At 37.5% G+C, this 71,829-nt stretch overlaps 4 protein-coding genes and 1 long non-coding RNA gene across 10 annotated transcripts; 3 read left to right on the plus strand and 2 right to left on the minus strand.

Moving 5' to 3' along the window:
* Positions 1–899: 899 nt before the first annotated feature.
* Positions 900–6,791, plus strand: LOC107794391 (monocopper oxidase-like protein SKU5). 2 transcript variants are annotated; one of them, XM_016616872.2, is made up of 9 exons: positions 900–1,674; positions 3,218–3,327; positions 3,415–3,685; positions 3,779–3,917; positions 4,555–4,918; positions 5,262–5,627; positions 5,720–5,798; positions 6,049–6,248; positions 6,467–6,791. In XM_016616872.2, the coding sequence occupies exons 1-9, from the start codon at positions 1,525–1,527 to the stop codon at positions 6,573–6,575; spliced, it is 1,788 nt and encodes a 595-aa protein (XP_016472358.1). In that variant the 5' UTR covers positions 900–1,524; the 3' UTR covers positions 6,576–6,791. The 2 variants fall into 2 exon arrangements, with proteins under 2 accessions (XP_016472358.1, XP_016472360.1); XM_016616874.2 differs by lacking the exon at positions 900–1,674 and having other exon boundaries at positions 3,410–3,685.
* Positions 6,792–21,007: 14,216 nt separating this feature from the next.
* Positions 21,008–25,979, plus strand: LOC107794392 (poly(A)-specific ribonuclease PARN-like). Of its 2 annotated transcripts, none has more exons than XM_075244337.1 (8): positions 21,008–21,583; positions 22,563–22,693; positions 22,910–23,098; positions 23,177–23,289; positions 23,604–23,717; positions 23,806–23,920; positions 24,012–24,227; positions 24,716–25,979. In XM_075244337.1, exons 1-8 carry the CDS (start codon positions 21,249–21,251, stop codon positions 25,366–25,368), a joined length of 1,866 nt encoding a protein of 621 aa, XP_075100438.1. In that variant the 5' UTR covers positions 21,008–21,248; the 3' UTR covers positions 25,369–25,979. The 2 variants fall into 2 exon arrangements, with proteins under 2 accessions (XP_075100438.1, XP_075100439.1); XM_075244338.1 differs by having other exon boundaries at positions 24,719–25,979.
* Positions 25,980–26,359: 380 nt separating this feature from the next.
* On the plus strand, positions 26,360–40,366 carry LOC107794390 (uncharacterized). 3 transcript variants are annotated; one of them, XR_001649922.2, is made up of 10 exons: positions 26,360–27,024; positions 28,000–28,149; positions 29,645–29,859; positions 30,005–30,075; positions 30,156–30,318; positions 31,656–31,845; positions 33,020–33,178; positions 33,286–33,374; positions 33,512–33,676; positions 39,957–40,366. XR_001649922.2 is itself a non-coding variant. In XM_016616871.2 (9 exons), exons 1-9 carry the CDS (start codon positions 26,682–26,684, stop codon positions 33,608–33,610), a joined length of 1,479 nt encoding a protein of 492 aa, XP_016472357.1. In that variant the 5' UTR covers positions 26,360–26,681; the 3' UTR covers positions 33,611–33,992. The 3 variants fall into 3 exon arrangements, 1 of the variants encoding a protein (XP_016472357.1); XR_001649921.2 differs by lacking the exon at positions 39,957–40,366 and adding an exon at positions 33,781–33,992; XM_016616871.2 differs by lacking the exon at positions 39,957–40,366 and having other exon boundaries at positions 33,512–33,992.
* Positions 34,495–40,431, minus strand: LOC107794389 (linoleate 9S-lipoxygenase 6). 2 transcript variants are annotated; one of them, XM_016616870.2, is made up of 9 exons: positions 40,193–40,431; positions 39,815–40,101; positions 39,494–39,728; positions 39,070–39,399; positions 38,898–38,983; positions 36,750–36,839; positions 36,281–36,579; positions 35,940–36,203; positions 34,495–35,375 (listed from the first exon to the last, which is right to left on the minus strand). In XM_016616870.2, the coding sequence occupies exons 1-9, from the start codon at positions 40,377–40,379 to the stop codon at positions 34,607–34,609; spliced, it is 2,547 nt and encodes an 848-aa protein (XP_016472356.2). In that variant the 5' UTR covers positions 40,380–40,431; the 3' UTR covers positions 34,495–34,606. The 2 variants fall into 2 exon arrangements, with proteins under 2 accessions (XP_016472356.2, XP_075099678.1); XM_075243577.1 differs by having other exon boundaries at positions 39,515–39,728; positions 40,193–40,379.
* A 2,784-nt stretch (positions 40,432–43,215) lies between these two features.
* On the minus strand, positions 43,216–45,273 carry LOC142176608 (uncharacterized). Its single transcript, XR_012705298.1, has 3 exons — positions 45,164–45,273; positions 44,177–44,235; positions 43,216–43,491 (listed from the first exon to the last, which is right to left on the minus strand). It is a non-coding gene; the product is annotated as an uncharacterized LOC142176608 (long non-coding RNA).
* Positions 45,274–71,829: the final 26,556 nt, after the last annotated feature.

The following is a 71,829-nucleotide window of genomic DNA, read 5'->3' on the forward strand; positions in this document are numbered from 1 at the left end:
CCCTATACAATAGCTCTCAAAATATAACTAAAAGTATTTTTTGTAAAGTGTTTTACTAAACAATGTTACTCCGAAGGTTGGGTATAAAAAAAAAGTAGAGGTAGACGTGATATAGAATTATTCAATCAAATATTAAATAGATTAATAGAGCAACTTTTAGATATTCCAAAATAAAGTTTGCCCTGCCCTATTAAATTTTTTAAAATTACGAAGAATGTGTAACGGCAAGCTATGAATGCCATATTTTCTATAACTGATTGTATATTTAATACTGCCGAATATTCCTCATTGAATGTTATCGGGTGATAGGCATCCACCCGTCTTCGTGAGCAACATTCCCTTCGGGGGCTTCCCGATGCCAACCGAGACTGCTGCCCCCGGTCTTGTCTTCCACCTGTCTTGCTTTACATCTGTTTCTAGTTCCACGTGTCATCCTATTATCTGAGCATTTAATAGGAACCGATTTTACCCTATACAATAGCTCTCAAAATATAACTAAAAGTATTTTTTGGAAAGTGCTTTACTAAACAATGTTACTCCGAAGGTTGGATATAAAAAAAAAGTAGAGGTAGACATGATATAGAATTATTCAATCAAATATTAAATAGATTAATAGAGCAACTTTTAGATATTCCAAAATAAAGTTTGCTCTGCCCTATTAAATTTTTTAAAAATCCCTCCCCCCTCAATCTTTCCTTGCCCTGCCTCATTTGCTGTTTACCTGTCTTGCCCCGCCCCGCCCCATCTTAATCTTTTCCTGTCCTGCACCATTTAGTATTTACACTGCTCCGCTCCGCCGCCTGCCCCACTTGCCATCCCTATTGTTAAATTGATTCGTTTCCAAACCATTCAAATTTAATCAAATTCGTTCTTTGCCGGTTAAATCCATTTAACTCGAAGGACAAAAAAACCAGAGCTAAAAAGCATAGCCTTAAAACTCAAACTTTTTGTCTACTAAATCTTTTTATATGGAGTAAGCAATTTCTATAGAACATGTAGGAGTGTATTGGTGACATCAAATAATCAGTGAAACTTGGGGTAGTAAAATGTTTTCCTCTTTAGGAAAAGTCATTCAAAGGAGAGTTGGTACCTTTTTTGAAAATCCTTTGCTAAAGTACTTGGACTTCCTTTTGGCGTTTGAAATTTGAAGGGGAGAATCACAAATTAGAAGTTCAAAAATCTTATCAGCCATTCAATATTTTTTGTCAAATTTGTCCATTTCATATTCCAGATTCCAAGAAATAAAAGGTGGGGCCCTAACATTACCCCTTTCAGACATCCAAGCTGTCTTCCTCAAAACCTCAGGCTACCACCACATGTGCTTTTCTCCATAGTCCACACTCACAGTGTCTGCACTTTATTGTGCACTCAACAAAATCACACTGAAACCAGAAGAAGCAAATTCTAAAGTGACAATTCAAGATCCCAAAGCTACGGTTGCCCCCATTTCTTTCTATTTCTTCACATTGCATTACAACGACAATTACCAGATAACAAGAAAGCTACGGTTGGAGTCGCAATCAAATGTTCTCTGGATTACCAAATTATTTCTGTCTCTTTTTCTTGAGTTTGCTTCTCTGCTTGATAACAATTTGTTTAGCGGGAGACCCTTATATATATTATGACTGGACTGTTTCCTACATCACAGCTTCTCCTCTTGGAGTTAAGCAGCAGGTTCTTTCTCTGATCTTGATTCTACCCATATGTTGTTTCTGCTTAAAATCAGATCTTTACTTCTCAATAAGCTTCTAATTTACTACTACAATATTTAGTTTTGTTACTCTGTTTCCGTCGTTTCTACGCGTAATGCTTGAATTCATTCTTGGGGTGGAGGGGACTTGAATTTTTTCCTTCAATTAGAGTGCAAATCCCAGCTTTAACATGTATACAACTTTCACTATTTCAAGCCAGGGTCTTCTATATAAAAAAATGGATGGGTTAAATGGGAAATTTTTACCGTCTAATCGAAGGCTTTGGTTGCATTGTAACTTGGGTTCTGCTGAACAGATGCAAATAGTGTATTTTGCAAGACTAAAATGTACTGATATGTTTATACGGATGTTCATTTGGCCATAAAGGGCAACATAATAGTGTATGTTGAAAATTTGATCATCTAATATATAGACAAAAAAATTTGACCTTTATCCATAGTGTAAGGAGTGCATAGTAAAATTTGATCTTATATACAGAGGCATATCCATGATTTAAACTTTATGGGTTCAATATTTAAGGTTCTTAACATTAAACTTATTACTCCGGGTTCAGACCTACTACTTGTTGCAATTTTAATGAATTTTTATATATAAATTTATATTCCGCATTGAAAGTACTGGGTTCATGCTATAAGGCCGCATATGCCTTTGCATATATATAGACAATATAATTTTCTGGCGAAGGGGTTCGGTTGAACCTCTTACAACCTCCTAGCTCCGCCCATGGGTTTGAAGGACCGTCTTCAACTTCAGGACTGAATCGCGCCATTTCATACTTTGAAGTCCTTAAAGTTGTTGAGTCGGAACCATACCTGTGACCTACGACTTTTACTTCGTATTGTTTATCAGCTCGATTACTATATTAAATATGCCTTAATGCTAGTTGGAAATTTTGGGGTTGGAAGAATTGGAAACGAATTTTCCTGCCGCTTGACTTCGAAGAACATCCTAGGGGTTCTTTGGGGGATCAGTTACCAGTTACTCCTTCCTGAAAGACCTATGTTTCTATTCTTTATCAATATCTAATTCCAATTTATATGTGCTGCTATAGTAGCATGTGCAAATCTTTTTTTCTTACCATTTTTGACTGTCATGAGCGGTGACACGTTGTAAGGAACTGTTTGGCTGATCCGCAAGTACTAGTTTTATTTTCCCGGTCTGTCTACTTTCTAACATGTTGTCTCAACAATCTATGGCTTGAAGACTAAATATGGGATTGTAGTGGATGTTTTTCAACAACTCATATCTTGCTTCAAATTACTATGTCAATCACGTTCCAACAAGTAGGCTCAGAACACTTTGGTTGACCTCTTTTGCCCCACTCTTCATAACCTGTCTTATACTCTGGTCTTTCCCTTGTCTGATTCCTTATTCTTGGACACAGTTATGAAATCAACATTAAATCTTTTTCTTTAGGAGTATTGACTACACCAAATTTCAAGAATCATCTTTACTCTTCAAGTAACAACATTATTGGTGATATATGAAGATTTATATCTTTTCAGGTGATTGGAATAAACGGTCAATTTCCAGGACCCATTCTCAATGTCACTACGAACTGGAATGCGGTTGTCAATGTCAAAAATGATCTTGATGAGCCTATGCTTCTTACATGGTAAATCATAAAATCCACTATGATAAATTTATAGGGATGTACAAGGCTAAATGCTGTGATGAACATAAATATGATAATTAAGTGCAGGAATGGCATCCAGCAGAGAAAGGATTCATGGCAAGATGGTGTATCTGGCACAAATTGTCCCATTCCTGCTGGCTGGAATTGGACATATGAGTTTCAGGTTAAAGACCAGATTGGCAGTTTCTTTTATTTCCCTTCCCTAAGTTTCCAGAGAGCTGCTGGTGGATATGGAGGGATCACTATAAACAACAGAAAGATCATTTCTCTGCCGTTTGCAACACCAGATGGGGACATCACACTCTTTATTAGTGACTGGTTTATAAAGAGTCATAAGGTTAGTTGCAAACTTCAACTGGTCAGCCCCTTTTTTGTTGAAAGTAGATCCTTGAAAATTTAATGGCTCACTATAAATGCTTTGTGGCGTTAGGAACTCAGACAAGACATTGAAAACGGAGTTAGCCTTCGAGCTCCTGACAGTATACTATTCAATGGGCTAGGTCCTTACCGTTACGATAATGCGCTTGTATCAGGTGGTATAGCCTACCTGTCAGTGAATGTAGAACCAGGTAATTATATTCTTTTTCTCGTTGGGGTTTTATCGGTATGGTTCCAGTACATCGCCAAATTTTAATACCTTTTACATCATTCAATTCCATTGCATGGTATTTTGGTTCAAGCTTAAACAAGTATTATGATGGAGGATTATTTGAAGTGCATTATAAAGGTTGAACTCTCAGATGCTGCTGTCATTCTCGTTGCTGGAGCTTTATGGCTTTTCTTAGATTACTAAACAAAAATATGTTGCTTTGGATTTAGCAGGGCTGTTAAATTTCACTTCTACATTTAATCGATCTTAAGGAATACTTTGCCTAATAATCATTTTGACCTAAAAACATGCATCTTTACTCAAGTTTGAGCTTATGTGCACAAGGCTTCATTTACATTTGAGGATCACAGTTTGGGGGGAATCCTTGATAAGAAACCGAGTCAATTGACTGTAATTGTTTTTGCACGAGAGACCTTGTACTTGAATCAAGTGAGAGGGTTTGAAAAAGTCCTCTTGTTTTGACCATGTGTATGTACTGAATGGTGTCACTTTGTAGCTCATTGGGGAGTAATGTAATACCGACTCAAAATTTTCATTCAGTTATATACACGCAATCCTTTTTATCAAAAATGTCTTTTGCCATATGTATATGACAGGCAAAACATATCGCCTACGAGTACACAACGTTGGTGTTTCAACTAGCTTGAATTTCAGAATTCAAAACCATAACCTTCTTCTTGTGGAGACTGAAGGTTCATACACAGTACAACAGAACTACACAAGCTTGGATATCCACGTCGGTCAGTCGTACTCATTCCTGGTCACACTGGATCAAAATGCAAGCAGTGATTATTACATTGTTGCGAGTCCGCGCTTTGTTAATTCCTCTGGTTGGTCGAAGTCGGTAGGAGTTGCTGTCTTGCATTACTCAAATTCACAAGGACCTGCTTCAGGCCCTCTTCCAGACCCTCCTAATGAATCTGACACATTTTTCTCAATGAGTCAAGCGAGATCTATAAGGTTGTAGAGTTTAGTAGTTATTCTTTGTTAAATTATGTGATCTCCCCAAGTTAATTGTGTGCATCATTACTTATCAAAAATGTGTATCATCAGCTACTATTTAATTTGTCAACTTGTGTTACTGAAAGTAGGGATAAACCATACTTTGTCCCCTCTACCCTCCTACCCCCTAAAGTATAAAAAAGATAAAGAAATATGTTAGCTTTAATGTCAGAAGGAAGGTTGTGTAGTCTTGATCACTATGTAGCCATATCTGCTCTTTGCTCTACTTTAAGATTTAAGTGTGAGGTTCTCGATTTTCAAGCATCTGTTGCTAACTTTTATTGTATTAATCAATCTGCAGATGGAATGTTTCTGCTAGTGCTGCACGGCCAAACCCCCAAGGATCCTTCAGATATGGCGAAATCACAGTGACTGATGTCTTTGTCCTTCATAATAGGCCTGCAGAGCTAATAGAGGGGAAGCGGCGCACTACTCTCAGTGGTATTTCATACTTAGCGCCATCAACACCTCTAAAACTTGCTCAGCAATTTAACGTCCCAGGTGTTTTCAAGCTGGACTTCCCCAATAAAATGATGAACAGGCCAGCAAAAGTTGATACGTCCATAATTAATGGTACTTACAAAGCATTCGTGGAAATTATATTCCAAAATAATGATACAACTGTTCAGAGCTATCATCTGGACGGCTATGCCTTTTTTGTTGTCGGGTGAGTAGTTATTTTCATACGGTTGCTCTTTATCGCTAGTTTTCAGTTTGGAATCAGACATTTGAACTTTTTGTTCTAAAAATTGACAATAGTATGGACTACGGGCTTTGGACAGAGAATAGTAGAAGCACCTACAACAAATGGGATGGTGTTGCTCGATGCACTACCCAGGTAAAAATTCTGTCTACTTTCTTCTTGGGGCTCCTACAACATCTTGTTGAACAGATATTGCTCAAATAGGTCCATTGTTTCCAATTAATACGTCACCCATAAATATTTTCATAATGATTTATCCCAAGATGCTAATTGCTCCTAAGCATACGAAGATGAAAATACTTGTCCTTTTAGAGTCAAAAGTAAGTATTGGTCGCACCTCATTGTCTTCCTTTTGTAAACGAAAGGATATTTTTCTCTCTTACAGGTGTTTCCAGGTGCTTGGACTGCCATTTTAGTCTTCCTAGACAATGACGGCATTTGGAATTTACGTGCTCAAAACCTCGACTCGTGGTACCTTGGCCAAGAAACTTATATTAGTGTTGTGAATCCGGAGACCACAGATAAAAATGATGTTCCACTTCCAGCAAACGTCATCTATTGTGGTGCACTGTCACCTTTACAGAAGTAAGTTATCTCCTCCTATTGCTACACTTCTTATTATACCTTAGCCAGTTTTTTTCCTCAGTTCTTTACTGAATCTTTCCTAGAAACTTGTCTTTCCACAGGAAAAGAAGAGTTTTCCTGAGTATTTCAGAATAGAGTGAATGTTAGTTGTCTGTAGGGAAAATATAAGTTTTTGTCGTCGCAGTTATTAAGCACTCATAAATCTCTCACTTGTGCAGGGACCAAGCTCACAGAGTAAATTTCTCTGGTGCACCATCATTGAAAAAACCAATCAAATTGATATTTGTAGCATTTGTTCTAGCTCTAATTGGAAGTTTTATGAGGTAGCAAATTCAAACGAAAGTGCAGCAGAAAAGTATGGTAGTTGGAAAATGCCACTGAATTACTATTTGGGCTAGCTGGTTTTTTTTTTTTTTTTTTTTTTTTTGGCTTGTACTAATATGTAATTATAGTTGAACCCTATATTTAGGTACCTCCACTTCAACTGTGAATTAATTTTTTTTATTCTTGTATGGTTTAATTATAGTCAAAATTGTTATAGAACATTATTCTTGGCATCTTAGACATGAGACGCATGTCTTTTTATTTATTTTTATAAAAAAAATTGGGAAGGGCAAAGGGGACAGCGGAAGTAGAATTCACACATGTGTGCTAAACTTCTATGATGCCATGGAACTGAATGCTCGGATGCATGTTTTCACATTTGAACTAACACATTGATCAAGAGAAACAATTTGAGTTATTGGGACTGATAAAAGATATACGTCACAATTTGATTTGTTTTAATAAAGTTGTAGCCCTATGTATTCTATTCAAAATAAGGTCAAGAGAGGAGATTCCAGAAAATGTATAACATCATAGCTAAAAATTAAACCCATGTCAAGGGGAGTTCATTGATAGGTAGCCTGCCACTACTTATCTCCATGGTAATGAACGAAGGCAACCATACTTACTTATAAACAATGGTCATTACAAGTAATGTTTTGGAGTTTGCCGAATAAATTTGAAGCACCATAGTTATTAGTGATTTCTCTTGGGTTGTCTAACATAAAAGTAGATTCAAGACTCTTCAACATCTATATTTACTTAAAAGGAAGAAAGTCAGCCTTGAGATTTTGCCAAGTGTCGTGTGCATGAAATGCTAAGTAGCAATTTTAAGACAAATTAGTTATTTTAGGTAAAATTAGTTTTTCTTTTTAAATTTTGAATTTGAATAGGTATATTGTTTTTTAAAAGAAAAAGAAACAGTAGTTATTGTTTTTAAGGAACACGGTAATTTGGGAACGCTATTTGCCCTAAAATATCATTCTACAGAAACCCCACGATCTCTCACCGCGATTTCAACTCCTCACCTAACGCAACGCCTATTTGCCCTAAAATATCAATTCTACAGATTTGGTTCTTCAATCCTACGATCTCTTGTCGTGATTTCAACTCCTCATCCACGAACTCTTCTGCGCTTCATTTTCAATAACATGATTTCATAGTTTTGTTAAATTAGTTTTCTATTTTTACAGTATAATAGTTCTATTCTTTCTTCCAAGTGTGCATATCAAACAACAATTTTGGACTACAAGAGGTGATTGATATGATTTGTATTTTATGAACAATCTTTCAATTTCGTTAACAGATAATTAAATACAACTCTCTTTATTATTCCAGTTGAGATTATTTTTCTGTAACAGATATTTTCTGTGAAGTTTGTTGACGGCGTATGTAATATAAAAAAGATCAAATTTTCATAATCTATATTCCTGTTTGCGTATTGATTACTTAAAAGGAAGAAAGTCAGCCCTAAGATTTTGCCAAGTGTGGTGTGCATGAAATGCCAAGTAGCAATTTTAAGACAAATTAGTTATTTTAGGTAAAATTAGTTTTTCTTTTTAAATTTTGAATTTGAATAGGTATATTGTTTTTTAAAAGAAAAAGAAACAGTAGTTACCGTTTTTAAGGAACACGGTAATTTGGGAACGCTATTTGCCCTAAAATATCATTCTACAGAAACCCCACGATCTTTCACCGCGATTTCAACTCCTCACCTAATGCAACGCCTATTTGCCCTAAAATATCAATTCTACAGATTTGGTTCTTCAATCCTACGATCTCTTGTCGTGATTTCAACTCCTCATCCACGAACTCTTCTGCGCTTCATTTTCAATAACATGATTTCATAGTTTTGTTAAATTAGTTTTCTATTTTTATAGTATAATAGTTCTATTCTTTCTTCCAAGTGTGCATATCAAACAATAATTTTGGACTACAAGAGGTGATTGATATGATTTGTATTTTATGAACAATCTTTCAATTTCGTTAACAGATAATTAAATACAACTCTCTTTATTATTCCAGTTGAGATTATATTTCTGTAACAGATATTTTCTGTGAAGTTTGTTGACGGCGTATGTGATATAAAAAAGATCAAATTTTCATAATCTATATTCCTGTTTGCGTATTGATTACTTAAAAGGAAGAAAGTCAACCCTAAGATTTTGCCAAGTGTGGTGTGCATGAAATGCCAAGTAGCAATTTTAAGACAAATTAGTTATTTTAGGTAAAATTAGTTTTTCTTTTTAAATTTTGAATTTGAATAGGTATATTGTTTTTTAAAAGAAAAAGAAACAGTAGTTACCGTTTTTAAGGAACACGGTAATTTGGGAACGCTATTTGCCCTAAAATATCATTCTACAGAAACCCCACGATCTCTCACCGCGATTTCAACTCCTCACCTAACGCAACGCCTATTTGCCCTAAAATATCAATTCTACAGATTTGGTTCTTCAATCCTACGATCTCTTGTCGTGATTTCAACTCCTCATCCACGAACTCTTCTGCGCTTCATTTTCAATAACATGATTTCATAGTTTTGTTAAATTAGTTTTCTATTTTTACAGTATAATAGTTCTATTCTTTCTTCCAAGTGTGCATATCAAACAACAATTTTGGACTACAAGAGGTGATTGATATGATTTGTATTTTATGAACAATCTTTCAATTTCGTTAACAGATAATTAAATACAACTCTCTTTATTATTCCAGTTGAGATTATTTTTCTATAACAGATATTTTCTGTGAAGTTTGTTGACGGCGTATGTAATATAAAAAAGATCAAATTTTCATAATCTATATTCCTGTTTGCGTATTGGTTACCATTGATCTTTGGAATGTGTTGAAATTTTTGTATAGGAGGTTAAGTATTCACTATGATGCTTGCTTAATTTTGCTGGCTACTTTATTTTCTAATGCAAAACTTTCTTGATTGTTTTTGAACGATGTAAAGTTAATGATTTTGTCTATATTGCGATAGCATTCTCCCAATTCCTTGAATTAGATTATTGGAGTTTTCTTGCTTATTTTTCCTAAGCGCATACCACAATATATTACATTTTATGTTAATTACCTGATTACACTTTGCATCAATGTCTTCATTTTTATGTACACTTCTACTCAATTAACAACGGGCTTAATAGCGGCTCAAATAAATTTTGTTACTGAAATTAACAGCAAGTCAATGAATTGGAAGTTAAAGGTTCGTATTGTCAAGCTTTGGGAAAATCAGGATCGCAATAGTCTTGATAGCCCTTTTCAATTGAGATTATTCTGATCGATGAAAAGGTATTATTTTAAACTTTACGCGTACTTCTATTTTGCATTGTTTATATATGCATAAGTACATTATAGTTATATATAAAATAATTTTGTCATTTTGACTAATTGAGTATTATTGTAGGGCGACCGCGTTCACGCAAGTATTGGCAGGTCTTTTATCCAAAGGTTGAAACAACGAATTAAGGAAATGGGTACATCACGAAGAATTTCGTGGTTTGTCCAAATAATATGCAACTGAAGACTAAAGATCACAAGTTTAAGTTGATGTTCACGCAAAAGATCTTTGTTGATGAAATACAGGATCCACATTTCAACGTGTGTATCTTCATCAAATTTATAACCTATGAGCAGTTGTCAAATCCCCAAGAATTTGACACTATTGAGTTATTCGGTAATTAACTTTTTTCTCATTTTTTTTTCAGTTTCATTTTGCTTTTCGTTATTTGTTTTCTATCTTATAAGTTCTAAGTGATAACTAAATCAATCCTAATTACGGTACAAAAGATCAAAGTTTAAGTTTTATACTAAAGCTGAATGTATTGACTTTGTAATTAGATCCTTAAGCATTTAGGTGGGTGATTAGTTTTGTTTATTGTAGCTTTATTCTTCTTTCTTTCATCTGTTCTCTCTGTCCTTCTAATGAAATTTTAATAATGAAGTTATACTTAAATTCTTAGAATTCTCCAAAAGCTCTCTTTTTTCATGTGTGTATTATATTTTATGATAAAATAAAATAACAAAAGACTGTATTTATTTATGCTTGAGTAAACTTAAGTACCATGGAAGAAGAATCATAAGAGTAAATGCATATGATATCTTAGGCCAGATGCGCATAGTAATAAATTTTACCACATATTTTACATAAGTTGTTATATATACCTGAAAGGTAACTACTTGCTTTTGGTAAACAAATAAAAGTTATTGTAAAATTTAGGCGTCCTCTATCGAAAATAACAATCTGATTTCTGTCTTATAAGTAAATATAGATTTTCAGTTTCATTTAACATTCTTTAATCTATTTTCTGTCTTGTATGTTCGGTATACCAATTGCTATATCTTGGGTAGATATTGAAACTTATTAATTCTTTTACATTCTTCATTTATATTGTCTATAATGATTATCAATTTTGCACTTATTTCCTTGGGTCAATTTTATTTTAGATGTTATTGGTGAAATTGTGATCTATGCGGACATACAGACTATCAAACAAGATGATAGCATTCGTATGTTCGTGAACATTGGGATACAAGATAATGAATAAGTTCGCCATAATTAATTAAACAAAATAAATATTTCAACAATTCTTTATTTTGATTCTTGTGCTTAATCTTATAATAATTGTAGGAGTAATAACATTTTTGCAATATTTTGGGGAGACTTTGTGGAACAGATCAAGCCACATTTGAATGGATCTAATGATAAGCATGTTGTCGTTGTCATGCAGTTGATTACAGCACACCGATATCGAGATTATTAAATTGTCTACTTACTTTGGAATACAATGTCAGGAAAACTATGAAATGATCCAACCATCTTACTTTGGAATACAATGTCTGTCTACTTATAAAGAAATACATTCCTTCTCCGCATGAAGAGACATTCAAAGTATGTTTCTATAGTCAAGTTCTTCTCAATTTTCCTATTTGTGATTGAATTAAGTTTTAATTATGATACACATTTTTTTTATAGGATCCAGATTTCAATAAACAAAGTCAGTCATGAAGATAACGAAATCACGGTAATTTTATAACTCATTATTAATATTTTACATAATCCATTCTTTTAATTTGTAGGTTATAAAATAATAAAGCAATAAGAACTATATATTAACTACTGATTTTGTCAAGTTTTTATATTTTAAATATGTAGGATTCCGCTGAAGATCATGGGTTGACCGATATTGCAAATACACCTGCCAAGATAGGTATAACTAATCTTGCAGTAGTGGTTGAAGAAGATTCGAATGCACAATTATCAGGAAATAAGATCAAGAGAGTATTTAATAAGAAGAAGACAATATAAGCTTTTGCATATGTAACAGTTGGAGAATCCAAAAACTGTCTGATTAGTTACTTTATTAGTTTTATTAGTTATAAACAAGATGGTTGAATCATTTCATATTTTTCCTAATATTGAACTTTTCATGTTTAGTTAGTTTGGTAATTTCATTTATTATGGACAAAATATTTGAATCAGTTCATGGTTCTTTCAGATACTAAACTATTCCTTATCTAAATACATATGACGTTTCGTATATTTTTAAAACTCCATTGATTTTTTACTTAATTAGGCTTCTTGATGGTGTTGGTTATTTTTTTTACCCATTTCACTACTATGTTGGTTTTATATGTAGTCGATAAATTTTTCTCTATTATTGGTTGATATATGTATCCATTAAGCTATCTATAATTAATATGAGAGTAAAGGTTTGATGTGCGACAGACATGCTTGAATAGATGTGAGTGTGGAGCTATTTAATTATGTTGATAGATTTTTACATTAAACCATTGATAGCTTGCATCTTCCACCAGGGATGGATCATAAAGTTAGTTGAAGAAGATTTTAGCTATATGACTGAAGTACTTTCCATAAAGTGCAGCATCACTCTAAAAAAGTAAGGAAGAAATTTATTTTTTCATGGCAGGTATATTTTCTTAGGTCTAGTGAGAGCGTTGGAGTCGTGACAATCAATATTGATTTCAAGGTTACTGGATATAATTTGTACTTAGCAGTTGTCATTACTTGATAGGACCCTATTTTGTAAAACAACTTAGAGTTGAGATACTCTAAGTTGTCCATGACACCAAGTACGACTGCGATGGAAATAGGAGATTTTGTATCAAGACTTGGAATATGTTATGATGTATATGGGAGTACTCAATATGTTACTATTGATAAAAATAAAGCAGATGGGGGCATTTACAGAATTTATAGTAGTTGAGAAGGAATTAGTGGCAATGAAGCCAAAAAATATTTCATTTAAGGAAGCAACAATCTTGTGAGTGGAATATGACCAGGAGGGAGCCAGAACAGAACATGGAGAGGAAGGCAATTTGCAAGAAGTTACTCTGCGCTTCCTTGAATTTGGAATGTAAAATCTTTGCTAATTTAATTTATACTGAATAACATAAAGTAGTATTGTCAAATTAATTTCACCGTGTATATTTATGTGGAAACCAAGTACAACTAAAAAATCTAGCCATTGCATTTTCAAGAACAGGTAGCTTTGTAACTCCACTCCTCTCCCTTCTCTCATGTTTACCTACCCAGAAAACCTATAGAAATTACAACTGTTAGAAAAAATTTACAGATATTCTTTTCTTGAGCTATTCTTAAACAACAACATGAAAGCGATTTTAACCCCTCCCCCTAATTTCCTAAACCAAAAGGGGTAACAAATACCGCTATATTTTATATTTACTTTTCATATTTCATTTGAGGAAGCAACAATCTTGTCAGTGGCATATGATGGTGCAGAGTATGTTGAAGCAACATGAACATGGAATAATGGTGAACATATCAGATAAGAAAATTTCATGTTAAAAATCTCATGCTAATTGTAACCTTTTGAAAGTTTATTAAACAATAGGTGTTAATTTTTAATTTTTATTCTTATAAGTAAGTTAGAACGGCATTGATATAATTTCACTATTTAATTAAGGGTTTCTTGCTTTGAATATATATATAGCATATAAGGGATAAAATGAAAAGTCACATGAATAAATAGATTTGATGGCTAGCCAAAAAGAGTTATAGAGACTACCTGATCAAATTCTTCTTTTTGTTTTTTGTTTTAATTGTTTTGATTGCGGTCGATAAATTTAATCTGCAATATACATATATTTTTATTATCTGTCTCCACTCTTTTTTCTTTGAATCGATCCGTGCATCGCGCGGGTACGTATACTAATTTATCAACAAAAGCTTCATTGGACGTCATGAGAACCTACTTGCCAAATCCCAATTCCCCCCCCCCTCCCTTATCTTTTCCATATCCTACTCTTCATGAAAAAAACACCTCCAAAATTTGATTTTTGAATTTAATATTGATTAGTGTTTGGCTAGCTTATTGACATGCCCCAACCTATGGAGGCGTAGCTGGCACCAGGTGTCGCATTGGCTTGAGCAAACCACTCTGTAACTCATGATCGTTCGACGAACACTAAAACATACATAGTCCAACTTAGCTAAACTCTTTTTTTTGTAGCTACCATGGGCCAACATGGACATAACTCGTAATATATAACTATCGTACTCAAAACATGAATACACACGGGCCGTCAAGGCTTCTGACATATTGTACATAATGAACCTGTGTTTACAAAGTCTCTAAGAGTATCTGACATTGAAACATGGCCGGGACAGGTCCTCAGCCTACCCATAAGTCTGTAGCAAAACTCTAACATGACTTGTAGACACGACTTCACTCCAAATAAAGTGGAGTCTTACTGATCATTCGTTAAATGCTAACCTCGTCTACTATGAGGGCTCGCCAAGCTAATTACCTACACCTGCATGCATGAATGCAGCGTCTACAACAAAAAGGACGTCAGTAAGAATAGTGTACCGAGTACATAAGGCAGAGCTGAAACATAACATTAAGCAAACATCAATAAGAGAGATATAAGAATCAGCCTAAACCTCCGAAGTGCCACTGAGGGCCAGGATATGCATACTTATTATACTTACATATTTAATGCCTCTCTTTGGGACTATTATCCATATCCTAACATGATTGCCCAACTGATCAGTGGTAACTGCCCGACTGACCGTAACTCTATGGTAAATACGTGTCTTCCCAACCAGTGGTAAATAACGATACATAATTTCCTGACCGGTGGTAACTGCCTGACCGACCATAGCTCGATGGTAAATACATCACTGCCTAACCGGTCATAGCTCAATGGTAAATGCATGACTACCCGACGATCATAGCTCGATGTAAATACATGAAGAGCCTTTTAGGATCATTAGTACATCTTATCGCATGCCTCAATAAGGACTTAGGAACATACCTAGACATGCTTTGGATTACATTTCACACAAGTGGATAACATAGACATCCTTAACTGCTAAGATAGAACCATTTATGGAATAAAGTTACATTTAAGTCTCATTATATGGATCATGACAAAAGAAGGAAGGATTAGCCTTAATATACCTTTGTTGATAACGACTCAATATACCCTGCCCGTAGTACTTCAACCTATATCAAGGTATTAGAAATATAGTTAATACCATGAAAGAACTCAAATCACATTTTTAAGGTAGTAGCTCTCTTACAGAGAATTGGGCAGTACTTCCCCTATGTTTCATCACTTCTCCAAATACAAAATAGCACCAAACAACAACATCAATGATATCAACAATATCAATAACTAATCCTATCTATTCATCCCTTCGACAGTGTAAGAGCAATTCTAACAATTCAAACAATAGTACAACGAGCGGCAAGTTAGGTTTATGATTAAACCACTATAGTTTTAAACTCCTTCTTCCTTCTAGAATTTATCAACAATATTAAGTGCCATATATTCAATCATCCCTAGAAATTTTCAGCCACAATACAACTTTAAAACGATCACATAACAGTCTCACAAGTTTAGCAACTAAATACTAATTTTTCAGATTACTAAAACACGCTTCAGACTTGTCTTTTCTTTCAAATCAAGAAACACAACCAACAGCACATAATAAAGCCTCTTCTCATATAAACCAGCAATAAATTCAACTTAAAAATAAGTTCACAACCAGCCAACAGTGATGCAACAACAAGCATCATACTACTCTTTTGAAACTCGCAAAGTTTTAGTCTTTACGATCGAGCTACATCTCGTAGAAGCTTAGATAAGAAAAAGAGAAACATTAACTTACCTTAGACTGAGTAGAACCCATGAAACCTAGTACCTCTTCATCCAAAATCAATCCCTCAATTCAGCTACAAGAAGGAGAAAGGAAAACTAGCAAGATGTCCGGATTTTTCGGCACTAGAATCACTTCATATCACCCGAAATTACCTAGATTTTGTATGGGATTTTTGGGGGAGAAGTTGCAGGGATTTTTACCCTAGATTTTGCTCAGGAGATTATGTGTAAAATTTGATAGAATAATTTCATATAAAGGGCCCCTTGGCCTCCCTTAATCTGTCCCTTTTTGGGAATTTATTTGGTCCCTTCATTTAAGCAAGTAGGTGACACACCTCTTGTCCCTTGCCAATTTGTGCAGTCTCGCAAAAATGAGAATATCTTTCTACACCAATGTCATATTGACAAATGCTTTAACGAGTTGGAAACTACACTCATATACCTTCAATTTGGTGGGTGTATCACCTCGTAACTCCAATTATATTGGGAGAAAAGCTCATTGATATTAGTACAAAATTTCAGTAAAATTTATGAACGTAACTTGTGACGACTTTCGTCGACTTTTATTTCATAACTCGCTTGATTTCAAAACTTAACACACGACTATCATACGACTAAAATACCTCATAAAAATACTTTTTTATCATGTTAAGCACCCTACTCTCACCCAATGCACGGGTTATAACATTCCCAACTTGCCGACTTTCAGTAAAACTTATTTTCTTCAATTCGTTTAGCTTTTAAACCTTCCAACCCTCTTGATACTTGCTGATCATGATCTTAAATATTTGTAACCTCCAAGATAACATGATTAACTTACTTTATATACTTTCAAATAGGGTCTCATTTTCAAGTTTACATCAATCGATTTACGACATACTTTTACGTATGAAAACATGAGGTGTAACATCATTCCCCATTTGGAAAATTCATCCTCGAATGTTGCCTGATGCTTTTATCAGTATCATAACCTACAATTCTTGCAAATACTTTAATATTATCCTTGACATCTAGGCAACTGTTCTTTGAATTAATCCAAAGGTAAGAGCATCCCCCCTTTTAGGCCTCTTTCTCACACCACGACTTGTAGTCGTAATTCTTCCAATCTCGTAATTGTTTCTACCTTCTGTCTTGCAGCCTGTACCTTGTACACACGCCTACACGACTCTTATCTCCTTTTTCTCCAGCTTTTAGCCAATCTCTAGGCCTCACTTGCGAACATATACAGAACTAGACAAGTTGTTCCTCTGGGCATCGGTAGGTATAATGAAATTCTTTGTTTGGTACTTCGTCAAACTTATGACTATCACTATATTATATTTCATTGCCTCGGAACTTTTATCCATTGATTGTTGATTCACCTTAATTTTGATCTATAATCCACTAGTGATAACTTGAAACTTCTAATGTAATACATTCTCACTAGGGCTCACGTCTCGTCGGCTAACATCTGAAGTTATTTTGTTGATCCATCTTAGGGACGATACTATACTTTAGTAACCGTATTTCATAGCATCTCAATGTGTTTCATCTTATGAGAGGTATTCTAGTCCAGTACAATTCATAAAATCCTTTCTCGTTGAATCATTACTTCAATCGAAGGATATATCCCTAAACATCATCCTCTTATCGTTTCACACTCACACTCATATTCTACTACCAGGGCAGCATTCCATCTCTTCTAAATGCTCCTAGTCTTAAACTCTTACCCATTCTCGTCACCTTCTCACTCACTTTTTCTTATCCTTACTCCTGTCTACCTAAAATCTTGTTTCTCTACCATACTTTAGCTAGCAACCTACATGTATCTATTCATATTACTCGCAACCTTCATTTAACTTGCTAGCACCATAGATTTTCTTATGTTATTCTGGAACCTCAAGCGAGATATCACGTTGCCTCTAATTCTTCTTTGATCTCATAGTCAGATCTCTCGGTACCTGAAACCATAGGCTGGAAAATGTGCTAGTGACGACACCACTATCATTTCTGGCTACTAAATCACGATGCTTGTAGCCCTCTATCTGAAGTCTGTACTATTCACAACTTTCTATACTAGAGTATCTCGTACCTTCTTCACTTTTACCTTACTTACCTTTAAATCTCACATCGTATCTTCTGTCGCTTTCATAACTTCCCTTCCGCATAAGTGGAATTTATATCCACACCTTAAAGCTCTACTGTAATACTTGCACCTCCGGTGTATATACAATATGGCGGAAGCTTCATACTAACTTTTTATGACTCGGCTTTATGGCACGATCAGAAAACGAAAGAAAAGTAATATTTCCTAAATGCCCTGTAACCTCTCAATTATAAGTGCGGTCGCAACATACCCATAAGTGAGACTCTACTTGACACGACTTTATAGACTCCCTAGGACACAACATGCTCTGATATCACTTTGTCACGCCATAACCTAGGGAGGCGTGGTTAGCACCCGGTGCTATATTGACCTGAGTGAACCACTTTGTAACTCATGATCGTTCGACGAACACTAGAACATACATAGGTTGACTTGGCTGAACTCATTATTTCTTTAACTATCATGGGCCAACATGGCCACAACTCGTAATGTATAACTGTAAGTAAGTAAATGTTGTATCAGTAAACTATCGTACTCAAAACATGAATATACACAGCCTTTCAAGGCCTCTGACATGTTGTACATAATGAACCCGTGTCTACAAAGACTCTAAGAGTATCTGATATCAAAACATAGTCAGGATAGGGCCCCAATCTACCCATAAGTTTGCAGCAAAATTCTGATATAATGACTTGTAGATACGGCTACACTCTGAATGAAGTGGAGTCTTACCGATCCTTCGCTGAATGCTAACCTCGTCTACTATGAGGGCTCGTCAAACTGATTACCTACACCTGCAAGTATGAATACAACGTCCACAACAAAAGATGTCAGTAAGACTAGTGTACTTAATATGTAAGGCAAAATTGAATATAACAATAAGCCAACATCAATGAGAGAGACATAAGAATCAACTTGAACCTCTGAAGTTCCACTTAGGGCTATAATATGCATATTGATTATACTTATATATTTAATGCCTATCTTTGGGACTATTATCTATATCATAACATGACTACCCAACTAATCAGTGGTAACTTTCCAATTGACCGTAGCTCGGTGGTAAATACGTATCTTCCCAACCAGTGGTAAATAATGATACATAATCGCTGACTGTAGCTCGATGACAAATACTTAACTGCCCAATCGATCGTAGCTCGGTGGTAAATGCATGATTTCCCGATCGACCGTAGCTCGGTGTAAATGCATGAAAAGCCTTTTAGGATCATTCGGACATCTTTATCGTATGTCTCAAAAGGGACTGGGGAACATACCTAGACGTGCTTTGGATTACATTTCACAGGAGTAGATAACATAGATATCATTAACTACTAAGATAGAACTATTTATGGAATAACATTACATTTAAATCTCATTACATGGATCATGCCAAAAGAAGGAAGGACTAGCCTTAACATACCTTTGTTGATAATGACTCAATATACACTGCCCATAGTACATCAACCTACATTAAGGTACTAGAACTATGTTTAATACCATGAAAGAACTCAAAACACATTTTTAAGTTAGTAGCTCTCATACAGAGAATTGGGCAACACTTCCCTTATATTTCCTCATTTCTTAAAATACAAAACAACACGAAACAACAACATCAACAATATCAACAACTAATCCTAGCCATCCAGCCCCTCAACAATGTAAGAATAATTCCAATAATTCAAATAATAGTACAACGAGCAACAAGCTAGATTTGTGATTAAACCACTATAGTTTTAAATTTCTTCTTCCTTCCATAATTTATCAACAACATTAACTACTACATATTTAATCATGCCTACTAATTTTCAGCCACAATACAACCTTAAAATGACCCCATAATAGTCCCACAAGTTTAACAAATCAAAACTGATTTTTTAGATTTCTAAACACGTTTTCGGCTTGTCTTTTCTTTCAAATCGAGCAACACAACCAACGGTATATAATTAAGCCTATTCTCATATAAAATATCCATAAATTCAACTTAAAAATAAGTTCAAAACCAGCCAATAGTGAAGCAACAACATACGACATACTACTTTTTCGAAACTCGCAAGTTTTAGTCTTTACGATCGAGCAACAACTCGTAGAAGCTTAGATAAGAGAAAGAGAAGCATAAACTTACCTTGGGCTGGGTAGAACCCACGAAACCTAGTCCCTTTTCATTCAAAACCAGTCCCCCAATGCAGCTACAAGAAGTAGAAAGGGAAACTAGCAAGATGTCCGGAATTTCGGCACTAGAATCACTTCGTATCACCCGAAATCACCTAGGGTTTCTGTGAGACTTTTGGGGGTATAGTGCAGGGGTTTTTTCCCTAGGTTTTGCTCAGTAGATTATGTTTAAAATTTGAGAAAATCAGCTCATATAAATGGCCCCTTTTCTGCCCTCAATCTGCCCCTTTTTGGGGATTTATTTGGTCTTTTCATTTAATCAAGTAGGTGTTGCACCTACTTGTCACCTACTAGTTTGCACAGTCTTGTGAAAACGCGAATATCTCTCTACTCCGATGTCGTATTGATGAACTCTTTAATACGTTGGAAACTAGACTTGTAGACCTTCAATTTGATGGGTGAATCACTCTGTAACTCTAATTATATTGGGTGAAAAGCTCATTGATATTAGACACAAATTTCAGTAAAATTTATGAACGTAACTTATGTCGACTTTTGTTTCATAACTCGCTTAACTTCAAAACTTAACACACGACTATCACACAACTAAAATACTTCATAACATCACCTTCTTATCTTGTTGAGAACCCTAGTCTCACCCCAACGTATGGTCTATAATATTCCCAACTTGCCAACTTTCGATAAAACTTATTTTCTTCGATTCGTTTAGCTTCTAAGCCTTCTAACCCTCTTGGTATTTGCTGATCATGATCTTAAATATTTGTAACCTCTAAGGTAACATGATTAACTTTTTTTATATACATTCAAAGAAGATCTTATTTCCGAGCATGCATTAATTGACTTACGACATGCTTTTACGTACAAAAAACATGGAGTGTAACATTAATGATCATGATTACCTTGATATAGTCTAAAAGGATAGATAATATGTCGATTTAATTGCAGGGCTAATAACCAAGATTGAACAAAAATGTGTGTGCTAAAATGTGACTGAATTTAAGAGGGAAGTGTTGTTTTCTAAACTTTAGAGCAAGTTGCAGCATATGACTTCCATTCACCGAAGTCTATCACTAATTCACTATCAGTCGGGTGCGTACATTACCAAAATTTCAAACCTCAAGGATCTACTTGTAATTTTTCCAAACCTCATGCAGTCCAAATGAATATTGTGAGCACTTTATAAAAACAACACTGGCCTTGGTGGCGCTCAGCCATCGTATCCCTCCGCCGTTCCCCGGAAAAGTCATCGGAGTACATCAGGACGGTAAACACTGGACAGCGAAAGGTAGAAACTAAGGCATTTTCATCTTTCAATGTTACAGAGGCGCTTATTTTGCACGAGGATTTCGAAAACCATCCTCCAATCAAACCCCGGACATAATCATAGCAAATGGAGTGTAAAGCAAGTTACCAAGTCCAGTTTCTCAGCGACATTAGAAGAGATAAGTACTTTCATCTCCGACTCTGATTTCATCGCCGTCTCATTGAAGAATACTGGGGCCTACTCTGCACCCTGGCAGCGTATTCTGCCAATTGACACCGCACACACCGCCTATCTCAAAGCCAAATATGCCGCCGAACGGTTTCAGGTCCTTCAGTTCGCCGTTTGCCCTTTCTCCATTAGAGGTTCCAAGCTCATCGTTCACCCGTGCGTTACTTTAAACTCACTTCTCTCTCTCTCTCTCTCTCTCTCTCTCTTTGGTGTAATTTTTAAATTTCAAATCGCAAGATTGTGCTTTTAATTAATTTTCTGTTCAATCAGTAGTAATGTGTTTTTAATTAATTCTCGCCTACATGTGTGATTATCTACTGAAGTAGTTACAGTTAAATGTTGGGGCACATTGGAAGAAGCATGCTTTTTCGCATGTGCCAGCTGGTCGTGATAGAAAAAGAAGATGAGGAAAGGGTATTGTGTAGATGCAATAGAATATGCAGTTTTCTTTATTAGATTTGCATCATTATTTTGAACTTTCAAACCCCAGAGTAATCTCACATTTGCTATTGATTCCGGGGACTCAAAAGGAGAAAGAAATGTGGCTGAAGGTATCTTACCGGAAGAAATAGGATAAAGAGTACTTTTTGGTTTAGAACTACAGATGGTATAGTGCTGAGATTTCGAAATATTGCTTCCTTTGTAGCCTAATAAACACCATTGGTACTTCTCATTGCTTGAGAACATAATTTGGAGTGTTAATAGTCTTTGTCTGCTCTTTACAGTTTGGATTTCTTTTTCTCAAACCCTTCAAAATCTTTTTGGCAATTTTGATGGTGGCACAGTGATATATCTACATAGGCATCAGATGTCCGTGATGGTGGCATCAATAGTTGTTTTATGGTGGCTCATAGAAACAACTTCACCCATTTTATAGATGTTTTTCTTCTTCTTTCCTTTCATTTTTAACTCTGGTTGACTATTATGCTTAACTTTGTTTCAACAACAAAAAAATAATTATGAAGAAAATGTTGTGTTCGCTCTTTCTCGTGTTAGTTAGGTGCTTGTGTAATTGAACAATTTTAGATGAAAAGTTAGTGGCTACACTTCTAATTTCTAACTTGAAGAATGATGATTTTGTCTGGAAAAAAAAACATGAAACTTGAATAACCAATGTTTTGTGCTTTTGGTGCAGATACAACTTTCATTTGTTCCCTCGTGATGAGTTAAAAATAGGGATGCCTTCTTATAGTTTCTCTTGTCAATCATCATATTTGACCTCTATGGCTCGACAAGGTTTTGATTTCAATGCCTGCATATATGATGGTAAGCTGAGCTAGACTGGTTTGAAATGTAATGCATCACTGACATGTTTTCGTTAAGTATTCATTTTGACTTTGAATCTTAACTGCTTTCATTGTTCTTTTTTTATTATAATAGATGTTACTGTTTTCTCCTGCATACCGTTTGCTGCCCCAGAGTAGCTTTTGACTGAAAGCTTGAATTAACCTTCCTGTCCCCCCACCTTTCTTGACCTGACAGGCATATCATATTTATCCAGATCGCAAGAATCAGCTGCAATAGATAGAATTGGAAATGCATCACATATTACCCGTAAAGTGCAATCTCCATCAGGGCATACAGTTGCTGATTCCGTATTTGCAGAAAGGATCAAATCTCGAGTTAAGCATTGGATAAGTTCTTGCAGAGACACCAACAAGAAGCCTGAAGGTGCGCAAAATGGTATAGATTATGTTTGTCAATCCAACTCTTCTCTGCTCTCTCATTTATACTCGTGACATCTTCCAGATGCTTTAATCAGTGCCTTGAGAAAAATTGTCTCGGGAGATGAAGTATATGGATCCAGACCATGCTTGAGCATAGATGTATGCAGTGAACGTCAAGTGCACCTTGTGTTGGAGGTTTCTATCTTGTCTCTTTTACCTTTTGAATTATTCTCTTGAATTTTGAAACCCCCCCCCCCCCCCCAAAAAAAAAAAAAAAAAAAAAACTAGAGATGCCAAGATTGACAACAATTGAAAGTTTAGACATAATCGAATTTGGATTATTGTAACCTAGGTAGGTTACAATAATCCAAATTCGATTATGTCTGAACACTGATGTTTTAAGATTTCAATTGTTGTCAATCATGAAGGTCCTGCATATTCCATTATATTGAATGAAAAATCACTTGATAGTTTAAACTGATATTTGTTGAACTTTTATATTGGGTCAGACACTGAAGGATTTTGTTGATGTCATACCTTTACTAACCCCAGCAAAGGGAGGGATGACAATGTCTATTCGAGTTGTTTTGACAAGTTCAGAAGAAGACAAAATTCTTTTACAGGTAATTAACTAGCTTACGGTCTTTGTTTGTAATGCTTGTTATTGTTAATGACTCATTTCCTCCTTTGGATATTGCTTTATACTCGCAGAAGGAACTTCAAAATGAGGAGAAGGAGCATAACAAGCGCATTCGTGGCTTTCGAGAGGTGATCGATTTGATTTCCGCTTCTCAGAAACCCGTTGTTGTCCACAACTCTCTTAATGGTCAATCTCTAAGTGGAAAATTTTGCTCATGTTAGAATTTGTGGCTCCCATACCTTTGTGATATTTATACATGTTGCATTTTATTCGGCAGATTTTACCTTTGTCCATTCCAAGTTCTTAGCTCCATTGCCACCAACGCTGGATGAATTCAAAAGTTCATTATGTGAGGTCTTCCCAAACGTACTTGATGTCACCCATCTTATGAAGGAAATCAGCCCTCTGAAAAAAGTGAACAATTTGCCTGCAAGTATCTCATATTTGAAACAAAGATTTTTTGCCCCTGTTGATATGGAGATATCTAACCAAGGTAATTTAGAACAATCATATTTCCACCTTTCTTTATAACAGGGAGATCGGTTTTATGGCCCGTTACAAGTGTTATTTTAGTTATATAGCCCTTTTCACGGGAGATTGATAGAAATTAACACAGGAGATTTGTAAATAAAATATATGTAGGATCATTTTTCTTCTATTCAAATTGTAACTGTTTATAGGAGATCATTTCCTCCGTTATAACGTGGTTATACTTATAAACACTTGCAGCATGTAGCCAGCGGGAAATGACAATATTCATGTGAAGGAAGTTTTCCTTCTTGCTAATTTATTACAACATTTTTATGTTAAAAACCTATCTATTCTAGATTCTCTCTCATCTCCCTCCACCCCTTCCCCAAAATTCTCTTTTAGTTATGTTGCTAATTGGACTCGACTATTTCTGGCTTTGCATGTAAAATTGCCATCGGTTTCTTTTTCAACTGTTTAGATCAATTCTAATCAGTGTTAAATTACTTACAGCAGCTGAGGCCACGGAAGTGAAGACTCTGGGACATGATGTTTTGAAGATAAGCGAATTGTTTGCGAAGCTGTACTCCATACTGAAAATTGCTCCAAAAGCTCCTGAAGCTGCTGAGGGCCATTTGCCTGATGCAATTGAATGCTACATAAACTTGTTTAACCCTTGCTTTGCCAGTTCTCATGGTCTTGCTGATGAAGGTGTTAGTGTGTGGACTGACAATACTAGAAAAATTAGTATTAAGAATCTGGTTTTCCTATGGGGATTCAGGGGTGGGACATCTGCAGGACAGCTGAAAAGCCTCCTATATGGTTCACATGAAGTTTTCCATAATGAATTTGATGTTAGGCTAGTGGATAAAAGCTGTGCTGTAGTTGTTTTTGGGAACCCTGGCTTTTCGGAAGTCCTGTTGCAGCTAATGGATTCTGGAGGTATCTGTACTAGTACCCTGAAGGAGATGCTGGCAGACGGCCTGACAGCCGCAGGTTATGAGGCATACCAAAAAGTCTGTGAGTTAGGTCTATGGGAAGCAGATTTGGCCAGTTCATTCGAAAGGGCTTTGGAAGAAAATGATAGCTTCTCAGAAGCTCACTCTCAGGAGCTTCCGGGGATATGTTGGAATAATGATGAAATGATTAACCTGGATGACCTTTAAGACGCTCCATATAGATCTGATTCATATCTAACATTACAAGAGCCAAGAAAGGCTGCTTTCTGGTCAGTGGCGAGTCGATATACTATGATCCTATAGATTTTGTTGGTGGCCCGTTTATTGCCATTGGGGATGTATGCAGGAATCAAATTCATAATTGATGCATCAAATGGGGAGAGTAGCTGCTGACATGGAACATTCAGCCATTGTATTTAAGTAAACAGGTATCCTAAGATTGATGGCATTTACTTCTTTCAAGCTGACAAAGCAGGGTGGTCATGTATTTTTTGGACGATGAGATGTGAGGATAGCTGAATGTTGGAGGATAATTCAGTAGAGTGGCATTATTTGGTGTAGCAAAGAATCTGTTTATTGGGTCGTCGTTTTCCTTTCCCACTTGCCAAGTTGTTCTTGCCAAGTTTCTTATCTGGTGGTGTATGTTTGAAGTTGTAGAGTTTGCAAACATTGAGTTTTTGCATGTGAAGCGAAAGTGTAATGAGATTACTTACATAATGTCTTTTTTTCAGTTGATGGCTAAGCAATTCATTCTGTTCAACATTTGTTAAATATAAAACTATGCTGATTATGATACTACTTTTTATCCTTTGCCTCTCTGTGCTTTAATGTTCCATTATACTTCCAGGGATGCCTATGCTACTTTTTACGCATGAAAAGACAGATGGGATTTTTAGTTTCAGTCCTCAAATATCAAACTAATAATCAAAAGATGTTCTCCAAATATGGAATGCAAAAAATTGAAAGTCTCTTTGGCACCCATTAAATGGTTCTTAGCACACATTGATCCTTCAGCATTTATCACTACAAATAAGTACCCAAGCAGTTTCCAAACTTCAAAGTCCTTTTTTCTCTTCTTTTCTTAAATCCTTTCCTATAAGCAAATAAGAAGATAATTGACATAAAATTTCACCACCCAAAAGCAAAAACAGAAGACAGATAAGACGAACATATTGATAAAGGTGTCCTCACATTGCATACTCAGAAACATATAATGGTTAGCGTAACATTTAGGAGATATCTTTTACTTTTAGGGGGATGATTTTGATTATTTATTAGGTAATCTTCTTCAACGTAGAGACCTGATAATTGCAGATATGGAAGACGGATTATGTTCCAATTTTAAGACTTAATGGCACGTTTTACAATATTTTATTGCAAGTTGAAATCCAGGATAAGAAATGGCAACAACTAGCTTTGCGGCACTTGCTCTTCTTAGTTACCTAAAGCTAAACTGGTAAACATTTGCACGCTGACACGACAAGCAAACTCCACACTTCTGCAGCAGAAAATTGAACAAAATGGCTTTGAAAATTACAATAAGCTCTAATCCCAATACCAACGGCGTACTTGCACCTCCTCCGAACAAGCTACATGCTCATCTTTTACCCTCAAATCAAAAGATTTTTGCCCGCAGACTCCTTGGGAGTACACCTCTATCATTGAAACGAAGTAAAAGGAATTGGCATGCGCCGCTTCGAGTTTCGAGTTCGAGTCAGGCTTCTGCGTCAAACTCCTTTGATGTTGTCATAATTGGTGCCGGAATCATTGGGTTGACCATCGCCCGCCACTTGCTCCTTTCCTCTGATCTTTCCGTCGCCCTAGTTGATGCTGCTTTTCCTTGCTCGGGCGCAACTGGAGCAGGTAAAAATTTATCGATACTTTGACGACCAGACCCCAAATTATTGGATATTGGCATGAAATGAGCCCAAATAGAGCCAAATGGATAGTGAGGATTATTATATGCCGACCCAACTAGCTTGGAATGGAGTAGTAGTAGTTATTGTTGTTGTATAGTTGACCCCAACTAGTTTGGAATCAAGATTTAGTTGTTGTTATGGTTGTATTATATTCTTATCAGCGGCGGACTCAAAATTTGAACTTTATGAGTTCGAGTTCAAATACTACCGTAGTTCATTTAATTTACTGGGTTCCAAATCTGTCATTTGTACTAACTTAGTGGATTTTTAACACATACATGATCTGAGCTAAAGTTACTGGGTTTGGATGAACCCATATCTATTCACCCCCGATTCTTATGCACGCCGTCTTGGCTAAATGCTGTATATATCTTTTAATTGCATATGCCTCTAATCATGAAACTGATATGATCTAATATGCACAATGTACAGTTTTCCACAAAGGGTAACAGTCTCAGAGTGGGTGAATCAAGTTTAAAGTCTTTGACTCTTTTAATCCACATGCTTAATACAACGAGAATTAACTTAGTATGCTGTCAATCTCGAGTTTGTTCAAATTCACGAGCTATGCCAGTGTATTGATTGTAGTTAGATTACCCACAAATATCAACTGAATAAGTATGGCAATGGTAAGTCTTTCCACCTCCTAAATTAGAAGAAGTTAATTTGTTTTGTATAATAACTATTTGAAGTGTTAACTTTTAGCGTTTCAAATTTCTTTATAAACTTTTCTAAGGTAGTTGAACAAGTTATAAGCTTTTATTCTCTCACCCTAGAAATTTGGAGAACATCATCTGCTGGCATGTCATTTTCAGGAGGAACTTATCGAATGAAATTCTATTCCTACTGTTTCTGGTGTCTTGTCTGATTGATTATGGATTTTTCTTTACATTATCGTTGGCATTTGAGCTGGTTCTAGGTCAAGGATACATATGGAAGGCACACAAATCACCAGGTACTGATAAATGGGAATTAATGATGAGAAGCCATCAATTATGGGAGAGCCTAGCCAAGAGCATTCAACTTCAAGGCATGGATCCTTTAGAGGTACTTGGCTGGAAGAAGACAGGTGACTTTATATCCTTCCATGTATCTGCCTTCAGTTATTCTACTTGCCAATGTTTAGTCAACAGTGTTGTCAAAGGGGAAAAGCTCTAAAAAGTGCTTATGTTTATTGGGGCTTTAAGCGCAAAACGCAACTAAAGTGTGGGCTTTAATAAAAAAGGCACATTGAACTAAAAAAATAAAAAGATATATTTAATTCGGGAAAAAAGTAACAAATTCGTTCATAATATTTTCCTTAACAGCTAATATACCTATTATATTTGTTGTTTAGTACCGATTGATGAAAGACGGAACTCATAGGCAACGAGGTGTATGCCTTAGTGCCTTGCCTTATAATGAAGTGCGACTTAAGCAAGGTGAAACGGCCTCCTTGAGCTTTTCTCAGCTTCAAGGCTTAACCGCGCCTTAAATAAGCCTTTGACAATACTCTGTGTACTATTTAAGACTTTTGCAATGAATCTGGAAGTTTATCATGTTATATGTCTTGTTATTCTTACCAATGTGTTTCTGAGCTCTACTTAAGCAGCCCAAGGGGTTAGAATATGATGGAAGAATCGTGAGATATCACATCATTTTCCTGTCTTTTAGAAGACGTTTTCAGTACTGAGGAGGTATGTTCCTCCTTAATGGTAAACATGCTCAATTGTAATCTTTTTCCTTTTTCTAGAAAGCTCATTTACAAATGACAAAAGGTGGTATATTCTAGGACATCAGTCTGGAAGATTTTTCAGGTCTGAGACAATTCTGGTAAATGCAAAAGTTAAAGTCACTTCATATTGTCTAATCGTTCTCTGTTTAATAGACTTTCTGCAATGGAGAGCCCAACATTCTTCCAGTCTGGTCAAAATTGCTAGATTGGCCCTCATTCTTTGCAACTCCGCACCTCGTGAGCTAACTTTTGAGGTTGAGTTAGCCCAAGGTCCATTTTCTTAACATGATATCACAGTCACACCCATTTTGTTTCTTGGTTTACCCAATATTAGACCCCCATATCATGTCATTCGTGCTCCGATTGGCAGGCTTGGTGTGCAAGGGGGAGGGTGTTAGATTGTCCCATATTGGTTGAGGGAACAGGTTGTTGTCTCCTTGTATGGTCTTGGGCAATCCTCATGACTCGAGTTGAGTTAGGCCTAAGGACCATTTTCTTAACAAAAATAATGTGGATTTTCCTTATACTGTTCATTTGAAGGCATGCTGATCCCTACTTGTTTGGGACTGAATCATAGTTATTGTTGTTCATTTGAAGGCATCTTTCAGCTTCTTTTTTTTCCTCCACTATACATCCCTTTTTCGTAAACACAATTTAGAAAGCAATTCTAGTTGATATCTCATGTAAAGGGGTGGTATGGAGTTTGCTCTTCTCCTGCCCTTCCCTTGTACCTATCTCACGTGCACAGGCTAAAGAAAACCTTTCTTCTGTAATAACCATTACTATCTCAGCGCTATCATATTAAAGATTGTAGGGGAAACCACTGAGTGAAGTTCTAATTATCTGGCAGGAAGCCTTTTAGTTAGTAAAACAGCAGATGAGTCAGCAATGTTAAGAAGGAGGGTAGAGGAGCTATCACAGGAGGGGTTGAGAGCAGAGTTCTTGTCCACCAATGACTTGCTATCAGAAGAACCAGAACTTGTGCTTGAGAAGGAAGGTGGAGCAGCTTTTTTCCCTGATGACTGCCAATTGGATGCTCACCGTACTGTTGCATTTATTGAGAAGGTCTGTTCCCTTGCCTTCTTTCTCTCATTCTTCCTTCTCTTCCACTTTGTTTCCTTCTTTAGGAATAATCTTTAGTGTTCTTCTCTCTGGGCTATCTTACAATTCTTATATATGATAATTATTCAAGTTGTTGATCATTGTCCAGGGTAACAGGCGTTTTACTGTTGAGGGGAGATATGCTGAATTTTATCATGACCCAGCTATTGGATTAGTTAGGTTTGACAGTTTCCATCTTTATTGATGTTTGAACTATTACTTGTCCATGTAATCACTATATTAATAACTTTTAAATTCAGGCCTGGAAATAGCTGCGAGGTTGGAGCTGTTCAAACTTCCAAGACTACATTGCATAGTAAGAAGGCTGTTGTAATTGCAGCAGGTTGTTGGACTGGGTCTTTGATGCATGACCTGATTAAGCAACCAGATATCGAGCTCGATCTTCCAATAAAGCCTCGAAAGGTTTTGGATAAGTGTAACATGCCCATTATGTCCCATTTGTTTTTTTAGTCTTATTTTTTTTTGGTTGCTAACGCACCCATAGTGGGTGTGTTTGTTATCTTATTGAAGAAAGAATAAAGGAGTAAAAAAAAAGGGCAGCCCGGTGCACTAAGCTCCCGCTATAGGCGGGGTCTGGGAAGGGCCGGACCACAAAGGATTAAAAGAAAAAGAGATTTAAATATGTGGTTTAAGAGAAACCATTATTTGTTGATCTTTTGTGGATGCACAAATGCTTGTCATCTATCTCATAAAGTGGAAGAAGGGGATGCATGGAAGTGACTACACTCATTCACATGCCGATGCTCATATACCAGCTCGGACCAGACCATTACTGATATCTCTTATTTCTCTCTCGTGGCTCCATTTGTCATTGTTACTATATTATTAGAAACTTCATTTTCTTCTCCCGGGTGGGGTGGGGTGGGGTGGGGGGGTCTCAATTGGGAGAGTCATATCTGATTCATGGTTCTTCACATGCATATGCTGGTTTGTAAGCCACCATTTCTTACCCTTCCCCTCTCTGTTAGAGTCGATCCTGCATAGTAAGCAACATAAATTCATACAATACTTTAAAGTAAACATGTGATGTTCTGTGGATATGTAACTGGATGCTCACCTCATAATAGTTCGAACAATACTTGCTGGTTCCATGCCTCCACCCTTGGACCGCTTTGTTGTTAATTTGTACTTCCGTTACTTCTATGGGGGATTGCTACATAATCCAAGTTACAAGCTAATTCGGAAAAAAGAGAGGATAAAACGAGAAAGAAGAGAAATGAAATCAAAAGTTGCTCCATGACTTCTTATATCAGCATATTGTATCTGTATTGATCCACTTCCTTTATCCCTTTAGCTGGTTATAACTTTAAATAAGGTATCATTTTACAAGCTCAAGCTACAAACTCTCAGAAGTTAGAAGTATTCGAAGCTCGTAATGGTACGTCCGTGCGTCATTCTAAATTGGCCTTAAACGAATCCAAGATTGTCAATGAGTGTCTGTACAGTACTGTCTATAGTTCCTAAACCTATCCCGCTCAAATAGGGAAATCACTAAGTGAATATCAATATAGAAAAACGTGAAGACAATGGACAGAGAGAGAAGTATGTAATGTTTGATGACAATTCGATTACACATTCTATATATGGATCTATCTCCTCTCTTTTTTTTGGATCAGTAGGATCTTCCTCCTAGTCATAAGTTTTTCTCATGAGACATTGTTCCTACTTGTCAATAGATTCAACCTTTAAATATTTTATATTCATATATTTGTGAAGCTAAATTTTGCCTCTGTAAGCAGGGTCACCTGCTCGTGATAGAGAATTTCAAGTCGTTCAAGCTGAATCACGGAATTATGGAGGCAGGGTATGTCAACCATCAGTCAGCAACCCTCAAAGCTACTGCATCTGATTCAGGGCCTGTCTATAATGCACAAGATTTGTCTGTTTCAATGACAGCAACCATGGATGCATCAGGCAGTCTTGTCCTTGGTAAACTATATTCGATTGTTGAATTGGTTGTCCCTCCTTTCTTTCACCCACAACCAATATGTCTAACCCAATTAAGCTAGATATGGATAGCTCCAAGCTCCATTGCACCCCCTTCTTCCCTTCATAATGCAAAGGATTAATTGCTTCTTGTTGCTAAGTTTTCTCTTTCTCTAAGTTCATTATTTATTCACTGCAATTGAAGTTTCCTTTTTAAAATTAGTAATTAAGCTTATTTCCCTAACGATAAAAGACTGTTGATAGCCAGATCGATGCACTATCTTTTAGGAAGCTTGTTAGCATGCAGGAAAGAATGTCTACCTACTGGGGATGCTCCTTATGTAGAAGTCTATTGTTTAAATTGCCTCATCTAAAGTTTTAAAATATAAACTATTAAATAGGGGACACTATCTTTTTATTGGGCCAAGCATGTGGAAATATGCTATTACAGAGTGATAGTGAGAATTGAACTTGAGATCATTTAAATTGTATAAACTGTATTATCTAAAAGCTTAAGTTGCTAAAGAGGTGACACTTCTATTTATTTATTATAGGTCTACCACATGTTATGTAACATAGAGCTTTGCCTAATTTCTGATGTACTTATTATTAGAAAATATGGACAATCCAGCTAGGATATATCATTCGTTTTAAGACTTTCTGACTTTGCTATTCATGATATCTAGAGCGCTTTGGACAACTTCTGGAAAAAAGTTGTTCCAAAACATATTTGGTGAAAAAGTTAGTGCAAAAGAAAAATGTGTTTGAATAGTCTATATTTGTGGGTCTTTTGTGAGTGGAAGAAAGAGCTTTTAAATTGAAAACACCTTCAAAGCTTCTCCCAATTGAAAAAGCTTTTCGTAATAACTTTTCGCAAAAACTCCTTTAAAAAGTTAACAAATATATTTTTCAAAAAAGTTTCAGAAATTTCAGAAAACGATCTCATCTTATGCTGTGTAACTATGATAGCTGGAGGCACTTGTCCCATTGTTATGGTATCTGGTAGTCCAATTATATTGAATAAAATCGTAATGGAAGAAAAAGGGTATTTCCATTTTGTGCTATCTTTTTATTATTTTTCTGTCCATCTTTTTTGTCTTATAATCCGAACCCTTTAAGGTAAGTGTGGTTCTATAAATGTGCACTCATAGCTATTCACCAAGATCTTTTCTTACAGGGAGTAGCCGACAGCTTGTTGGGTTTAACACAGAGGTTGACGAATCTGTCATCAACCACATATGGCAGCGGGTTGGGGAGTTCTTACCTGCTTTGAGACAAGAGTCTCTTGAGGATTTGCGTCAAAGCAGAGAAATTAGAGTAGGATTGAGACCTTACAGTAAGTGAAAACCAGAAACTTTTGACTTCTTACTGTTCATGACTGAACTACTAAAATAATGCCAAAGTTGCAAGCATGCTCATGGGATTGGCTTTATTTTGATTTAGTTCCGGATGGAAAGCCTTTCATTGGGCTTGTTCCTGGATTTTCGAATGTGTTTCTTGCTGCCGGGCATGAAGGAGAAGGACTGTCGCTGGTATTTTGCTCTAATCTCTTTCTGCAGATGATACTCATTTTCATTTTAATGAGTCTGCTTTTCTTACTGTCTTTTCGAGTTCTTATATGCTTCTACGTTGAATTGTAATAATCATAGTCGGTGCTTTTTCTCACCAGGCTCTAGGAACGGCTGAAATGATTGCTGATATGGTGTTGACCAATCCTTGTAAAGTTGATCCAGCACCTTTTGCGCTGCTAGGCCGGTGCTTTCACTGAGCAGTGAGCCCAATGCAAATATTGAGCACTTATGAAGCCTAAATTTAAAAGCCTTACAGTTTCAAGGTCACATCACATCCTTATTATACTGTTACATGATGTTGCACTTTGGTTATATCTTTTTATCTGTCATTTCTGCGCAATAACTGAATAGTGAGAAATTACTACAGTTTTTACTGGGATGTGGATTTCTCAAAAGAGAATGTAGCAAGGATAAGTTGCTGAGTTGTCTTTGGGATGCAGTTCTTAGGTTTTGAATGAACTGATGATGTAGCTTCTATTGATAGAGACATGCTGGAACCACTCCAGCAGAAGACTCATCTTCCCAGTTCTCCAATCCTGTGGTTCTTATGTAAAATAAAAAAGCAAAATGCTTTTGATGTGATTGATCTCCTTATGGATTTAGTGCTTGCAATGCTTCATCTCGAGTTCTATCTGTTATAGCTCATGCATTGTGCATTTAGGGTCATTTGTTCCAGCTAGGAGTTTTTCTTTGGGGGGTTTGTGGGGGTGGGGGGCTCAATTTGGGCAGTTTTGTTGGCCCAGATTAACCCAAGCTATTAGATGGGTTAATATGGGCACGAGGCCCGCTCAACCACCCATCAATGAATACGTTTTTAGCCCAACCGCATAGTCCGGGGTGGAGCAGGTTACAATTTTTTGGGATAATTTTGTCCCTTGTTTTAGCTAAAGTTCCTGTAACTATATTCTGTATAAAGGAAATAGTAAAGTGTTCTTCACGTGGTTGTGCTTCTTTTAGATAAAACGCTCTGAATGTCGTAATTTGAGTTATGATATGTTTTAGCTCTTCCAGTGATTATTTGGAGTTGAATTTTCTTTTTATCTTTAATTTGTCCAAACCTGTGTGAGCTTTAAGCATTAGATGACATGGTTAAGACTCTTCCATCTTTCCTTTTCTTTTTAAGCAAGTATTTTACACTCACTGATACAAGAGACTTGATGAGACACACTTCGACAGATATTTTATAATAATGATTACATGGATATGCTATTAGGTATCCCTATTGCTGTGATACCCTGACCTGATTTAATATTGGAGACTGTAGGGTCCAGAAGCTTGTACGGGATAGTGGACGGCCCCCGTCTGTTCTTAAGTTTGGAATCTGCATTTCTCTCCACTATCCTTTTATGCACTTCGTTAAGTTCCTCGGCAAATTGCTCAAACCTTTGCTTTACCCATACGTCATCTATCCAGTTTGGAGATTGTCGTTGACCCAAGTATACTTCATCAGATGTATGCGCTGACAGTATCTCTAATAACGCCAAATATAGGGTAATCTCAGACCTGTTGGGTAACATTTTGAGAAAGAACTTGTCTGGGTCATGGAGAAACTCTGCATACTCTCTTGTCCCTTCCATCGCGATGAAATTCCGACATTTGGTTGGGCGATTTAGTGGATGACCCGCATATTCATATTGTCCAAAGTTAACTGAAGCATGAAGACATGAGGAAATCCATATAAGGGTTGTGAGAGCCTCTACTAGGTCAGAGACGGTAGTCATTGAGCTCCACCATGTTTCGTTACACTTGTCTCCATGACCAATTTTCCTTATCTCTGACCACCATTCTTGGATCTCATGGTCAGATCTCAGGGAATTATCATCCTTGTAGAAATATCGACAAAAGTCTGTTACCCATCTCTTGGTTGCTACCCAAATTTCTAGTCCATCTGCACCATATGGATAATCTTCAAAGAGAAGCTGAATGCCAGCCAGGCATTCTGAGTTCTGGAAAGCCAAACCTCTGCAAGTTTTGATTAATGTGTTATTTTGTGGTGTTAGTAGTTTTAGCTATAATGTACATCAGCAGATTTAGTGGTGATGGAGGAAAATGTTTTCAAATATTTACTTTATCCAAAAAAAAAGGAGGAAAATGTCTTTCATTTTTTACTTCAGGAAATCATTCTGGGATCATTTTCCATGTTTGTTCTAATATAAAATTAGGTGAAATATGGTAGTAATATACAAGGAGGAAGATAGCGTATAAAGATGGTGTTTTAGCGATAATATTTTAGTATGAAAATGTAGTAATAATGTCTAATTGTTCATCTCAAGATATGGAGCAAGAATTGGGATATCTCTAAAAGTTGATGACTTCAATAAGAGTTTGGATATCATTGACGACAATGGTTTTCACCAATAAGTGAAGAAAGTAGTTTTCTTTCTTTTGATGGAAAATATTTTTCTTGGAGAAAGCATTTTCAACAATTCAAGATAACCGAACATTGAAAATAGTTTCAAGAAGAAAACATTTTCCGCATACCAAACACTCATTAGGTCACCGAGTTCATATATCCCGCTAGCATACCTTTTCACCAAATCACCAGGGAGGCTTTGTTCATCAAATCTCCATTCCTTATAGAGTGAAGAAGATAGCTCCATAGATGCTTCTCCAGAATAAAGGGTCTTCTCGAAGATTCCTCCAGCTTTTAAGACCGTAATCCGAGCCAATGCATTAGTATGCATAGTGTCCTTGAAATGAGGATCCAATAACCGGTGAATCGGGTGCATAACACTCAACTGCCTTCTGGTGGCAATAATGAATGGCTCTACAACTGCATGAGTTTTTAGCCTACAATTTCATAATGCCCATGAGTAATGGGGAAATTCAATGACATTGCAACTGCTACATGATTTTAGTAATTTTACCAATGGCTGATTAGCTGATGATAACCAGAGTCGTTTACTGCCACATGAACTTTAGCAAGCTGCCATAAGGCTGCCTCTGATCCATTGGTCCCTGGACGAAATACCCTGTGGATCTCAGTGCCAGGTGAAAGCCCTGGTAAACTTAGTTCTATTGCCAATGGCTTTAGCGTGGCATCGTCCTTTAAGAATAGCAAAGTTCTGGATGCATATGCACATACACCATTTTTGTTTATTTGTCCCAAAAATGGCATGAGGTAGTCATGGTGGTCCAAGATGAAAATCCTCCATTGGTTCATTGCCTGCAGCGTTGAACTGAACTTATTAGGAATTTTGAATGTTTGTTCAAGCTCTTTCCAACTAAGCGTTCATGATTATTGCCTTTTCCTCCATCGCGGTTTTTGGAGTATGTTTCATGGGTATACTCTATGCTAAAGTATAAATGAGGATGTAATTGGTCTAAAGTACGTACCTCTTGAAGAGTGAGCCCATCAAGGTTATGTTCTATGTGCGATCTTCTTATTGAACTCCATATTCCATTCTTGCTTCTTGGTGGAAAAGCCTGTGATGTCAAAACCATAGCATCAAACAAGATATGAAACTTATAACACGCTGTTACTGTACAAGCTTGCATGTAAGATGTGTTAGAACGTCAAGTGCTGGTGTGTGAGAATGTTGAGTTAGTAGTGTTGGCTGTTAGTGCTAAGTTGGTCTCTCCTAGGTCAAGTTATTTGTTTATTCTCTTACTTTCTCTTATTTTTCTTAGGAAAATGGGTCTTTGCCCCTGTACTACTCCGATATTGAGCAAATTTGCCCTCCGTTTAACTTTTGGTCTAATATTATCCCCACGAATAGGAGAAAGTTTTGTTTTTGCCCTTGACTCCTAAAGGAGCTTCAACCTATGGGTAATTTTAAACCATAGTCAAAATTTGGACCTTTTTCCAAAGAATTTGGACTCGTGGATTTCCCCTATTTTATGTTGGAGCTCCTTTCATGACAGGCAAATACGAGACAATTTGCTAAGGGTAAGGACATGGATGGTCCAAAAATATAGGAGTACAAAATTGAGAAAATTTGGCAAATTTTGATCTTTTCCCTTTTTCTTATATGGTATCAAAGACTGCGATATTGGTAAGACTTTAAGTAACTTCTTACTGCGACTTACCAAATTTTCTTTCTTTTGTGCAAGTTTGCTAGTGACACCATACTTTTTTCTGGTGATCGATGGTACTGTGCCTTTTTCCTATTGACCATATCGGCAAACACTATGCCTCTTCCTACTGATTGCTCAGTTGGCAGTATCTCTTTCCGACTTCTTCTGTTCACTATTCTAGTCATCGATCCAGCAGCAATTTTTTTAGTAAAATTCTAGCAATCATAAATTTTTTGGCAAAATCACATAAAAGAAGTTGTCTTGAAAGACCTAGAATCTCTTGGAATTCACGTTGACCTAACCAAAAATAGGGCACAATCGAAGAAAAAGATCTATGTATCCAATACTTATTAGTTGGGACTATGTTTTAGCTGCATTATTACATTTACTTTAGGTCTTATATTTTTTAGGACTCTTTTAGTTTTATATGAGATTTATATGCCAGTAGAAAATATAGAGACTATTATCGTTGTTATAATTATTATATGGGTTTAAGATAGCTTAAATGGAGCGGCATGATGAGTGAGGATTCATATAACTGACCCGAACTTACTTGGGATTGAGGCGTTGTTGTTGTTTGATAAGGAATAGACCATGGACCTAAATCAACTCATGAGCTCATGAGGTGAGCACTGTCCGAGATCATATAAGGAGACACAACTGTTTCCTCCACTAATGTGGAACGCTTAACACTCGACATTGGTGTGTGGATAATATAACATGAGGACGCAACATGGGGTTAACCAAGAATAGGAATGAACCTTGCTCTTATACCATGATAAAAGATACATCATGGCTCTAACTCAACTCCAAAAGCTGGATCATGAGGTGGGAACCCAAGACCCATATATAAGGAGACAACATTTCTTTCCTCCACCAATATTGGGCACTTAACATATTGGAATTCTCTCGCGAGATTCCAGTGACCAAGTACTTTTGAACAAGTTTCTGGTGGTCAAAACTTTTCCTTCTATTGATCAGAAGTATCTGCTGATTTCCAGCAAGTTTCCTGTCAACTATTTAATTTTTTTTTTTTTTTGCATCCAAAACAAACAAATTCAAATTGGCTTCCATACCCAAAAATTTGAGGAAGCGTGTTAAAATGTCAGAGTTAGTGTTTTATGTGTTGAATTAGTCCTTCATTGTTTAATATAAGACGTGGACCTATAAATAGGTATGTGTTGTCAATAGCAAAGACAGGAATTTTCTCAAGGGTGTTCAAACTTGAAAGAAAGTAAAATTCCAAGGGTGCTCAATATATGTTATATACCTCTAAAACATAATATTTTTATCTATATATGCAATGTAATTTTCCGATGTAGGGTGGTACCTTACCGGGGTATAGCTTCGCCCCTGGTTGTATTCCATTATAACTATCCATTTAATTCGCTTTCCTTCTTTTATTATGAAGCTTCTGCTTATGCTTGTCATGATTCTCTTTAGGAAGCAAAAGCATGTTAAGCTTACCTGCAAACACTGAATTAGAGTTGCATTAATTCCTGCAAGCATTTGGCGTCCAAACTCCTTATCATCCTTCCATGCAAGTTCGTTCCCTGTGCATGAATAATCCAGACATGAAACAAAACTTGTCTTGGCAAAGAAAGATACAATAACCTTTTATTCAAAAAACCAGCATCACCTGCAAATAACTGAGGCATTGGAAACTTCGCTGTGTAATCTTTGATTCCACGTTCAGTCTCCTTGAAAATCTCTTTTGCTAGATGAGTTTCCAGTTTCCTTATCATCCATTCTTGCACCACTTGGTTTTTCTTTCCCGAAAATAGCTCTTTGATCTCATTGAATGACTTGAATTGGTTGGTTTCTTCTCTTAACACTGATTCCCCCTGAGAAACGACATAGTGCAAGGTGGCCTGGATAACTTTCTTCGCAAACTCTGATAGCTTCTCGGGGCTAAATCTTTCATCTGGAGGGATACAATTGTCTATCTTGAACATCCCCTTCTCATTTTCTGTTAGAAGAGTAACAGTTTAGGAAGAAGAATATCATTGTCCGTGTTATTCTGTGACTAGAAAGTTATACTAGAAGGGAGAGAGATTTCTAGCCTGAATGAATATGTGGTTCACCAGTTTTTCCTCTCCTTGGATACGGATAAGAAACTGAACCTCCTAAAACTGGCCTTTCCCCTCGCTGAGGATCACCGAGATCATTATAGAAATCGTAGTCATAAACCCGATGCCATTCTCTAGTTCTCCCTGGAGTTCCATCTCCTCTCAAGGTATCAAGTTCTTGTTTCCTTAGTTGCAGCAGACTATTTGGTGTTTGGCTTGGAAGATAACACTAAGCATCATAAGATGATCAAAGGCACTGCATATCTTTTTGTTGAAAGATACTTTTACATGTTAGGAGAAATGTTTTATACTCACAGTGTTTGAGAAAAAAATCCTTGCTTTTTGAGTTAAATGATTGGGATAAATCCAAGATTTGCATTCAAAATGAACCATCTGTCTGAATGTAACTTGGAGAGACATTGATTGAAGAAAAAACTTGTGTTTGTGCTGGTTCCAGATGACAAAAGCTCCTGGAAGTCCAAAATCTCGGTCAACCTCGAATGTCAATTCATACTGAAAACCTCTGTTTCCATTAGGCTTCTTGTGGATACGTTTCCCATTATTCAGGTGCGCTTCTTGACTCAGCTTCCCTTTCCCCGTACCTATCCAAAGGGAAGAAGAAAAGGAAGCAAACCTGTTGTAAATTATATAAGAAAAAATAGTAATCATAGTGTATATATCAAGTTGGCTTACTTGGGTCAATTTTTGAGAGACTGTATAGTTTAATACGAATAGCTTTTCCAAGGCTTGATTTTGCAGGGCAATGTTGAATGATGATTTCTCCTTTAATGGACTCTGAATGTTTTTTACTTTCAGCCAGTTGAGCCTTCACACTTCCTTGAAAAACATTCAGACAATCAATTATCCTTGAATGTTCCATCGTTTTCTTTAATTGATATTTGGTGTCAAAATGTTGTCGTTGTAGTATCAGAATTTTCTAATCTTTCCTCTTTGTAAATGATATTATGAGAGAACAAGATCTTACTAGGCGAAGAAAGTTTGTCATAGCTTGAGATTTTAGCATTGCATCAGATTCATTGCCTTGCTTTGAGGTTTCCTTTTAGGTGCTCAAGCAGACAAGTATATACTTAGCAGTAAAGCTTCTCGTCTAATGTAAAGGCTTATATGCACGAGCACTTAGTATGACAGATTTTGAAAAAGCATGGAATGATATAGGATGGGCAGAATAGAATAAAATAAACTTATTTCATTTGAAGTATTGAAAGGTACATATATTTAGTTCCAAGTCGAAGTTTCACCATTTTATCACAAAATACAGGAAGTGGTAAAATCAAGTTGTACTGTTAACTTTGAATAGGCAACTTGATAAATGATGTTAGGTAAAAGATTATGCTTAAAAAATAGATATTATCAAAACTACTTGACACCGGTCAAACTGTCTTTTAATTAAACACTAGTAAATTTGTCCGCGCTTCATGAGGTCGTTAAAAACTTTATTCGACATACAAAATAATCCTTCTACTAATATCCAAATATATTAAAGATTCATACATTTTTGAAACCCAATAGATTAAATTTCAAAGTTTAATCCATCTTTCATCTAACAAATTAATTTTTGATTCTTTTTCTAATTTTCCATCACTTGTGTGTCTAGTCTTCTAGACCTGCCCAAGAAAAAGATAACAACCTAGACTGTCAGAAATTAAAAGGAAAAAGTGTAAAATCGAATATATCGCACAAATCAACGAACTAAAATTCTACAAATATTTTCTCTAATTTTATCCTTTCCTTTTCAGTTCCATTTACCTTTTTCTTCTATTTCTTTTTTCTGTTTCTTTCTCGTTTCTTACGTCCTTACCCATTCATTTTTCAAAGAAAGAAATAAGACAAAACTCCTTTTTTCAAATCCAATAGATTAAACTTCACGTTCTTAATCCATATTTTATTGGGTGAAAATTATTTTGATCCCTCAACTTTACCTTAAAAGTCAAACTCCTCCTCCAACATTAAACGACAATGCATAATAACGATAGGATACCAATGAGATTCAGAGGCATAATAATGGTATGTAACTAAAGAGATACAAAGCATTATTGATGTGATTTTTAAATAAAACTGAAAAAAAAAATTAAGGGCAAAAAAAGAGGGGTCCTTTTTTATTGAAGGTTAATGAGAGAGAGATAGAAAGCATTAGTAGTTATTCTCATCTTCTTATAAGAAGGGTACTCTCACCTTTTTAATTCTCTCTTATCCCCGTGTGAACACCAATAAGAGAAAAATCAAATGCATACAATAACAAGCACATAAAAAGATTAAAAGGGAATATGCACAAAAAACTAGTGCCTGCAATTTTGAGATTGAAAATGAACTATGAGAAGTCCCAATCTCCTTTGAAATAACATGAAATCAGAATGAAAAAAAGTTACCTGAATTAAGACAATGTATTACCAAAATAGAGGTTTCAATAGTTTTATTTGTCCATCCGCAGTTTAATATATTGCTGTGAGACATTTTGGATACAAACAATAAGGCAGGTACTCAACAATGAGAATTAAACTCATTACCAGCATATGCTAAAGTAAATTTTATACAGTAAAATAATATTAAGTCATGGAAGAAATACGATCATACCTTCACGAATGAAAGATGACAAATAACTCTTTAAGACAAACAAAAGGTAAATCGAAACCCAGTTAATATTTAGTACAATTCAAGTCATTTCAAATCAATTTAAACTCAATAAAAATGATAAAAATTAGAAGGCATAAAACACTTATCAAGCTACATAAAGCAGAAACTATGAAGACTTACAACTTCATTTTTCTTCTTTTCCTTCCAGCCATGGCGGCAAGAATATAACTCAATCTTAGAGTCCATAGCTGAGTAAATCACTGTATATTTTAGTGCGAGGGACAGAAAGAGAAAGATACAGATAGTATTACATAAGCACAATTTGATTTATCCTTAATGTCTAGAAAAGAAACAATATGTGAGAACTTTCTAACGCTTTGCCTCCTATCCAACATTTACGTTTTTGGAATATAAAAGCTTTGAAGAGTGATAGCCATTGTTCGAACGTTTTATTCTTTCATTAATGTGTGAGCATTGAGCATTTAACTGCATTAAGTTTTAGTTTTATGTTGGCATGCATATTTCACAGCTATTAATATTGATTTTTGACCAAAAAATGAGGTAAAAGCCAAAAAATTGCAAAAAAAATAAATATTATTACTGGCTTGCCACATCACCTTCTTTATTCCCAACTTTATATAGATATAGATTAGTAAATTTGCCGCGAAATAAATTAATGTATAAAAAAGTCCTTCATAATTTAATTTATAATTTGAAAAAATTGCCAAAGATCGGTGATGTTGTCATGATAAGTGTGGGAAGTCGATAGTATTGTAGTACATACAAATATTTCTTCAATTAGCTTCAAGACCTTTTCATATAATTATAAATGTGTTTCTTAGCGATAAATATGTCATATTACATGATCATTGCGTAAAATGAAAAAAGAAATGTACGATTTTTTTTCCCTTTATCTCTCGTTCCTTCTTTTCTTCTTTTTCTGTCACGACCCAATCCAACGGGCCGCGACAGGCACCCGGTACCTTACTTAACCGAGTACCAACATAACGTATCTGTCATATCATAATATCATGGGCAAATAGCCTAGAAAGGTCGTCATGAGATAACAAAAATAAAATATAAGGGAATACTAAATATTGGACGACCTGACATGACATGAAAACTTATACATGTGACATACGTGCCTATAAAACCAAAGTGATAACTCATACACTGAACATAGGCCGATAAGGCCATATGATTTTCATATACATAACATATGTCTACAAGCCTCTAAGAGTACATAAAATCATAAAGGTCGAGACAGGGCCCCACCATGTCAATCAATATATATCTAAAGCATACTGACGAAATAGGCAACTCCGGAGCAAGTGGAGTACACCAACACCTTCGCTGAGCTAATAGCCTACTAGGAGGAATGTCAACCTATCAATTGGGACCTGCGGGCATGAAACACAACGTCCCCAGGCAAAAGGGATGTCAGTACCAATAAAGTACCGAGTATGTAAAGCAAGAAAGCATAAACAAGAATAGTAATATAAAGAGAGATAGAGCAGATACAACCTGTAACATCTGCGTGCCTCTGTGGGCTACTGACATGAAATGTGTAATACACACACATATATATATATATACATAAACTTTTAAAAACATACGCGTCTGTAGGCATCATCATCATCATCATATCGTACCCGGCCTCAAAGAGGACTCGGTAAAAACGTACCCGGCCATCATAAGGCTCGGTAGAATCGTACCCGGCCACGTGGAGCTCGGTAAATCCAACTGATCAGTGGTTACACAATAGATGTCGTACCCGGCCTACTATAGTGCGGCTCGGTAGAGTAAAATAGATATTATATATAATGCATGCTAAACTCATGGAATCACGTTCTAAACCTTTTGGAGTGACTTAATGTCGTTGCACCTTCGATTAACATTATGGACATCATACCATCAATATGAGCTTCTATAGGATTCAAGGATCATACATACTTGCTTAGAATAACTTTATAAGGAAAGAACAACATGGACAACCTTAGTTTCTTGGAGTAGATCTGTTACGAAATAGTGTATTCATTTCACTTTAGATCATGCCAAAAGAAAGAGGGAAGTGCCTTAACATACCTTAACCATGGTGAGTTCTTAATACATCTTAAGCAACTCTTCAAACAACTCAACTCAATCTACCATTGCATAAGGAGATTCAAAATTAGTGTTGAATAAAGGCTAAGTTTGCAACTTAAACTTGTAGCTCATTTATATAAATTCGGGCAGCATCTCCCCAGTAACAAGAGCCTGCTCTAATACCATATACCAACAACAATTACCAGAGAAATCCATCAATACCAATTATCAATAACAAGACACCATAAAACAACAAGTCATAACTATTTTACGACGAGCGACAAGCTCCAATTGGAATTCGTATATCCCTTATCATCCCTTATAGACTTTTTACTTTAAATTAATAGTATCATTAACATGATAATGAAGTCATTCATCAATAATTCCAACCTTATACCATATATCCATAACAAAGAAAATGATCCACAACTCCAATTATTCTTAATTAGCAACTTTATTCACTAGTTCATGTCTAGTTCATCCATTTAACTCAACCGATGTCAATATAACCTTAAGCACTTGTTGGAACACAATATAATTACCTCCTACAGTAGATGCAAGTCGAAATCTATATTATATTTAGCTTACAACAGCCCAACACACCCCAATCAATTCATACCAAAAACAACGACTATAATAGTGTCCAACACCCCGAAAATATTACAAAGAATGACTAGTCCATTATTTCACAAATATGTGGTGTTTCTTCAAACAATTTATCCTCCAAAAACTCCATTAAATATCAGCAAAATATACAGCCCAAAAGCTACACGAAATAGCCCACAAAACAGTCCATTACAAATCAAATAACTCGAACTCACGGCTTCATATCACCTTCCCGTGAGTTCTAAATATTATGAAATGAATTAATCAACCTTACTTGATATTTAAGAGCTTAAAACCAAAAATTAAGAATTTTCTTAACTATTAAATACCTTCCAACACTCAAACTATAAAGAAAAAGAAAGGTTATATAGCAATACTTACGTTGTGGGGATCGTTCTTGTGTTATTGCTTCGTGATTTCGTGCCCGGGATGATGGTATTATTTGAAACACTTGTAGAGAGCTTAAGGGTGATGTTAGGGGTATTATTTGGTCGTGCTCTCTGGAAATATGCAGAAAGAGACGAGATAAAGGAGATAATCTCCATTTTGTTGAAAAGTCAAAAGGTGCTACTTGGCACCCTATAATTGACTCGTCTTCCAATGCTTATAACCTTTTATCCGGGTGTCGTATGAGCAAATGGTTAAGAGCGTTGGAAACTACATTCCAAGACCTTCAATTTTATATATAATATGTCCCAAAAGACCTCATATAGCACACGAAATTTATTACTCAAAAAGCTTCATTACAAGACAAATCCTTAGTCGGTTTTTTTCGCAACTTAAATCCGATTTTTCTCAAACTTTATACTTCATATACAAACATCATATATAGTCATATCATGGCTTTAAACTCATTTAAATCATGATTAACAAGTCTCATATTTATCTTAACTTGCGTAACACTTCGGCAAACCTTTCTTGTCCTTGTAGAAGGATTTCATCCTTTTTGAGTTTACATTAGATAATCCTATAATGATAGTAACATCTGAAGTATGGGGTGTAACAACATGTACCCTTGTAAACATTTATCCTTGAATATTAACTCTCAAAGGCTTGCAAAAAAAATATGGGATGTAACACCATTAAATCACTTTATATACTTTCCAAGAGGATCTCATTTCTGAGCTTACACCAACGGACTTACGACGTACTTTCCCGTACAAAAATATGGGTTGTAACATTATTCCCCCCTTTAGAACATTCGTCCTCGAATGTTGACTGATGCGCTTCTCATTATCATACCATATGGCTCTTATGAATACTTTAATATTGTCCTTTACCATCTAGGTAATTGCTCTATGACGAAATCCAAAAACTAGGGCATTCCCCCTTTTAGGCCTATTCTCACATCGCGACTTATGGCCGGAGTTCTTCCAATCTCGTAACTTCGACTACCTTCTATGATGAGTCCTATATGACTATGTCCTTTTATGCACGACTCTTCTCTTTTTTTCCTCCAGCTTTTTGACAATCTCTTGGCTTCACATTGTGAATACATATATAGAACTATGACATTATGTCCCTCTAGGCATATATAGGTATATTTAAGCTCTTCGCTTGGTACTTTGCTGAATGTACGACTTTTGCTATATTTCGTTTTATAGCCTTGGTATTATTACCGAGGTGTGCTATACAACTCTAGGTTACTTTCTCATTGCTTGTCCCATAACCTGCCAGCGCAACCCTGCCACATTAGGAACATATAATCGACCTCAATATCTGAGTACTCCATCTCACCCTGCCACATTAGGAACATATAATCGACCTTGATATCTGAGGACTCCATCTCCTGTAATCTCAAATAGTGTCTTCTCCTTTTGAGGGATTGTATCTCTTTAATGATCTAGCACATGATCTTCATACTGGCATTCCTTCACTTCAGTTACTAAAGATGGGGTTTCCATGTCCTAAGTAGTAACTTTGGTACCACTTGCATCTAGTAATCGAATTCCAAGATTAGCTAGCAGATGAAGCTCGCAAGCTATCTCACTCTTCTATGCCTTTAAATATGATAGGCTAAACATAGATCTACGATTGAGGGCGTTGACTACTACATTCGCTTTCCCTAGATGATATAAAGTATAAACGTCATAGTCTTTCACTAACTCCAACCATCGCCTAGGATGTAATACATTGTCACTAAGGCTCGCGTCTCATCAGGGAACATCTGAAGTGATTTTCTTGATGCACCTAGGGATGATACTATACTTCAATAACTGCATTTTCATAACATCCCAAAGTATTAATCTTATGGGGGCATTCTAATACCGTGCCATCCATAAAATCTCTTTTCTTTAAATCATTACTCAATCGAAGGCCCAAACGTCATTCTCTTAACAATCACAATTACACCCTTATTCTACTACCAGGGCAGTATTCCATCTCTTCTAATTGATCATGTTCTTATACTCCTCTAAGTTCATTCAAAGTGTACCGAGCTTTCTATAGCTCATGGAAATCATCAGACCTCTTGTTTTGACGGGTTTAATCCTGAGACCTTGCCTATTATTGCCATCTTCTCACTCATATTTACCATACGTACCTTTAAATCTCGCACTGTATATTCTATCAATTTCATAACCTCCCTTCTGCATTAGTGGAATTCACATCCATACCTTAAAGCTCTACTATAATACTTGCAACCCTAGTGCATGCACAATCTGGTGGGAGCTTCGCATTAACGTCTTATGAGGATGGTACTCTTCTAATTGATTTATCGTAGAGCTTTTATAGAATATGATTGTTGTACTATCTCTTTTATACCTTTACTATTAAAAGTATTACTGCTATGGTTTGAGTCACGATTTCTATAATCATCTGGGTCTAACAATCGGACTCGTGATGTAACTTTCGAGCTTCCTCTTCCTTATCAGCCTTTAATTAAGCTTAGGCTATCTTCCAATCTTCAGCTTAGGGTATTAGCTATTACATTAGCCCTTCATGAACTCTATGTAGCATCCATGAGATAATCTTTTAACAATTCAAGCCTTTATAGGTGCGTGGACTTAATTCTTTCTTTTAACTTATACTAGAGTCTCCTATAGCTGTATGAATGTCAACATATATGCTGCATGGATATAACTCTGAAGTCTTAAGTGCATTCACAACGTAATTAACTCTGGATCATTGATTGAATAATTCCTTTCGTGCCTTCTCAGCGTTCTTTAAATGTAAGCAATCACTTTTCCTGGTCGTTTGGCCACTTGTTGCATGAATACTTGGCTTATTTTATTTCCCACCAATACTTGAATTTCCTATAACTCATTTGATCTCAAATATCACTTTTGACTTCCCGTTCATTAGTCACGATAGGTGCCACTTTCGTATTGAGTGCATACAATATTGTAGTGGGACTGTTGTTACCCAACCATATCTTCTTTATGTCATTATGCTTATGTTGAAGCCTTCTTCCTTATTTCCTCAGCTAGTATTTCTTTGTAGTACTTAAGGAGACCTTCTGGATCTTGTAAAGTTACGATCTTTTTATACTGTATACCCGAAGGAATTTTCGATATTCTTACTCGCCTACAAACATCCTTAGTTACATACCTTCGTGCCCTTGTACTTGTTGTGTTAATTCTAAACTCAGATTTTGATTATCTCCTTAGTGGAGCTCTCCATTATTTCCGTAACACTTATACAATACCTTTAAATACTCCAACTCCTATCTGAACATTTCTCAAGGTTACGACATCATATCTGCGAGACTGAATTTGCTAGATTAGGATTCACTAAGTTTATCTTGCATGATCTGCTGATTTGCTTATAACCTCTTGTATAGCCACAACTTGGCTCTTCCTAAATCAACTACAAACTACTCGTTGGTCCATTCTCATATCTATATTCTATGTAATCTCTCTTTAGTTAATTACTTTGTCTTAAGTTACCTCTCACACTGGCTCCTTATGTATCAAGTGTTCATTTGTACTTCTTTATCAATCATCGGGTGTGCAACCCTTACCGCTTCTCTCCGACATCATGCTTGCATAATGTTCTGGAGTCATATCATATCTATAGGATCTGAATAGATGCAATCTCATTCCTTTCACCCTTTTGCCGCATTCCTCATTTACTATTCCATAGTTTTTTTTTGGCAATCCGCTAGGCAAGCGCCTAGGGCTAGTTTTTTATTAATAAATGAAAATAAAAGTACAACAATTAGGAATAGTACAAATAAGGGGGACAATAACACCGGTATTGTTACTTATATGCCTTGGCTATATAATCACTCATCTGCGCCTCACATTGCGTTATGATGGCAGCCTCATGTAGAGGATTCATGGTGTAGCTGCCGGCAATGTCTCACGAGGGCATAAATCTCATAGCCGTGTGGATATTTTTCCAAAGGCATAGGACCAAGTCAACTCAAACCGGGCTAAACCTTACCTTACTAATCCTATTGAGGCAATGAAAAGGCCTCACCTACTAGCACGCATGTAAAAAATAAGAACTGGAGAGTACCAAATATTCAATGATCATCACAGAGTTTATAACATACTCTGTGATGATATTACAAATGAGAATACTAATAAAGTGGTATAATAGAATGAAGTACCAATTTGGTTCATGTCCCTTCTTTTCCAAACATGTAAAATCTGCAATTTGCAGTTCTTTGTTGTTTTCCTCAACCGTGTTCAAAAAGTATTCAAAAATCATCATTTCTTTTTTGAACGGTTGGACCTCGTTGAGGTAGTTGGGGCATCCTTCTTTTGTTTGGCAACTCTCATTGGAGGTCGCCTAACATTTAAAAAATCACTGACCTTGTCGTCCCAACTATTTTTCCTTGTATGTGCTTTTTTTATTTTTCCACTATGCATAGGTGATAGGTCACCTTTTCTTGATGCCTCTTCCCGGCATTGATTTAAGATATCATATTCCTCTCCCTCTTCATATATATCTCTACCTACCAAAATTGGATTTGGCATGTGTTGAGAAACACCTTGAGTCATCAATGTATTTCCAGCTTGTGCAGGAACCATATTTGTCGTACTTTGTTGTTGTTTTTGTGATTTGTTCATGCTCACATTCCCACGACCAGTGCAAGAGACTGTTTGACTTAAAGAAAGTAGAGGAGCAGTACTTACAATTGCATCAAGTAGTTGTCTCTCCTCAACCGAAATAATTGGAGTAGTTGTTGTGAGTTACTGCTGCCCAGAATTTGGTTTTGTTGGTGTTGTGCGATCACCAGTATGCATACTAGTTGAGGCTTGCAGATCATTTTGTTGCTGCTGCATTTTAAGTGTTGGTGTAATCACAATTTGACTTGTATTAACACCTGGAGTGGCCTGCTTGGCACATGTTTCCGCTGCGCTAACCAACCTTCCAACTGCTGCATCTGGCATAGCATCAGTAGGAGAGTTTCTGGGGATGAAAATAGGAGCATGAATGTTCAATTTGGTCGTGGGACTTGATGTTGTTGCCTCATGAGGCTTTGGCTTTACTGGAGGATCGATCTCCTCACCTGCACTCTCCTGCTCACCTTCTTCAGATGAATAGCCAGCAAACCCATCACCCCAATCATCTTCATCATCCTCCTCTCGTTGTTCACGCCACAACTTAGAATTGATAGCCATTTCCTTTACCTTTTGTTGGATAACCTCATTGTTGTTCCCAGTTGACAGGACAAGCTGCCCAGATTCACCTTTGAACTCCCCAAAAGACTCTACTGACTGAGAAGGGACATCAAACATGGATGTGTTCAAAGTCACCATTGGTTGTTTAACCAAGGTGGTGTTCATTACCATTTCTGCCTGGGCCTGTTTGATAATGTTTTCCACTTGTGAACTGGAAAAAAGAATCGTAGGAGTGCTGGACCTTGGTACAAGCTCGCCCTTTGACACTTCTGCTACACTGCTATTTATAGAATTTTGTCGCTGCTCAACCTGCATCATTTTTTTCCTATTTGGAGTGCCTTTTTTGCTGGAAACCGTTGTCCAGTTATTCTTACTAATTTGCTGCCCAGCTTCCTTTGTATCTTTTTCAGCTGTTGAAACAATTTCAGCTGGAACTAAAACAGCAGTAGATACATCTACAAGAGTTGTACCTGCTGCTGCTGATTTCTCAAGTGGTTCAACCAGTGCAACAACATGATCAATAGTTGTTTTCAATGCAGTATTAGACTTCGAATGTGCACCTACTCCACTATGTCCTGCCCCTGCTACACCTGCAGCTGAATTTTCCATATTCACAGCCTTACAGGCTGTAGCATCAGCACACTCTAAGGCCTCAGTACTTACATGTTCCTGGCCCTCCTCATTCATAATAATAGCTTTGTATCCTACTGCATGATCAACTTGTTCACCTATACCATTAATAGGTCGATCACCTCCCGCTACTGTCCCTATAATACTGCCATTCCCTCGATTCCTAGCTAAGGCACGATCGACAGGAACAATAGCGACACTCTTTGAGATCCCAGAATTGCTGAGAATCTGTGCACCATCAGAGATATTAACATCAGTTTTTTCTACTTGCACAGCACCTCTAACACATGTTGCATCTGCTCTTTTACTCAAATCATCACACACTTGCTGCCTAGCATTCTTATCATTTTCTGATCCTTCTATAAGTTGTTGCCCAGCTCTCTTAGCATTCAAAAAATCTCTTGCATCACCCTGCAATTTTTCAACTATTTGATGCTCATTCTCATCACAAACACGAGCTGCTTGAACTGCCTTTCCTTTTAAGCGCCGACATTGATTTTCTTCGTGTCCTTGATGCTTACAATGGCCACAATACGAAGGCAAATTATCATAAATAATTTCCTGGTAATCCTCAACAATCTTACCAGTTTTAACATCAAGATATTGAAGCCTAATCTTTTCAGGAAGTTTGTCAAGTAAATCAATGATAACCTTGACTTTTGCTGTGCTAGGACGAGATCTAACTTGTGTTGCCTTATCAATTGCGATTGGTTTTCCAATAGCAGCCGCAATGGACAATAAAGGATTACGAGCAAACAGTTCAGGCGACAAATTCGGCAAAGAAATCCAAATAGCCACCTTCGAAGTTTCCTGGTTTGGATTATATCCAACACTCCATGGGAAAACTCTATATTGATGCTCCCTTCCATTATGTTGAAAATAGTTTACAGCTCTTGCCAAACAAGCAACATAATCTTCATGTTGATCACAACGAATTAAAATTTGTCGTGGAGCCAAAGAACTGAACAAGCAATTACCTTTGATACCAAAGATTTTCGGCAGAATACTCCTTAAAATCTGTAAATTTGGTGCGTCGCTGGACAGTTTTATCATCACTGCTTGATGTAATCCTTCCTCCTTTGCAAATTCTTCACGTTCATCCATGGAAAATTGAATGGTAGGAACTCCATGAACAATTTCAAAAGGTTTCAAACTCGTTTTTGTGAGAGATGTGGCAGATTGCTTTTGATTCAAACTTGCTGCATATGTAACAAAGTTGTTGATGTTTAGAGTAACTTCATTTGAGTTTGGATTCTGCTCTCCCACAGCCAAAGGTTGGGAAGAGACGTTGGATGCCATGGAAAGGCTCTATTACGCACAAGTTTCAACACTACATCGCGCAGAAAAGAAGAAGCTGCCCAGATACACTGTTTTGCTACAGTAATGGACGAACCAATTTGTAGATCTGTAACAATTGGCTATGGATTTGAGGGTGAAACTAATTGGGGATTGTGCGCAAAGAGAAAATGAATCTTTTGATATCAAGTTTGCGAAAATCCACTGCTAGATTCTGAAGTTATGGCCGATGAATAGTACCTCTTCATTTTGTCATTTTTTTCACATCTTCACTAACATCTTACTCGCCTTGCGGTAACCTCTCTATACCGGGGATAATTGAATTTATTACGCACAAGGGTGACACTTAGTGTAACTGACACACTTACTCCCTTAGGCTTAACTCTGCTCCACGTGCTTGCTTTGGGAAGCATCTTCCTGAATGAACCTTAAAGGTTATTATTTTGTTGTCCATTCTATTATTGTCGGAATGCTATCTCTGAAATTCTCATGATATCAACCATTATAAAATCCTTTAGTCCCTAATTCATGTTCAGTTTATCTTGTTCACCAGCCCATACTGATTTTTATTACTCTGGGGTCTAACCTTTCCTCCTTGTAATCACGCTGAAGTCACCAACTCACTTCTCGAAATAAGGATATGACTTTATGGTTTATACTCTTTTATTGCCTCAAGGCCTATCACCTCTTGTATTTTCCTTCACTTGACTATAGACTCCATCATCGTGTCATATTTTGATTTACTGTTGTGAGCACGTGATTTTTCCCTATATGAGAATTACTCCCAAAAATTCAAAATAAAAATAATTTTCCTTTGTGTGCAATGTTTTGAATTTTCGTGGCACTTTTGGATAATTATTTATATTTTGTCTGTGCATGTTTATTTGTTAAATTAATAAAAATATAAAAAATATGTCACATTTGCATTTAATATGTAATTCTACAATTAGGAGTAATTAAGTTTGTTTTACAAAATGAAAAAATTACAAAAATAGGCATCTTTTGCATTTTTAGCATTTAATGTCCAAATTGTGTGATTTGATTTTATTGATGTTTAATTTTGGGTGATAATTATTATTAGAAGTTAATTAGTATTTTAAGATAATTTTGGTTTTTATAATTTAATTTCATACATTTTAGTTTTATCAATAAGTGAAAGAAAAGAGAACAAAAAATAGACGAAAATCGGATTGGGACTCTTCTTCAATTTTAAACCACAAGCCCAAGGATACCCAACCTTCCCCTACGACCCGGTCCATTTCAAACCGGGTCGACCCAGTCCATAACCCAAAACCTCATCCCACCCTTTCTATTTTCATTCTTGAACAAACCCTAAAACAAAACCTAAACTACCCGCCCCCCTCCCCTCTCTTCATCCTCTCCAAGCACCAAGCTCCCCATCAATGGCTACCCTCCTCTCCATCGCACAGCCACGGACAACCCCCCTGCCCTTCCATCTCCTTCCCCTTCACCATCTCCACACACACACACACTCACAGCAACACACACACACACACAGAGCAACACACACACACAGCAACACACACGCACACACACAGCCCTCGTCTTCGACCAAACGACCCTACTGTGTCGCCATGGCTGTTGCCTTTTCTTCTTCGTCAAGCTCCAGCAGCCATTGCGCTAGCTGCCAGGCTTCACCTTCTTCGTCGTCGTCACATCGCCGAAAAACCTTCGTCGAAACCCAGCTCCACCAAGCCAGCCCGTCGCTGCTGCTGCTCCGCCACTGCTGCTAACCATCGCTGCTACTGCTCCGCTCCTGCTATGCCCGTCGCTGCTACTGCTTGCTCTTGCTACGTCCATCCATGGACGAGCTGCAGCTCGCTAATGCTGCCTTCTGCTATGTCCAGCCATGGACGACCACGGACTGCCCAACATGACTGCTTTACCGCCTCCTCGACGCCACTGTTTTGTCTTCAAACGACATCAAACAACTATCTTCTTCGATCATCCGTTCGTGGTCGTCTTCGGTGTCAAGTTATTTTAGCGGGATAATTGTTTCCGGGCAGATTTGTTTTCATTCGAGTTCATCGTCGTTCCGATCCGGTTAGTGGGTTTAAGTTTCATTTCTGTCCGTAGTTTGTTTTGATATTCTCGGATCTTAAATCAGTAGATGTTTGATTCTTGTTTTTGTTCGTGTTTATCGTTTCTTGATTATTTCTTCAGGATTGTTTCATTTGTTCTTGTTTATTTTTATGTAGAAATTGTTAGTTTAATTATAATGTTGTTAGATTTAAGTTGAAGTTCAATTAATTATTTTCTTCAGCTTGGTTTTATTAATTTAAAAGGATTTAGTTTTAACATAGAAGAGTGTTAGTTTAAATCGTTTGAATCCGTCATCTTTGTTGTTTAATATAGATTTAATTCGTACTCATTTTTTGTTTGAAGTTCGTTTTTAATCCAGTGATTTAATGTGAGTTTATGTTTTGGTTTTTAATTTTTTGATTTAGTTTGAATCATGCATCTTTGTTGTAATTTTGTTGGATTTAAGTTGAAGATCAATTGATTATTTGAGTTTAGTGATTTGAATCTGTTTATTTATTTTGTTTAAGTTTAATTTGAATTTGAGCTCAATGATTTGAATATATTTGTTTGTTATTGTTGTTGAATCTGAAAATAGGTTTGTTGTTAAAAAATATTGTTCAGTCAAAATAATTCCAGTTTTCTTTGTTGTTCATCATATAGTTTGAGTTTGTTCATAAAATCTGATTAGGAATTGGTTATAGCTGCTATATTTTGGTTAGAATTGATTAGGTGAATTGGTTATAGCTGACGGGGTAGATTGGTAAATTGCAGTATTTTCAGGGTTAAAATGGTAATTTCAGTAAGGTCAGAGGGGTATTTTCGGAATTAAAATTCTGAACAATTATTTATTTTGAGTGCTCTGTCCATTAAGATTAAATAATATTTTAATAATATTAAAATAGTACATGGTGGGGGACAAGACATAATGTAGTGGGAGAATAATATAATTGTTTAATGTAGGCATGGGGGACAAGATATAATGGAGGGGATAATGTATTTATTTAATGTAGTGGGGGACAAAACATTAGGTAGTGGTATTAAAAGGGGGATGAGTGGAAGATAGTGGGTTTTAATTTTAAAAATGCTGAAAGATGGTAATAAATAGAGGGGACTTGGACAGAATTTAAAAGGGGGGAAGAACTGAAAATAGAGAGAGAAAAATTCGAAAATATTAAAGGATTTTTAGGGATTCAAATTTGAAGAGAGTTTAAAAGAAAGAATTTTCTGAACATTAAAAGAGAATTAAGGGTTAAACATTAACTGGTCTTCAATTAAAAAACAAAGTTCACTTTGTTATTGCCCGTTGATTATTATTGGTGCTTTTTGGATTTTCATGTGGTTTATTTCTCGAGTTTAATTGGTTATTTGCTACTACTTCACTGATTATTGCTGGATTTTGTGCGGTTTTCAAATCTGTCACTGGGTGTTCCGTTTGTTGGATATTGCTGGTTATTTGTTGTTGTTGCTGCATTACATACTATTTTGTTGATCCTATTCTTCCTTTCCTTGTATTCAAACACCAGGTACACTACTCTGAATCATTTTGACATATGCATTGAAGCTGAAATGAAATGGCCAGAAGATTTATGCTTCTAATTATAGAATATTCGTATTTTTAGTTAGATATACATTATGTGTTGCATGTTATATGAATGGTAGAATTATGTATAATGTGAAGCGTTAAATTGCGGAACTATCGGATGAGTGTCGGTATAAACACCATAAGTATTTTTTAGCTTTTTTGTTAATTTTTTAGTTTGAGATCGCATTCAAATCAAAATTGGTAAATAGTCAATATGGGAAACTGATTTAATTTTGGAGGGGAAAGGGTTAGTAAAAATCTAGATTTGAATTTGCAAATATTGGAATAAAAGCAATTTGAGTTTTTTTTTTAATCTTTGAATCTTGTTAATAACTAAGATCCGCAAATATTAGGCCAATAATTTCGTAGAATCAGCAGGCTTGATGCTTTTAATGTGTGACTCAACGTAGCAAGGTTAAGAACATTAATCCATTAGATGCGAGCTTGAGCAAGATGAATCAACGTTTAAGTTTAATAAACTATCTAATAAGCTTTAGTAATTATGGTTAGATCTAGTTTCAAATGGTTGTGAATAATTAATTCCAATAATTTTTTTTTATTTATAACAACGCGAGCTTTTAATCTAGCTATAATTGATTTCTTTTGAATATTAGTTGGCGAATTTAGTATTTTATTCACAATTTTGAATTTTTGTTTTTTTTTTAATAAAATTCCTTTCCATTAATATTTGTCTTAATCTGGCAAGTAGTATGTTACGTTTTTTCTTATTTTTTTAAGCTCGTAATTAATTAAGATTTTCTTTCTTTATTTTAGAAGACTAATTTTAATAGAAAAAATGTAGTCATTTTAGGATTGTCCATTTAAAAAATAAAATGAGATGAGCTTCGCCTAGTAAAACGTATAGATTGTGAGGCCCTCACAAATGTATGTATTAATTACTTAGAACTCGGAATCGGTTGCTTAGCGAAATTCACGGCTTTTTTCCAAAATAACCATGCGCTAGTCATTTTAGGCACGTATTTTAATAATCTTACCTTCTTAAACTCAGGTGTGCATTTCATGTGACCCAAATCCATATCCCAAAACATTGAATAAAATTGTGTTCCGGATTGCGGGTGCATTTCATGTGACACAATCCAAAGACATGTTTTTTGAACGATGTTCACATTCTTAAAAAAAAATTAATAATAATAAAAGCGCCTAAAAGTTAAAATTTGCACATAAGTTCATAATCGTATAAAAAACCAGATATTTAAGCTAAATATGACAGTGGAGCGACCGTGCTAGAACCACGGAACTTGGGAATGCCTAACACCTTCTCCCAGGTTAACAGAATTCCTTATCCGGATTTCTGGTTCGCGGACTATTAACAGAGTCATTCTTTTCCTCGATTCGGGATTAAATCGATGACTTGGGACACCATAAATCTCCCAAGTGGCGACTCTGAATTAAATAAACAAATCCCGTTTTGATTGTCCTTTAATTGGAAAAACTCCCTCTGCGCCCTTAGGGCGCGGGTAAAAAGGAGGTGTGACAGCTCTGACGACTCTGCTGGGGAATTATCTTCCCAGAACCAACGGTTCAGGGTTAGAAATTCGAGCTTGATAAATTGTTGTATTTTGACTTTATTATCTGGTATTCTCATATGATCTGTGCTTAATATGCAAAATGATGTTTTTACCGCTTTGATATTTTGTGAACTGTATATAAACTGTGCCGAAACCCATCTCCTCTCTGAGTCTTCTAAATCATGAAGAAGGGTGCACTTCGTGTGACTTCTTTTCTGTTAGAGTCAATCCCATTTTTAGAACGTGGTTCAGATAAGTTGTAAAGCCGGGTTGAGCTTCTGTATCCCCGGTACGCCCCCCCCCCCCCCCGGCTCGAGCTGTCCGCTCGGGTAAGCCAGGTCTAGAACAAACACCCAGGTTCTGAACCTAGAATAACTCAACTTCATGCCGGATCCCTAGTAGGAACGCTTATCTGCATCATGTGCATTTTTGACTTAGGAGACTCAACACAGGGGTTGGGTCCGTCTAGGAATAGCAACCTGAAACAGAAAAGACCATCCTGATGCATCCTACTTACTGCTTGTGCATTTTATTTGCTTTGGACTTGCATGCTGACCGGTTTTGAATATTGGAAAAAAATTGAAAAAAACGAAAGAAAGAAAAATAGCAGTGTCTAGGGTTAATCTTCTGCTTTGAAAAAATAACAATGTCTAAATAGTGTCGAAACTCTGCCGAAATTTTAAAAAAATATTTTAGTTTTAATAGTTTGTTTTACTAAAAGCAAAGGAAAAATAGAAAAAGAGTCTTTATTTTTGGAAATTGATCGCAGAAAAAGAAAAAGAAAAGAGTCTTTATTTTAGTTTGGGAAAAATAAGTTGTTTTATTGTTTGTTGAAAAAAAAAAGTCGTTGTTCTGTCTTGTTTTCAAAAATAGAAAAGAAAAATAGTTTGTCTTGCCACGAAAAATGAAAATGAAAAAGAGACTTATTTTTAAATATTTTTTTTTGTTTATGAAAATGCAAAAAATAAAAATGAAAAGAGTCATGCTTTGAAAGTGGTTTGGTTATTTGCTGCCAAAAAAAAAGGGTCCTGTTTTAAAATAGTTCAGTTAATTGCCCGAACTACGTCGGGTTGATTCTCACCGGATGTGAGATACGTAGGCAACCCTCATAGGGTCCAACTTCCCCTTTTTGCAAAAGATAACCCGAAAATGTCGAAAAATGTTATTAAATGGAAAAGAAGTTTTGTTTTATATTTGAGTCAAATATAGGTTTTCCCTTTTGTCTAAATCACCTTAATAAATGTGCAGAATGAGCACGACCGAAAATAAACCCTTCACGACCCTTAAAGAGATCCCTCTGCAGCTCCACATGTGGTGGAATGATTTAGAAGCCGATAGCAGAAAGGCAGTGATAAAAATTTTGGGTGGCCTCGTTGGTTTATTGGATGTTGAGCCGAAGGTGGATGTTATTGAGGCGCTGGTACCTTTTTGGGATCCTGCACACAACATATTCCGGTTTTCTGATTTTGAACTTACACCCACCTTGGAGGAAATGGCGGGTTATGCGGGTCTCAGCCCAAATTTCAGAACTCTTTATCCTTTGGCACCAAGGCCGGTAACGCCACACAAATTCTTGGACTTGTTAAGTATCAGCCGGAATGCCCAGGAAGAGAAGTTAGCAGCCGGGTATTGCGCGTTTCAGTTTTTGTATCGGCGCTATGGTGACCCTCGAGGCTTCGAAGAGCCCAAACTTGGTTTGACTCACGCTGGAAACAAAGACAAATGGGAGGCCAGGGGGGTTCTAGCTTTCATGGGAGTTGTGGTTTTCCCTCGGGAAGACGGTCACATAGAGATCGGCCTTGCTGGGATGTTGGATGTTGCGACCAAACGAGCCAACAGCACAGTAGTTCCTTTAATCGTAGTTGAAATCTATCGAGCTTTAACTATATGCCGAGAGGGAGGGAAGTTCTTTCAAGGTTGCAACCTGTTGCTGCAATTGTGGATGCTGGAACACCTTTGTCATCGAGTTGGGTACATGAATTACGGACTGACAGGATTAAGCTGTATTGAAGAATTTGGGACTCGGATAACAGGCATTGAGTTCCCCGAAGGAACAGAGGCTTGGCTATCGCTTTTGAGATCATTAACTGCTGACAAAATTGAGTGGTCCCTAGGGTGTCTTCCTGATACAGAAGCTATATATACTTCAGCTGAAGTTCCCTACATCCTCTTAATGGGAGTTCGAAGCATCCAACCTTATGCCCCTTACAGGGTCTTGTGTCAACTGGGAAGGTTTCAAACTGTGCACAATGACGAAAATCTAAGCAAGCAAGTGATTGAACTAGGCCCAAAAGATGTCTTTCTTGAAGGAAAAATCCGTGAAATCTGGAATTGGTGTAGGTTCCTCGAGCCTAAAACCATAGTGCGAGATCGGGCGAGGTAGACCCTAAGTACAATGCTTGGTTTGGAAAAAGGTTCTTGATTCCGTAGAGGCCCGCCAAAAGGCCCCACGTACAACATTTCACTGAATCATCTCAAGCACAATGGGATTGGCTGGCAAGAGAAGAAGGTTATCGAGCAGAGATTAGTAAGTTGAAGCAACATGTTGAAAGTCTGAAATTCGAGAACGACGCGCAAATTGATGCGGAGTAGGGTGAAAAGAATAAATTGACCCGGGAAAACGAAACACTTAGGGCCCAAATCCGGAAATCTAAAATGGCCGTTGATAAACGACCGAGGAGTCGATCAGATGAGCAATTGATAAAAGGGCTAAAATATGAAGTCCGGGAATATCGGGATAGGTTGGAAAGATCTGAAAATGTCAGGGCAGAACTCAAAGCACAGGGGGCTACGAGGGCAGATGAACATCGCCAATACTTAGATCGATTGAAATGGGACCACAAGAAAATTGTTGTCAAACTGAAGGAAAAGGTGGATACCCTCGAGGGTAAAGCAGTTGAGCAGGCAAGGGATTTTGAAATAGAAAGTAGACACTGTTACGATCTGTTGGCCCAAATGGAGGTAGAAGTGCAGTAGCTGCGGAATCAGCACCTGTAGGATTCTCAGGCGTTAAAGGCATGCAGTAATAAGATAAAACGCCTGCTTATAGAAAAGAAGCAAGTAAGGGACAGGATTAGAGCCATTGCTCGCGCCATTTTCAGAAAATGTCGAGCTTGTGAGGACATGACCCCTACTACTTTTGTCTCAGCAGTTCTAATCTATGTAAAACAGACCATGAATGAATTAGAGCAACTCCAAAAGGATTTGGAACCAAGGCCCGCGGCGAGGCCGAGCGATGCCCCACGGGCACCCATATTTAAAGCTTTAGAGTATGCGTAGTTCGTGTCTGTATTTCTCTATTTTTAACCTGTTGGTTTGTCTGTCCGTTGTCTTTTCGCGCCAAAGTATTTCTGTAGTATTGGAACTTGTATTTAACCTTAGTTTGTGTTTGTTATTTTCTTTCTGCAAAAAGGGTTTTAGTTTGTAATAGTTTGTTTTAAGTAATGAAAAATTGAAAAATTTTCTTGCATGAACTACGCCTGGTCTGATTCGTGCGGGGTCACGATACGTAGGCAATCTCTATAGGATTTGACCGTAATTAAAAAAAAAAGAGAAGAAGAAAAGAGAGGTCTCTAAAACACTCGGAAGAGGCACAAATAAAATAAGTCGGGATGATGCATGCGGTCAGAGCAAAAGCATGTTAGAAATGGTTAACTGCCTAAGAACATTGCATCCCCCAACTTGCAATTACAATATCTATTAAGACTCTAACACTGACAAGTTTGTTGTTTTTCCAATCTATACTAGTTAGTTTGTTAAAGCGTACTGGCACCGTACCATTATCAAACAAGATCAAAAGGGCCCATACCAGAAAGCATGACTAGCTCAGACAATAGTGTTGAGTCGGAAAAGACGGCAAATCAGATGCTGAAGGAGGCCATGGAAAAAATGGAAAAGATGAGGCTGGAAATGAATGAAATGCAGATAACCTTAGCTAGAGCCCAAAAGGGGCATGAACTACCTATTACTCCTACTCTCCAACCAGGACACATGCCAGAATACCCCTCTCCCGGCCCTTCAACGAGTTTCCCAAGCCATCACTACTATCAGGGAAGAGAGGCCTATGATACCCAAGCTCCACCACCCAATCAGAATCCTCCTCCAAATGTTCCCGTCTTTGTGGCGCCTGCCCCAGCCCCATTTCACAGATCGTCTAGTGAGCCATTGTTTCAGGCTCACGATACACAATATTACCCCCCTGAACTCACATTCAAAGCACATGAGCCACATACCTATAATCCCCACTTTGAGGTCCCGACGGAGATTGAAAAGCCGGCTAAGAGCCTAGAGCAGGATGAGGTGATGCGGAAATTTAAAAGCCTGGAGCAGTCCTTCAGGAACATGCACGGGTTAGGCAACCAGGTCAGCATGGCTTACAAGGATCTATGCCCTTTCCCTGATGTCCAATTACCAGCAGGGTTCAAGATGCCCAAATTCGATTTATACGAAGGGCATGGTGATCCTATGGCACATCTACGAGGCTTTTGTAGCAAGATGAGGGGAGCGGGGGGCAAAGATGAGCTACTGATAGCTTATTTTGGCCAGAGTTTGAGCAGGTCGGCACTAGAGTGGTATACAAGACAAGATCCGAGCAGGTGGTACACCTGGGATGATCTGGCACAGGCTTTCGCAGGACACTTCCAATACAACCTTGAGATAGTCCCAGACCGTCTCACATTGCTAAAGCTTTAGAAGAAACCCGGGGAGAGCTTTCGGGAATTTAGGTTCCGATGGAGAGAACAGGCAGCCAGAGTTGATCCTCCAATGAGAGAGGGAGAAATGGTAGATTACTTTCTAAAAACTCTAGAGCCAACTTACTTCGGTCACTTGGTGACGTCAGTTGGCAAATCCTTCAACGAAGTGGTGAAAATGGGAGGTATGATAGAAGAGGGACTTAAGTCCAATAAGATCCTGAGTTACTCGGCAATTAAGGCAACAACTCAGGCCATTCAGAGCGGCACGGGAGGTGCGCTCGGAAAGAAAAGGAGAGAAGGAGGTCACGACAATAGAGGCAGGCAATTGGTCCAGATCTAGAGGTCCTTCCCCTCATTACCAACCCAGACCCCATCATCTAAACTACCCACACATTCCAAATTACCCTCCACAACCCTACTACCCACCACAAGAACAACATTTCTCCGTCCATCAAGCCCAGACATATACTCAACCCCCGGCTCACCCGCAATGGCACCGCGCCAGCTCCCGACAATACTTACCCACCTCCACATAATACCTACCCACCACCACAAAACACCTATCCACCACCAAGAGCCTACAGGAGCCCTCCAAGGACAGGTTTCAGGGGGAATCCGACTTTCAGAAATGAAAGACTGCAGAGGCAAAGAACCTTTACTGAGTTGGGAGAAACTTATACTGCCTTGTTCCACAAATTAAGGCAGTTGGGTTTATTAAATCCTGTTGAGCCTAGGTTGCCAAATCCCTTACCCCAAAATATGGATCACTCGGTAAGATATGAATATTGTTCAGGAGCTCCCGGACATGATACCGAGAAATGTTGGAGGTTGAAACATGCGATACAAGATCTTATTGATACCAACAAGATCGAGGTACATGCACCGGAGGCACCCAACATTAACCAGAACCCATTGCCAACACACTACGAAGCCCACATGATCGAACTTGTGCACGAAGGAGGGGAGCCAAAGAAACCCTCACAGACAGTGATGATGATCCGTGCCACTCCGAAAGAAAAATAGACCGGTGGGGAAAAAGGGGTACAGTTGAAGGGGGAAGATGTCAAGCCAGTGGTGATATTAGGGAAGAATCCATCCACCGCTACAAAGAAACTAGAGCCAACCAAATTGGTAGTATCGGGAGCATCATCTACACCCGTAGTTGTTGTGAAAGGGGTTTACAGGGAACCGGTCATCATAAAGCCGTTAGTCCAATTGCCAGTGATTGATAGCAAGGTTGTGCCTTGGAAGTATGAAAAGGCAGTGGTAATGTACAAGGGAAAGCAAGTGGAGGAGGATAGTTGTGAGGCGCAGGGACTGACTCGATCGGGACGGTGTTTTACTCCCGTGGAGTTGAGAAGGTCCAACCCAGCAGTAACAAAGAAACCCGTGTCAGAAGAAGAGGCGGAGGAATTCCTGAAAAAAATGAAAGTGCAGGATTACTCCGTTGTCGAACAATTGAAGAAAACACCGGCCCAGATCTCGTTGTTATCACTATTGATCCATTCGGACGAGCATCGCCGGGCCCTAATGAAGATACTAAATGAAGCTCATGTGCCCAATGAAATTTCAGTGAACCACCTTGAAACGATTGCCAACAAATTTTTTTAGGTAAACAGGGTAACGTTCTCTGATGACGATTTGCCAGTGGAGGGCACGGAACATAATAAAGCTCTCTACTTGACTGTCAAATGTGAAGATTCGGCAGTTACTCGGGTGTTGGTGGATAACGGTTCAAGTGCCAATATTTGTCCATTATCCACACTGAACCAGTTGAAGATTGACCCTGATAGAATCCACAAGAACAGCGTTTGCGTCCGAGGGTTTGACGGAAGTGGAACAGACACCATGGGGGATATTATACTCGAGTTGACCATCGGCCCGATCGAGTTTACTATGGAGTTCCAGGTATTGGATGCCGCGGTATCTTATAACCTTTTGTTGGGACGACCGTGGATCCACGCGGTCAAAGCAGTGTCATCCACATTGCATCAAATGGTCAAGTTTGAATGGGACAAACAAGATGTCGTGCTGCATGGGGAAGACACTGCGTGCACCATGGGAGGTGCCATTGTGCCATTCATAGAAACCAACGATGACAAAGGTCCTTGGGTTTATCAGATTTTTGATGCAGTGTCAGCAAACAAGATTCCCGAGGGTAAAAGCATTCCACACACCAGGATAGCTTCCGCAACCGTCATGATAGTTTCGGAGATGCTAAGTAACGGGTTCGTGCCAGGAAAAGTTCTGGAGGCTGAGCTCCAGGGAATTGTTCAACCTGTCTCTTTGCCCAAGAATTTAGAGACTTTCGGATTGGGATTTGAACCAACTGCAGCAGATATAAAGCGAGCTCGGAAAATGAAGAAGAAAGTTTGGGTTTTTCCCAAGCCAGTTCCGCGTCTCTCTAGATCTTTTGTTAGAGCAGGTGTCACAAGGTCGTCAGTCCCGAAAATTCGTGGACCATTGATTGGGCCAGATGGAGATTTGGATGAGGGCTTAGAAAGAATGTTCGCAGATGTCAACACAATAGAAGCTGGAGAGGGTTCCAGTAAGGCAGACATACAGTTTGTGGGGCCTAGGGCCAATGTCAACAATTGGACAGCTACTCCTCTTCCTACTCGGAGGGAGTCCTGGTAGTTGGCTCTGATTTTCCTTTTTGTTTTCTGGATTATTCCAGGGTTGTAATCCAGATTCCTTTTTATTTCTATTACTGCTCAACAAAGCGTGAAACCTTGTTATCCCATAATTCAATAAAACGAAAAAGTTTCTTCTTTATGCCTTATTTTATATGTTATTTTTTTTAAAAAATTTTGTTTCCTTTGTTTCTTTTTCTGAACAGTTCTTTTCATATTGGTTCTAACGACATGGCAGCGGATCTTCAACCTAGTCTAAAAGATCAATCTGATTCCGAACTAACTATACAAGAGGTCGATTATGATAATGAATCGGAATACGATGAGGATGAAGCCTTCGAGGAGATAAATAGGGAGTTAAGCCAGTTTGAAGAAAAATCCAAGCCCAACTTAAATGACACAGAAGCCATCAATTTAGGGGATGCCGGCGATATCAGAGAAACTAAAATAAGCATCCACATTGCACCAAATATCAGGGAAGAATTGATCAAAACACTTATTGAGTTCAAAGATATTTTTGCATGGTCATATGATGACATGCCGGGGTTAAGCACAGATTTAGTGATTCATAAATTGCCCACTGACCCAGCATGCCCTCCCGTCAAGCAGAAATTGAGAAAGTTCAAAACAGATATGAGTGTGAAGATTAAAGAGGAAGTAACCAAGCAGCTGCCAGCAAAGGTTATTCGTGTCACTCGATATCCTGATTGGTTGGCTAATGTGGTGCCGGCGCCAAAGAAAAATGGGAAGATCAGGGTGTGTGTCGATTACCGCAATCTGAACAGGGCAAGCCCAAAGGACAACTTTCCTTTACCCAACATCCATATCTTGATCAACAATTGCGCTAGATGTGAGCTCGGATCTTTTGTAGATTGCTATGCTGGGTATCATCAGATTCTGATGGATGAAGAAGATGCGGAAAAGACGACATTCATTACGCCGTGGGGAACTTATTGCTACCGGGTGATGCCATTTGGTTTGAAGAATGCTTGGGCAACGTACATGAGAGCAATGACTATTGTGTTTCATGACATGATCCATAAAGAAATCGAGGTGTACGTGGACGACGTGATCATAAAGTCTAAGCATCAGGAAGACCATGTAGCAGACCTAAGGAAGTTTTTTCAAAGACTTAGAAGGTATGATATTAAGCTTAACCCGGCTAAATGTGCCTTTGGTGTTCCATCTGGAAAGATGTTGGGATTCATCGTCAGTCGGCGAGGTATTGAACTGGACCCATCAAAGATCAAATCTATCCAAAATTTGCCACCGCCGAAGAACAAGACAGAAGTAATGAGTCTGTTAGGAAGGTTGAACTACATCAGTAGGTTTATTGCACAACTCACAACAACCTGTGAACCCATTTTTCGGTTACTGAAGAAAGATGTCGCGATAGAATGGACGGCAGAATGTTAGGAGGCATTTGACCAGATCAAAAGATATTTATCAAATCCACCTGTATTGGTTCCACCTGAGCCGGGGAGACCATTAATCCTTTATCTAACGGTCCTGGAGAATTCGTTTGGCTGCGTGTTGGGGCAACACGACATCACAGGAAGAAAATAGCAAGCCATCTATTATCTCAGCAAGAAGTTTACAGTTTATGAGAATAAGTACACTCAACTTGAGAAGACATGTTGTGCTCTAACTTGGGTAGCATAGAAGTTTAAGCATTATCTGTTGTCACATACTACTTACCTTATTTCACGCCTGGATCCATTGAAGTATATTTTCCAGAAGCCTGTGCCCACAGGAAGATTGGCAAAATGGCAGATATTACTCACAAAGTTCGACATTGTCTATGTGACGAGGACGGCCATGAAAGCCCAAGCATTGGCCGATCACTTGGCTGAGAATACTATTGATGAAGAATACGAGCCTTTGAGGACGTATTTTCCAGATGAAGAAGTGATGCATAAAGAGGAGTTAGAACTGACTGGGGAACCAGGGTGGAAGCTTTTCTTCGATGGGGCTGCGAATGCAAAAGGAGTTGGAATAGGAGCAGTACTTATTTCGGAAACAGGACATCACTATCCTGTTACAGCTCAGCTACGTTTCTATTGTACCAACAACATGGCTGAATATGAGGCATGCATTCTGGGCTTACGTTTAGCTGCAGACATGGATGTCCAAGACGTCTTGGTCTTGGGAGACTCGAACCTTCTGGTACATCAGATCCAGGGTGAATGGGAAACACAGGATTTAAAGCTTATACCATATCGACAATGTTTGCACGATCTGAGCAAGCGATTTCGATCAGTGGAGTTCAGACACATCCCGAGAGTTCACAATGAGGTTGCCGATGCTTTGGCCATTTTAGCATAGATGTTGCACCATCCATACATGATCCATGTTGACCCGTTGCATATTCAGGTTCGTGATTAACATGCTTATTGCAACATGATAGAGGAAGAAATGGATGGCGAACCATGGTTTTATGATGTCAAGGAATACCTCAGGATGGGGATATATCCGGAGCAGGCAACCGGAGATCAAAAGAGAGCCATTAGACGATTGGCAAATGGATTTTTCCTCAGTGGAGGAGTGTTGTACAAAAGAACCCCAGATCTGGGATTATTGAGATGTATAGATGCGGGTCAAGCCACGATAGTGATGACAGAGGTACATGCTGGAGTCTGTGGGCCCCATATGAGCGGATATGTATTGGCAAAGAAGATTCTTCGAGCAGGGTATTATTGGCTCACTATGGAGCGGGATTGTATCAGTTTCGTGCGGAAATGCCATCAATGTCAGATACACGGAGATTTGATTCATTCTCCGCCGACAGAATTGCATACAATGTCAGCGCCATGGCCATTTGTTGCATGGGGCATGGATGTCATTGGGCCTATTGAGCCGGCAGCTTCAAACGGTCACAGGTTCATTCTGGTAACCATCGATTATTTCACCAAATGGGTGGAGGCCAAGACTTTCAAATCAGTGACCAAAAAGGCGGTGGTGGATTTTGTCCATTCCCATATCATCTGTAGATTTTGGATCCCGAAAGTGATCATCACGGACAACGGTGCTAATCTTAACAGCAGTTTGATGAAGGAAGTATGTCAAAAGTTCAAGATTACACATCGTAATTCCACCCTGTATCGTCCCAAGGCGAATGGTGCAGTTGAGGCAGCCAACAAGAACATAAAAAAGATTTTGAGGAAGATGGTAGAAGGGTCCAGACCGTGGCATGAAAAGCTACCGTTTGTATTGTTGGGTTATCGCGCTACTGTTCGTACATCAGTAGGTGCCACTCCTTATTCGTTGGTATACAGAACTGAAGCAGTGATACCAGTAGAAGTTGAAATTCCATCCCTTCGGATTGTCGCTGAGGCCGAGATTGATAATGATGAATGGGTCAAAGCCCGACTGGAGCAGTTGAGCTTAATTGATGAAAAAAGATTGGCAGCAGTATGCCATGGCCAGTTATATCAGAAGAGAATTACAAGAGCATACAATAAGAAGGTGCGCCCTAGGAAATTTGAAGTATGGAAGCAAGTATTGAAACGGATCCTCCCACATCAGATCGAGGCAAAAGGCAAGTTCGCCCCGAATTGGCAAGGGCCGTATACTGTGACCAGAGTATTATCAAAACGGCGCTTTACGTCTGACAGATGTTGAAGGAAGATGCATTGACATGGCTATCAATTCTGATGCAGTCAAGAGATATTATGTGTAATTTCTTTTGTTGTTTATTTGTTTATTTGTACTTGGTGCTTATCGGATAATGAAATGACGGAGGCAATTCTCTCTTCTATCCAAACACTTTTAACCTTTGCTTTACCCCTTTGAGCCTTACTTATCCTTTTATACCCCTCTCTTGGAATCATTAATGAAAAAGAAAAATGAAAAAGAGAAAAGAAGGAAAATAATAACAAAAAAAAAGGAAGGTCGCAAGAAAAACAAAGGAATCAAGTGAACTACGTTCGACCTGATTCCTTAAAGAGGATACGTAGGCGCCTCACGGCTCGGTCATAATGTAACAAAAATCAAAAATTCCCCAAGCAAGAAAACTGGGGCAGAAGTTATGCGTTTTAAAATTTTGAAAAAAAAAAAGAAAAGAGTTTGATTCCAAGAGTTGTAATGTTTTACCCATCAAAGTTATTTTGAATTTTATATCCTTTTCTTCTAAGCCCACATAAAACCCCTATTGATGTCCAAAAAAGACCTCCCGATCGGTATCCGAGAGGTGCCAAGACAGGCAAATGAAAGCCGAGAATAACACACCGGTCCACGACTGAATGAGGATCATGAGCTGAAAGAATTGATAGCCATAAGAATTCCCAACAGAGAGGATCTTACCGGCAACACTCCAATCCCCAGCTGAGAGAAGCAAAATGAGAGAGTCTTATCGGTGAAAACCTTCACAGGCACCATAAGGCGACGTAAGCTGAGAGAAATGAGAGAGACTTATTAGTGAAAACCCCGCGAAGGGCACTATGAGGCGACAAGATAGATTGGCGGAAAGGATCCGCATTTTGTGAAGAGGTGGGCACTTATTTATCCCCAGCAAGTGAAGACATCAGAAAGATTGATCGACACAAATAGACTGGGTTGATTAATCCGTAATGCACGACATGATCGTTGGAATCGGTTATACCACCCAGATAAGTTCATTTCTTTTCTTTTCCCCAGCATTTGTTAAGAAAATTTTTCTCTTTTTCTATCTTTTCATTTCTTTGTTTAAAAGACTTTTTCCAGAAATTTATTTTTTGAGAAAGGTCTTTCAAAGCTTACTACCAGTTGCCAAAATGGTATAACGCAAAATGTGAAGAGGACAGGCCAGAGCCAAGGCAATAAGACAAAAGACGTTGGTTGCAAGGCCGATTAATATTGGTCTAAAATGGCAAGGAAAGTACGGGGAAGAACCGGAAAAATAGCATGTTGAGGAAATTGTGGGCCAAGTTCCAAGAGGATCCCCAGCAGAACTCCTACCGATTATCGACCAAATTCCGAGGTGGTCGGACAACACAGAGTGGGAAAGGAAGAAAGGAAAATTCATCTTCAGAAAAATAACCCCCAACAAGTTTTGAGACACAGAACGGGGAAGGGATAAATGGAAAAACCATCCCCAGCAGAATGTTATCCCCAGCAAATAACATCATCCCCAACAGGTTTTGGGAATGCCAAACATGAATAAGGGGAAGGGAACAATCATCCCCCATCAGGAGTGACATGACCACTCGCCATATTTTAAAAAACTAACTAAATTTTCTTTGATTTGAACAGGAAAATAAAGTGTTGATGATGGCCGAAAGACACGCCATAAGAAAGATCGCCAGCACTGGGGCAGAAAATTTTCTACCACAGTTGGAAATTTTCTCGGAGAATCGAGGAAACCAATTCAAGTTATTATTTAGCAATTAGGCGCCCACTTGTATAACAAGGGAATACCTTTCATGTCTTTACCAATTAGTATAACAAGGGAATACTTTCATGTCTTTACCAATTAGGCGCCCACCTGTATAACAAGGGAATACTTTCATGTCTTTACTAGTTAGGCGCCCACCTTTTACCAATTAGGCGCCCACCTGTATAACAAGGGAATACATTTCATGTCTTTACCAATTACGCGCCCACATGTATAACAAGGGAATACATTTCATGTCTTTACCAATTAGGCGTCCACCTGTATAACAAGGGAATACTTTCATGTCTTTACCATTAGGCGTCCACCTGTATAATAAGGGAATACTTTTCATGTCTTTAGCAATTAGGCGCCCACCTGTATAACGAGGGAATACTTTTCATGTCTTAGCATTAAGCGCCCACCTGTATAATGAGGGAATATTTTTCAGTCTTTGCATTTCAGGTCTGGAAATCTGTAACCCACCGAAAGGCAGAAGGTTACAACAAAAGATCCACATCATAATGCAGGAAGCCACATCCTCAAGCGGACAGAACAAAATGATGCAAACTGGTGTTCAGGAAAGCAAGAGGTCGGTGTCATCCCCGTCAGTTCTCGGAAGAAAGAAGCATCGGAATAGACGCAAGCCGACAAGAAAGCAAGGCATCAAGAACAAATGGAAGATAGATGGGATCTTGTAATCCGTAGTCTAGCCTAGCTTCTTGATTTTTCTTTTAAGCACGATGTAATAAGGAGATCGGTAAGTAGTAGTAACAGCATGCAGCAGCAGTAACAGCAAATTACAGTCTCATGGTAGTCTCAGCTACCAAAACTTCCCGAACTACATTGACCTGATTCCTGTTTAGCCCAAGATATGTAGGAAACCTCTGAAGCAAAGGTTCAGTCAAATCTTTCAAAAAATGCTTCACATGGAGTATTCCAACGGGCAAAAAATCACTCATATCCGCTCATTTTATCTTTGCGCGAAAACCCTTCGTGGTTCCGGACAAAGAGGGGCAGCTGTGAGCATGTGATTTTTGCCCTATATGAGAATTACTCCCAAAAATTCAAAATAAAAACAATTTTCCTTTGTGTGCAATGTTTGAATTTTCGTGGCACTTTTGGATAATTATTTATATTTTGTTTGTGCATGTTTATTTGTCAAATTAATAAAAATATAAAAAATATGTCACATTTGCATTTAATATGTAATTCTACAATTAGGAGTAATTAAGTTTGTTTTACAAAATGAAAAAATTACAAAAATAGGCATCTTTTGCATTTTTAGCATTTAATGTCCAAATTGTGTGATTTGATTTTATTGATGTTTAGTTTTGGGTGATAATTATTATTAGAAGTTAATTAGTATTTTAAGATAATTTTGGTTTTTATAATTTAATTTCAAACATTTTAGTTTTATCAATAAGTGAAAGAAAAGAGAACAAAAAATAGACGAAAATCGGATTGGGCCTCTTCTTCAATTTTAAACCACAAGCCCAAGGATACCCAACCTTCCCCTACTACCCGGTCCATTTCAAACCGGGTCGACCCAGTCCATAACCCAAAACCTCATCCCACCCTTTCTATTTTCATTCTTGAACAAACCCTAAAACAAAACCTAAACTACCCGCCCCCCTCCCCTCTCTTCATCCTCTCCAAGCACCAAGCTCCCCATCAATGGCTACCCTCCTCTCCATCGCACAGCCAAGGACAACCCCCC

This window comes from Nicotiana tabacum, chromosome 22 (genome assembly GCF_000715075.1).
Source record: "Nicotiana tabacum cultivar K326 chromosome 22, ASM71507v2, whole genome shotgun sequence".
In the NCBI taxonomy this organism is placed as follows: Eukaryota; Viridiplantae; Streptophyta; class Magnoliopsida; order Solanales; family Solanaceae; genus Nicotiana; species Nicotiana tabacum.

Coding starts and splice junctions, on each gene's coding strand:
- LOC107794391 (XM_016616872.2), top strand. CDS start 1,525: ATGTTCTCTGGATTACCAAATTATTTCTGTCTCTTTTTCTTGAGTTTG. Junction 1,675..3,217: donor CTCTTGGAGTTAAGCAGCAG/GTTCTTTCTCTG, acceptor ATATCTTTTCAG/GTGATTGGAATAAACGGTCA. Junction 5,628..5,719: donor TATGCCTTTTTTGTTGTCGG/GTGAGTAGTTAT, acceptor AATTGACAATAG/TATGGACTACGGGCTTTGGA.
- LOC107794392 (XM_075244337.1), top strand. CDS start 21,249: ATGTTACAGAGGCGCTTATTTTGCACGAGGATTTCGAAAACCATCCTC. Junction 23,718..23,805: donor AAGACAAAATTCTTTTACAG/GTAATTAACTAG, acceptor TTATACTCGCAG/AAGGAACTTCAAAATGAGGA. Junction 23,921..24,011: donor TGTCCACAACTCTCTTAATG/GTCAATCTCTAA, acceptor TTTATTCGGCAG/ATTTTACCTTTGTCCATTCC.
- LOC107794390 (XM_016616871.2), top strand. CDS start 26,682: ATGGCTTTGAAAATTACAATAAGCTCTAATCCCAATACCAACGGCGTA. Junction 27,025..27,999: donor CTCGGGCGCAACTGGAGCAG/GTAAAAATTTAT, acceptor AGCTGGTTCTAG/GTCAAGGATACATATGGAAG. Junction 33,179..33,285: donor AGTAGGATTGAGACCTTACA/GTAAGTGAAAAC, acceptor ATTTTGATTTAG/TTCCGGATGGAAAGCCTTTC.
- LOC107794389 (XM_016616870.2), bottom strand. CDS start 40,379: ATGGAACATTCAAGGATAATTGATTGTCTGAATGTTTTTCAAGGAAGT. Junction 36,840..38,897: donor CTCTAATTCAGTGTTTGCAG/GTAAGCTTAACA, acceptor TTGACATCACAG/GCTTTTCCACCAAGAAGCAA. Junction 36,204..36,280: donor CATCAGCTAATCAGCCATTG/GTAAAATTACTA, acceptor ATGAAATTGTAG/GCTAAAAACTCATGCAGTTG.